Source organism: Petromyzon marinus, chromosome 64 (genome assembly GCF_048934315.1).
Source record: "Petromyzon marinus isolate PM22_M1 ecotype Great Lakes invasive population chromosome 64, UKy_Petmar_22M1.pri1.0, whole genome shotgun sequence".
Classification (NCBI taxonomy): Eukaryota; Metazoa; Chordata; class Hyperoartia; order Petromyzontiformes; family Petromyzontidae; genus Petromyzon; species Petromyzon marinus.
This window is the reverse complement of record NC_133730.1, coordinates 9,389,153-9,461,241: the sequence shown is the minus strand read 5'-3', so window position 1 is coordinate 9,461,241 and position 72,089 is coordinate 9,389,153. Positions and strand designations below refer to the sequence as shown.

General features: G+C 53.7%; 2 protein-coding genes across 8 annotated transcripts in view; one reads left to right on the top strand and one right to left on the bottom strand.

The window, feature by feature from the left end:
* Positions 1–11,770, bottom strand: part of LOC116957855 (phosphatidylinositol 3,4,5-trisphosphate 5-phosphatase 2) — a 99,070-nt gene extending 87,300 nt beyond the window's left edge. Inside the window, exon 1 of the mRNA XM_076054135.1 lies at positions 8,303–11,770. Coding sequence (XP_075910250.1) covers positions 8,303–8,460 — 158 coding nt within the window. The 5' untranslated portion in view covers positions 8,461–11,770. The remainder of the gene's footprint in view (positions 1–8,302) is intronic.
* A 10,380-nt stretch (positions 11,771–22,150) lies between these two features.
* On the top strand, positions 22,151–59,311 carry LOC116957851 (LIM and senescent cell antigen-like-containing domain protein 1). 7 transcript variants are annotated; one of them, XM_032980272.2, is made up of 11 exons: positions 22,151–22,553; positions 23,716–23,805; positions 24,805–27,479; positions 30,180–30,246; positions 40,011–40,131; positions 43,350–43,502; positions 49,256–49,433; positions 50,299–50,391; positions 52,251–52,299; positions 54,290–54,365; positions 57,021–59,311. In XM_032980272.2, the coding sequence occupies exons 3-11, from the start codon at positions 24,822–24,824 to the stop codon at positions 57,148–57,150; spliced, it is 3,525 nt and encodes a 1,174-aa protein (XP_032836163.1). In that variant the 5' UTR covers positions 22,151–22,553; positions 23,716–23,805; positions 24,805–24,821; the 3' UTR covers positions 57,151–59,311. The 7 variants fall into 7 exon arrangements, with proteins under 7 accessions (XP_032836163.1, XP_032836162.1, XP_032836160.1 ...); XM_032980271.2 differs by having other exon boundaries at positions 22,151–22,572; XM_032980269.2 differs by lacking the exon at positions 23,716–23,805 and having other exon boundaries at positions 22,152–22,572.
* The last annotated feature ends 12,778 nt before the right edge of the window (positions 59,312–72,089 follow it).

The following is a 72,089-nucleotide window of genomic DNA, read 5'->3' as shown; positions in this document are numbered from 1 at the left end:
ACCCGCCCCGCCGTCCACTCCACCCACAATCAGCTGACCCTCCTCACAGCCAGGAGGACCGTCACCCCCCCCACCGTCCACTCCACCCACAATCAGCTGACCCTCCTCACAGCCAGGAGGACCGGTTCTGATATCTCCGCACGCGATATCGCTCAGTCGCAACGCGGGGGCTCTGCCGACACGTGCATGAGGCGGGCCGCCGACTGATGGCCAAGCCAACACCTCGGGAAGAGTCAAGGTCCGTTCGGGGGGGTCGCTCGCCGGATTCACTCCGGCCGCTTGCTCGCTCACCGGATTGACTCCAGCTCCTCGTCACTCTGCCATCACCATTACCACGGCTACTGCCACGGCTACTGCCACGGCTACTGCCACCAACGCGCGGAGACAGGAGGAGGATTTCTCCACGCCTCTGTGGCTGCCGCCTGATGATGCTGCCGCTGGTCGTCGTCGTCATCAGCGGTGAAACGTCGCGGCTACTCCAATTGTAAACGCTGCAGAGGGTTCCCCTCTCGAGGCGCACAGCGGCCGGTGAGAGCTGAACTAGCTACCGATTGGCCACGTTCTGCTCACGTGACAAACCCCTTTCTCATCAGCTGTGTCGGGTGGTGGCGGGTTTAGCGAGACATTCATGCGATCTAACCCAAGACGAAAAGAAGAACAACATCCCTCAACGATATCTAGCAGCGAAATGACGGCGATTCTAAATGTGCAAGGAAAAACCGCAGGACCCGGAGAAAGATCCAGGCAACTGCGGGGAGAGACACCCACAAGCTCCAGATACACAGCAGCAGCAGGAGGTGTCAAGGTCGGGATCGAACCCACGACCTCCTGCACACCAGGCGAGATAGTTAACATCTCCTAGCCACCGTGATGGTGATGATGAGAGACGCAGACTCCAAGTATACAGCAGCAGGGGTCAGGGTCGGGATCGAACCCACGACCTCCTGCACACCGGGCGAGGTAGTCGACATCTCCTAGCCACCGTGATGATGATGATGATGAGAGACGCAGACTCCAAGTATACAGCAGCAGGGGTCAGGGTCGGGATCGAACCCACGACCTCCTGCACACCGGGCGAGGTAGTTAACGTCTCCTAGCCACCGTGGCGACGATGATGAGAGAGAGACACGCAGACTCCAAATATACAGCAGGCGTGAGGGGTCGGGATCGAACCCACGACCTCCTGCACACCGGGCGAGGTAAACATCTCACTGGATATCTGTGAACAAGAGCACCAATGCTCATCGGATTTTTCCCAGATAAAGATTCTCATTGGGTGGCTCAGGGCTCTAACCAGGAGTCGAGCACCACCTAAGCCGCTGCTGCCGCGATTTGAGAATTCCACACAAATCCAGCGAGTCACGTGGGGCCCAGCGAGTCACGTGGGGCCCAGCGAGTCACGTGGGGCCCAGCGAGTCACGTGGGGCCCAGCGAGTCACGAGGGGACCCCCCCCCCCCCCGTCGTCACGTGCTGACGAGCAATGCCGGGTGGGGAACGCGATCTCAGCGTGACCCTGGGTCCGCACCACCTGCGCTAGGGGCCTGGGGCCCTGGGGACCTGGGGACTTGGGGACCTGGGGCCCTGGGGACTTGGGGACCTGGGGTCTTGGGGGCCTGGGGACTTGGGGACCTGGGTACTTGAGGACCTGGGTACTTGGGGACCTGGGGCCCTGGGGACCTGAGGACTTGGGGACTTGGGGACTTGGGGACCTGGGGACTTGGGGACTTGGGGACCTGGGAACTTGGGGACCTGGGGACTTGGGGACCTGGGGACTTGGGGACCTGGGGACTTGGGGACCTGGGGACTTGGGGACCTGGTGACCCCACCCCCTCTCTCCCCAGCTGTACTCTCACACACCACGGTACGCGTGCAGTGCTACGAACCCGGTAACCCGAGTTCGATTCCCACTCCCGGACAAAATCAGTGACGATTATTTGAACCGGTCCTGAGCTTCCTCTATGTCGACTCGGCCTCAAATGAGTACCTGGTGCGGTGTGTAGTAAACATCGCCACTGGGGGAGACAAAGGCGGTCGGGCGTGGTGCTGGCCACCCACCCCCTCGTGTGCCACAGTGCCGGCCTTCATAGGTGCTCGCTAACAGCACTTGCCCCTACAGTCTGTTAAGGCTACACGGGGGATCTTTGTCTTAGCTCACACTCTCACGTGTGTGTGTGAGCTCACTCCTTTGACTCAGCGGATATTTCCCAGAGTGCACCCCTCAATTACGAGTTCCCCGACGTTCCACCAACGTTGTGAAACGTTGGTGGAACGCGCGCCCTGTAGCTACAGCTGTGTGTGTGTGGTGTGTGTGTGTAGTTACAGCTGTGTGTGTAGCTACAGCTGTGTGTGTGGTGTGTGTGTGTAGCTACAGCTGTGTGTAGCTACAGCTGTGTGTGTAGCTACAGCTGTGTGTAGCTACAGCTGTGTGTGTAGCTACAGCTGTGTATAGCTACAGCTGTGTGTGTGTAGCTACAGCTGTGTGTGTGTGTAGCTACAGCTGTGTGTAGCTACAGCTGTGTGTGTGTAGCTACAGCTGTGTGTGTGTAGCTACAGCTGTGTGTGTAGCTACAGCTGTGTGTGTAGCTACAGCTGTGTGTTTGTAGCTACAGCTGTGTGTAGCTACAGCTATGTGTCTACAGCTGTGTGTGTAGCACAGCTGTGTGTGTGTAGCTACAGCTGTGTGTGTGTAGCTACAGCTGTGTGTGTAGCTACAGCTGTGTGTGTGTAGCTACAGCTGTGTGTAGCTACAGCTAGCTACAGCTGTGTGTAGTTACAGCTGTGTGTGTAGCTACAGCTGTGTGTGTGTAGCTACAGCTGTGTGTGTAGCTACAGCTGTGTGTAGCTACAGCTAGCTACAGCTGTGTGTAGCTACAGCTGTGTGTGTACCTACAGCTGTGTGTGTGTAGCTACAGCTGTGTGTGTGTAGCTACAGCTGTGTGTGTGTGTAGCTACAGCTGTGTGTAGCTACAGCTGTGTGTAGCTACAGCTGTGTGTGTAGCTACAGCTGTGTGTAGCTACAGCTGTGTGTGTGTAGCTACAGCTGTGTGTGTGTGTAGCTACAGCTGTGTGTAGCTACAGCTGTGTGTGTGTAGCTACAGCTGTGTGTGTGTAGCTACAGCTGTGTGTGTAGCTACAGCTGTGTGTGTAGCTACAGCTGTGTGTTTGTAGCTACAGCTGTGTGTAGCTACAGCTATGTGTCTACAGCTGTGTGTGTAGCACAGCTGTGTGTGTGTAGCTACAGCTGTGTGTGTGTAGCTACAGCTGTGTGTGTAGCTACAGCTGTGTGTGTGTAGCTACAGCTGTGTGTAGCTACAGCTAGCTACAGCTGTGTGTAGTTACAGCTGTGTGTGTAGCTACAGCTGTGTGTGTGTAGCTACAGCTGTGTGTGTAGCTACAGCTGTGTGTAGCTACAGCTAGCTACAGCTGTGTGTAGCTACAGCTGTGTGTGTACCTACAGCTGTGTGTGTGTAGCTACAGCTGTGTGTGTGTAGCTACAGCTGTGTGTGTGTGTGTAGCTACAGCTGTGTGTAGCTACAGCTGTGTGTGTAGCTACAGCTGTGTGTGTGTGTAGCTACAGCTGTGTGTGTGTAGCTACAGCTGTGTGTGTAGCTACAGCTGTGTGTGTAGCTACAGCTGTGTGTGTGTAGCACAGCTGTGTGTGTGTGTAGCTACAGCTGTGTGTGTGTAGCTACAGCTGTGTGTGTGTAGCTACAGCTGTGTGTAGCTACAGCTGTGTGTAGCTACAGCTGTGTGTAGCTACAGCTGTGTGTGTAGCTACAGCTATGTGTGTAGCTACAGCTGTGTGTGTGTAGCTACAGCTGTGTGTGTGTGTAGCTACAGCTGTGTGTAGCTACAGCTGTGTGTAGCTACAGCTATGTGTGTGTGTGTAGCTACAGCTGTGTGTGTAGCTACAGCTGTGTGTAGCTACAGCTGTGTGTGTGGTGTGTGTGTAGCTACAGCTGTGTGTAGCTACAGCTGTGTGTGTGTAGCTACAGCTGTGTGTAGCTACAGCTGTGTGTGTGGTGTGTGTGTATAGCTACAGCTGTGTGCAGCTACAGCTATGTGTAGCTACAGCTGTGTGTGTAGCTACAGCTGTGTGTGTGGTGTGTGTGTATAGCTACAGCTGTGTGTGTAGCTACAGCTATGTGTAGCTACAGCTGTGTGTGTGTAGCTACAGCTGTGTGTGTGTGTAGCTACAGCTGTGTGTAGCTACAGCTGTGTGTGTGGTGTGTGTGTGTATAGCTACAGCTGTGTGCAGCTACAGCTATGTGTAGCTACAGCTGTGTGTGTGTAGCTACAGCTGTGTGTGTGGTGTGTGTGTATAGCTACAGCTGTGTGTGTAGCTACAGCTATGTGTAGCTACAGCTGTGTGTGTAGCTACAGCTGTGTGTAGGGAGCGGTAGTGTAGTGGTTACTGCGATGCGCTACGAACCCGGCGACCCGAGTTCGATTCCCGCTCACGGCCACAAACACCGGTGACGATCATCTGAACCGGTCCTGGGCATCCCTTTGGTCGACTCAGCCTCAAATGAGAAGCTGCTACGGTTGTGCGAACATCGCCACTGGGGAGACAAAGGCGGCCGGGCGTGGCACTGACCACCTCGTGTGCCGTGCCGACCTGCTACTCACTAACAGAACTTGCCCCAACAGTCTTTGTCTTTGTACAGGCTGTTCTCCTGTAATGCGGTGGTAGTAGCAGAAGTTCAACGTTCATAGACTGCACGGTTGGCTACGTACGGTGTGAAAGAAGTTCAACGTTCATACACAGCACGCATGGTTACGTACGGTGTGAAAGAAGTTCAACACACCGAGCACGCATGGTGCAGCTGGGTTGTGTCACGCAGCGCTTTGAACGCCGGCGGTCTGAGTTCGACTCCCGTACTACGGCGTGCGTGGTGAAGTATGGTCAAACGGCTCTCACAGCCGGCAACGGCTTGGGGAGTCCTTCATCCGGCAATGGATTTGAGGTGGCCAATTTTTATTTGTAATTCACAACGCCCCAGAGTCGTTTGCTCGTCGTTAAGGCCCCAATTAGTGGCAGCGCGTGGGTTTGAATGGCCTCAATCGTGGTGCACGCACCAGGCTAGACTTCGAAAGCTTTACGCGCTAAACGATTGTTTGACCTGACCAGGTGAGGCCCGACTGAGCTGATGTGGAGCTCTTTTCCATCACGGGCGATGGGACCGACGGAATGGCGGCTTGTCATCACCACCACCGCGTGGAAATGTTGAGCAGGAGCCAGACTCTCGACAAACGCGTGGGGTGACGTTGACTCAAAATGCGGATGGAGGGGAAAACCGGAGGGGGGGGCTGGAGAAAAATCCACGCGAATACGGCGAGAGAGACACCGCAGACTCCAAAAATACAGCAGGGATTGGGATCGAACCCACGACCTCCTGTACACCAGGCGAGGTAGTTAACATCTCATAGCCACCGTGATGATGACGAGAGAGAGAGACGCAGACTCCAAATATACAGCAGCAGGCATCAGGGCCGGGATCGAACCCACGACCTCCTGTACACCAGGCGAGGTAGTCAACATGTCCCAGCCACCGCGGCGATACGTCAACAAGCCCGACCCTGCTGATGAGACCCCAGGATTCTAAACCGGCGCGAGGTCAGCTGGCTTGAGCGGAAGCAGCTGGGTAGTATTTGTAGTCGGCGGGCGAGCAGGCGGACGGACGACCCGCCAGGGATGGTGCACGGGCACACGGTGGGTCTCACGCTCAGCGCTCACGAACCGCACAGGGGCTCCCGTTAACCAGTGGACCAAGGAGCTTGCCTCCCGCGGGGCACCCAGGAGGCAATCATTTCTTGACCTCGCCAGGCAAGGCCACCCTGGCTGTTGCACAACGAAGTGGCTCTCGTCCGCTACAGCGGGGTTTGGTGCTAGACGGAGCGAATCCAAATGGTGCGTCGTAAAACCCGCCACAACACCCGGCAGAGCCTGATTAGCCGGGTTCGTCACGTAAACAGAACGCGCCGGTGTGCTGGAGATTAAGCCCACAGCATTTGCCAGCGTGCCGAACCAGCAGCAGATTGGCACGTTTCGCTTACGTGAACAAACCTTACTAGGCGGCGGTGTTCTCTATAAACGCGTGGTGACGCTGATTCCTAAAGGTGGAGGGGAAAAACCGGAGGAGAGTTGAGAGAGGAGAGAGACGCAGACTCCAAATAAACAGCAGGCATCATCAGGGTCGGGATATGAACTCCATAGAACCCCCAAAGGTAATCCCATAAAGACCTCAAAAGTAATGCCAGAGAGACTCCAACAGTAATCCCAGAGAACCCCCGAAAGTAATTCAAGAAAAGACATAAAAGTAATCCCAGAGAAACCCCAAAGTAATCCCAAGGAAACCACAAAAGTAATTTCAAAGAAACCACAAAAGTGATCCCAGAGAAACCCTAAAAGTGATCCCAGACAAACCCCAAAAGTAATCCCAGACAAACCCCAAAGCAATTACAGACAAACCCCAAAAGTAATCCCAGGCAAACCCCAAAGTAATCCCAGACAAACCCCAAAGTAATCCCAGACAAACCCCAAAGTAATACCAGACAAACCCCAAAGCAATCCTAGACAAAAACCCCAAAGTAATCCCAGACAAACCCTAAAAGTGATCCCAGACAAACCCCAAAGTAATCCCAGACAAACCCCAAAGTAATACCAGACAAACCCCAAAGCAATCCTAGACAAAAACCCCAAAGTAATCCCAGACAAACCCTAAAAGTGATCCCAGACAAACCCCAAAGTAATCCCAGACAAACCCCAAAGTAATCCCAGACAAACCCCAAAGCAATCCTAGACAAAAACCCCAAAGTAATCCCAGAGAAACCCTAAAGTGATCCCAGACAAACCCCAAAGTAATCCCAGACAAACCCAAAAGTAATCCCAAACAAACCCCGAAAGTAATCCCAGAGAGACCCAAAAGGAATCCCCGCGAGACCCCACGAGCTCCCAGAGGGACTCGGATGATCCCCTGAGGAATTTCATCATCACAAAGGTGACCCCGTCCCGTCCACCTGGTCCTCACCCCTCCCAGGGGTCCCCTCCACCCTGACCCTGCTGGGAGCCCAGACGAGCCCCTAGGGCTGGACCAACAGGCCCCACAGGCCCCACACACACACACGTTTACACTCCCGTGGGGGTCCCCTGGGGGTCCCGTGGGGGTCCCGTGGGGGTCCCGTGGGGGTCCCCTGGGGGTCCCGTGGGGGTCCCCTGGGGGTCCCGTGGGGGTCCCGTGGGGGTCCCGTGGGGAGTTGCGTGGCTTTGGTGGTAAGTGAAGGTCCCTTGGGGTCCCTCTGTGGGGAGAGTGAAGACCCCCACGGTGGGTGAGTGAAGACCCCCTTGGTGGGTGAGTGAAGACCCCCACGGTGGGTGAGTGAAGACCCCTTTGGTGGGTGAGTGAAGACCCCCTTGGTGAGTGAGTGAAGACCCCCTTGGTGGGTGAGTGAAGACCCCCTTGGTGAGTGAGTGAAGACCCCCACGGTGGGTGGATGAAGACCCCCTTGGTGGGTGAGTGAAGACCCCCTTGGTGGGTGAGTGAAGACCCCCTTGGTGGGTGGGTGAAGACCCCCTTGGTGGGTGAGTGAAGACCCCCTTGGTGGGTGAGTGAAGACCCCCACGGTGGGTGAGTGAAGACCCCTTTGGTGGGTGAGTGAAGACCCCCTTGGTGAGTGAGTGAAGACCCCCTTGGTGGGTGAGTGAAGACCCCCTTGGTGAGTGAGTGAAGACCCCCACGGTGGGTGGATGAAGACCCCCTTGGTGGGTGAGTGAAGACCCCCTTGGTGGGTGAGTGAAGACCCCCTTGGTGGGTGGGTGAAGACCCCCTTGGTGAGTGAGTGAAGACCCCCACGGTGGGTGGGTGAAGACCCCCTTGGTGGGTGAGTGAAGACCCCCATGGTGGGTGGGTGAAGACCCCCATGGTGGGTGAGTGAAGACCCCCTTGGTGAGTGAGTGAAGACCCCCTTGGTGAGTGAGTGAAGACCCACTTGGTGGGTGAGTGAAGACCCCCTTGGTGAGTGAGTGAAGACCCCCTTGGTGAGTGAAGACCCCCTTGGTGGGTGAAGACCCCCATGGTGAGTGGAGACCCCCTTGGTGAGTGAGTGAAGACCCCCATGGTGAGTGAGTGAAGACCCCCTTGGTGGGTGAGTGAAGACCCCCTTGGTGGGTGAAGACCCCCATGGTGGGGGTTAGTGGATGAAGGCCCCCCCCCGTCCCCCCCCGTGCCCCCCCTCTCCCCCCCCGTGCCCCCCCCGTGCCCCCCGTGCCCCCCCGTGCCCCCCGTGCCCCCCCCCACTCACAGCAGGCACAGCGCGAAGGCCCCCGGCACCGACTCGCTGTCCCGCAGCAGGAAGGAGCCGTCCCGGGCCGCTCGACCCAGCAGCTCCTCGGCGCGCACGCGGCTCAGGTCGCGGTGGTACCACGGGGAGCCGCTGCAGCACCACGCGCTCGTCGTCATGGCGACTCCTCCTCCTCCTCGTCGTCTACCTCGTCTACCTCCTCCTCGTCGTCTACCTCGTCTATCTCGTCTATCTCCTCCTCCTGCTCCTCCTCCTCCCCCTCGTCGTCTACCTCGTCTATCTGCTCCTGCTCCTGCTCAGTGTCCCTTCCTTAGGGTGCCCCGTGTCCGAGTGTGTGTGTGAGTGTCTAAGTGTGTGGGTGAGTGTGTCCGAGTGTGTGGGTGAGTGTGTCTAAGTGTGTGTGTGAGTGTCTAAGTGTGACTGAGTGTGTCTAAGTGTGTGGGTGAGTGTGTCTCAGTGTGACTGAGTGTCTAAGTGTGTGGGTGAGTATCTAAGTGTGACTGAGTGTCTAAGTGTGTGTGTGAGTGTCTAAGTGTGACTGAGTGTATAAGTGTGTGTCTAAGTGTGTGGTTGAGTCTGTCTCAGTGTGTGGGTGACTGAGTGTCTAAGTGTGTGGGTGAGTGTCTCAGTGTGTGTGTGAGTGTCTAAGTGTGTGACTGAGTGTCTAAGTGTGGGTGAGTGTCTAAGTGTGTGTGTGACTGAGTGTCTAAGTGTGTGGGGAGTGTCTAAGTGTGTGACTGAGTGTCTAAGTATCTGACTGAGTCTCTAAGTGTGTGGGTGAGTGTGTCTAAGTGTGTGGGTGAGTGTGTCTCAGTGTGTGGGTGAGTGTGTCTAAGTGTGTGGGTGAGTGTCAAAGTGTGTGGGTGAGTGTCTAAGTGTGTGGGTGAGTGTGTCCAAGTGTGTGGGTGAGTGTGTCTAAGTGTGTGGGTGAGTGTGTCTAAGTGTGTGGGTGAGTGTGTCTAAGTGTGACTGAGTGTCTAAGTGTGTGAGGGAGTGTGTCTCAGTGTGTGGGTGAGTGTGTCTAAGTGTGTGGGTAAGTGTGTCTAAGTGTGTGGGTGAGTGTGTCTAAGTGTGTGGGTGAGTGTCTAAGTGTGTGGGTGAGTGTCTAAGTGTGGGTGAGTGTGTCTAAGTGTGTGGGTGTGTTTAAGTGTGTGGGTGAGTGTGTCTATGTGTGTGGGTGAGTGTGTCTAAGTGTGTGGGTAAATGTGTCTAAGTGTGTGGGTGAGTGTCTAAGTGTGTGGGTGAGTGTCTAAGTGTGTGGGTGAGTGTGTCTAAGTGTGTGTGTGTGTCTCAGTGTGTGGGTGAGTGTCTAAGTGTGTGGGTGAGTGTGTCTCAGTGTGTGTGTGTGTCTAAGTGTGTGGGTGAGTGTGTCTAAGTGTGTGGGTGAGTGTGTCTAAGTGTGTGGGTGAGTGTCTAAGTGTGTGGGTGAGTGTCTAAGTGTGGGTGAGTGTGTCTAAGTGCGTGTGACTGAGTGTCTAAGTGTGTGGGTGAGTGTGTCTCAGTGTGGGTGAGTGTGTCTAAGTGCGTGTGACTGAGTGTCTAAGTGTGGCTGACTGGTTGTCTGACTGCCTGTCTGACTGTCTATATGTCTGTGTGACTGTCTTGATGACTGTACTGTCTTGTCTGTCTGTATATGTGTGGTGTGACTGTGTCTGTGTCTATCTCTGTATATCTGTGGTGTGACTGTGTGTCTGTGTCTATCTGTGTGTGTCTATCTGTACTGTTTGTGTCTATCTGTGTGTCTGTGCTGTGTCTGTGTCTATCTGTGTCTATCTCTGTGTCTGTGTCTATCTCTGTGTGTCTATCTGTGTGTATGTGTCTGTGTGTCTATCTGTGTGTATGTGTCTATCTCTGTGTCTATCTGTGTCTGTGTCTATCTCTGTGTGTCTATCTGTGTGTGTGTCTATCTGTGTCTGTGTCTATCTCTGTGTGTGTCTGTGTGTATGTGACTATCTGTGTGTCTGTGTCTATCTGTGTGTCTCTCTGTACTGTGTGTGTCTATCTGTGTGTCTGTGTCTGTGGTGTGTCTGTGTCTATCTTTGTGTCTGTGCTGTGTGTGTGTCTATCTGTGGTGTGTGTGTCTATCTGTGTGTTTTGTCTATCTGTGCTGTGTCTGTGTCTATCTGTGTGTCTATCTGTGCTGTGTGTGTCTATCTGTGGTGTGTGTGTCTATCTGTGTGTTTGTGTCTATCTGTGCTGTGTCTATCTGTGCTGTGTCTATCTGTGTGTCTATCTGTGCTGTGTGTGTCTATCTGTGGTGTGTGTGTGTGTCTATCTGTGTTTGTGTCTATCTGTGCTGTGTCTATCTGTGTGTCTATCTGTGCTGTGTGTGTGTCTATCTGTGGTGTGTGTGTCTATCTGTGTGTTTGTGTCTATCTGTGCTGTGTCTGTGTCTATCTGTGTGTCTATCTGTGCTGTGTGTGTCTATCTGTGGTGTGTGTGTCTATCTGTGTGTGTCTATCTGTGTCTATCTCTGTGTGTCTATCTGTGTGTCTATCTGTGTGTCTGTGTCTATCTGTGTGTGTCTATCTTTATGTGTCTATCTGTGTCTCTATCTGTGTCTGTGTCTATCTGTGTGTCTATGTGTGTGTGTATCTGTGTGGCTGTGCTGTGTCTATCTGTGCTGTGTCTATCTGTGTGTATGTGTCTATCTGTGTGTCTGTGCTGTGTCTATCTGTGCTGTGTCTATCTGTGTGTATGTGTCTATCTGTGTCTATCTGTGTGTATCTATCTGTGTCTGTGCTGTCTATCTGTGTGTGTGTGTCTATCTGTGTGTGGCTATCTGTGTGTCTATCTGTGTGCGTCTATCTGTGTGTCTATCTGTTTGTGTCTATCTGTGTGTCTATCTGTGTGTCTGTGCTGTGTCTATCTGTGTGTCTATCTGTGTGTGTGTCTATCTGTGTGTCTATCTGTGTGTATGTGTCTGTGCTGTGTCTATCAGTGCTGTGTCTATCTGTGTCTATGTGTGTGTCTATGTGTGTGTCTATCTGTCTGTGTGTATGTCTGTGCTGTGTCTATCTGTGTGTCTATCTGTGTCTATGTCTGTGTCTATCTGTGTGTCTGTGCTGTGTCTATCTGCCCACCGTCATAGTCAGACACGTTTCCACAATTCCAGCGCTGGAACTTCGTCTCGCGTCGCCCGGCATCGCCTCGTCGCCCCTTCCTGCCCAACTTCTCTTCCCTTCGTTACTTGGGCGTTACTTTGACGTTACTTTGGCGTTACTTTCCCGCGTTACTCTGCTCGGCCGTGGAGCTCAGACGAGGGAGAGGAAGCGTCGTGCTCGTCCATCAGGGCACCCCCTTCCTCCCGAAGCCATTGATCACATCGACAACATCGCCACCATCAACATCGCCAACAACCAACTCCAGCAGCAGCAGCAGCAACTTGGGCTGGGCTGGTTCAATGCCTCCCAACTCCACGCCTCCTCGCTCCCGTGCGTCACTCCTCCCCCTCTCTCTACACTCCTCCCCCTCTCTCTACACTCCTCCCCCTCTCTCTACACTCCTCCCCCTCTCTCTACACTCCTCCCCCTCTCTCTACACTCCTCCCCCTCTCTCTACACTCCTCCCCCTCTCTCTACACTCCTCCGCCTCTCTCTACACTACTCCCCCTCTCTCTACACTCCTCCCCCTCTCTCTACACTCCCCCCCCTCTCTACACTCCTCCCCCTCTCTCTACACTCCTCCCCCTCTCTCTGCACTCCTCCCCCTCTCTCTACACTCCTCCCCCTCTCTACACTCCTCCCCCTCTCTCTACACTCCTTCCCCTCTACACTCCTCCCCCTCTCTCTACACTCCTCCCCCTCTCTCTACACTCATCCCACTCTCTCTACACTCCTCCCCCTCTCTCTACACTCCTCCCCCTCTCTCTACACTCCTCCCCCTCTCTCTACACTCCTCCCCCTCTCTCTACACTCCTCCCCCTCTCTCTACACTCCTCCCCCTCCCTACACACTCCTCCCCTCTCTCTACACTTTTCCCCCTCACTCTACACTCCTCCCCCTCTCTCTACACTCCTCCCCCTCTCTCTACACTCCTCCCCCTCTCTCTACACTCCTCCCCCTCTCTCTACACTCCTCCCCCTCTCTCTACACTCCTCCCCCTCCCTACACACTCCTCCCCTCTCTCTACACTCCTCCCTCTACACTCCTCCCCCTCTCTCTACACTCCTCCCCCTCTACACTCCTCCCCCTCTCTCTGCACTCCTCCCCCTCTCTACACTCCTCCCCCTCTCTACACTCCTCCCCCTCTCTCTGCACTCCTCCCCCTCTCTACACTCCTCCCCCTCTCTACACTCCTCCCCATCTCTCCACTCCTCCCCCTCTCTCTACAGTCCTCCCCCTCCATACACACTCCTCCCCTCTCTCTACACTCCTCCCCCTCCCTCTACACTCCTCCCCCTCTCTCTACACTCCTCCCCCTCTCTCTACACTCCTCCCCCTCTCTCTACACTCCTCCCCTTCTCTACACTCCTCCCCCTCTCTACACTCCTCCCTCTACACTCCTCCCCCTCTCTCTACACTCCTCCCCCTCTCTCTGCACTCCTCCCCCTCTCTACACTCCTCCCCCTCTCTACACTCCTCCCCCTCTCTTCACTCCTTCCCCTCTCTACACTCCTCCCCCACTCCTCCCCCTCTCTCCACTCCTCCCCCTCACTCTACACTCCTCCCCCTCTCTCTACACTCCTCCCCCTCTCTACACTCCTCCCCCTCTCTCTACACTCCTCCCTCTCTCTACACTCCTCCCCCTCTCTACACTCCTCCCCCTCTCTACACTCCTCCCTCTCCTGCCCCGACTCCCCCCACTCCTCCCTCCCTTCCCCCCACTCCTCCCTCTCCTTTCCTCCTCCCTCTCCTCCCTCAGCACTAACCGATGTGTGTGTGTTTAAGCTATAACCCACGTTTACAATTCGACTAACGGTGACGTTTCACAACAACAACAGCCAGCAGCAGCATCATCATCAGGCGACAGCCACAGAGTTGTTGAGAAATCCTCCTTCCTGTTTCGGTCTTAAATAGAAACGTAGGACAGATGTGTAATGTCATCATATTAAAAACCGGTTGGTACCGGTTTTTTTCTTACAGTCGCTTACTGGTCAGACCCGGCCGGCAAAGTTCGCCGGCAAAGTTCACCGGCAAAGTTCACCGGCAAAGTTCACCGGCAAGGTTCACCGGTAAAGTTCACCGGCAAAGTTCACCGTCAAAGTTCTACCGGTAAAGTTCACCGGCAAGGTTCACTGGCAAAATTCACCGGCAAGGTTCACCGGCAAAGTTCACCGGCAAGGTTTACCGGCAAGGTTCACCGGCAAAGTTCACCGGCAAAGTTCACCGGCAAGGTTCACTGGCTAAGTTCACCGGCAATGTTCTCCGGCAAAGTTCACCGGCAATGTTCTCCAGCAAAGTTCACGGGCAAAGTTCACTGCCAAAGTTTACCGGCAAGGTTGCCCAGCATGGTTCACCGGTAAAAACATTGCGACGCCACTCTCTCCGAGGGCGAGCGTGACGTGACATCACCCACTGCTCCCCTACAAAAAGTATGAAAGACAGGTGTGTACCCTTTAGGGCAATGCTAACACTGGTATCATTATTGACTTGAGGCTTCCGTCACTGCAGGAAGCCACACTCTTTGTTTCTTTCGGTAAAAGTCACGTGGGTAGAAATACAACAACAAGACCAGATCACGACGTTTGGATCGCGACGCAGGCAGCCGTCACGAGGTGTGAAACAAACACAGCAGGAGGACCTCCCGCTCTGTTTGTATCACAAAGAACCAAAGGGTATGGCATTGAATATGTTCAAACACGATTTTTTTTTCCACCCTCTCGCAAGGAATACAATTCTGCATTCACCACACAGTACTTGCGGTGAACGTGCAAGCACACACGATCTGGTAACACGATGATGGTGATGATGATGATGCATTGTCTTTGAAACTGATTGGCCTACAACAGAGACGGCAACCTTCCTCATGGCCGAGTCTCACCGCCAGTGTCAGACCAGAGGACCAGTACAAGGACAATGCACGAATCAGAGCAACTATAACTCGGGGTGAGCAGTAGCTATGGGCATGGGACCTTTTTGCAAGTATAAAAGTATGAAAAATAGGTGGGTACTCTTTATGGCAATAATACAACTGGTATCAATATGTTCAAACACAATATACACTGTAAACTTCTCGCAAGGAATACAATTATGAATCAAGCACACAGTACTTTGTGGTGAACGTGCAAGCACCACACGATCTGATACATTTTGATTTAAAGCTTTCGTGACTGCAGGGATTCACATTCTCGGATCTTTCGGCAAAGTCACGTAGAAGGGAAACAATGAAATACTAAAAATGTAAAACAATAAAATTCTCCCGACGTTTCCACTGCGACACCAAGCAATTATCATCTTGCTGTGGTTTTCACACCTGATGATGACTGCTGCTTGGTGTATCGCAGTCGAAACGTCGTGAGAATGTTATTGTTTATGTTTTTTATTATTATTTTATTGTTTCCCTTCCACGTGACTTTACCGAAAGAACCGTAGAATATGATCTGATAACACATGATGATGCATTGTCTTTGAAACCGATTGGCTTACACCAGAGACAATGGCCTTGTCTTACCAGCAGTGTCAGACGCCCACAAGCGAATCGCACAAGGACGGGGTGAGCAGCAGCAATATCATGGGACGTGTTTCTGTTGCCATTATCAAAGTCGTCAGGGGCTGGGCAACTCGCTGACCACGTGCCCCTACTGTGCATCTGTGAATCAAGAGCTTCATAGCTCATTGGATTCCTCCTCCTGCAGTTTTAATAAAGATTATGATGCTGGATAGATGACCGCTGATGATGATTTGGAGATGTGTGTGTGTGTAGTGGGGGGCGGTGGTGCAGCGGTTAGCGCGGCGTTGCGCTACGAACCCAGCGACCCGAGTTCGACTCCCGCTCACGGCCACCAACAGCGGTGACGATTATCTGAACCGGTCCTGGGCCTCCCCTAGGTCGACCCAGCCTCAAAATGAGTACCTGGGTCTGGTGTGTAGTAAACATCGCCACTGGGGAGACAAAGGCGGTCGGGCGTTGTGTTGGCCACCCACCCCCTCGTGTAGCATGCCGGCCTTCATAGGTGCTACTCGCTAACATCACTTGCACAAATAGTCTGTTGAAGCTACACGGGGGATCTTTGTCTTTGTAGTTCCAGCGGATAGTGTAGCGGTCGGCGCGCTTCGCCACGGACCCGGCGAACCAAGTTCGATTCCTGCTCACTGGCCACCAATACCAGTGACGGATTATCTGATCCATTCCTGGGTCTCCCCCAAGGGGAGACAAAGGCGGCCGGGCGTGGTGCTGGCCACCCACCCACCCCCTCGTGTGCCACAGTGCCGGCCTTCACAGGAGCTCACTCGCAGCACTTGCCCTAACGTTAAATCGAGGCTATCCGGGGGATCTTTATAGTTTTGGGTAATTTCTCTAAAACTCCATTGGAACCGCCTTTGCCAGTCGCAAAATGTGACAATTGGGTTTTTACCGTTTTATCTGGCAACAAAACTGACACCTTTTTTTCCAACTCCACGTGAGACTAGGCCTTTTGGCGTCATCTGGGCCAACTCCACGTGAGACTAGGCCTTTTGGCGTCATCTGCTCCAACACCATGTGAGACTAGGCCTTTTGGCGTCATCTGGTCCAGCACCACGTGAGACTAGGCCTTTTGGCGTCATCTGGTCCAACACCACGTGAGACTAGGCCTTTTGGCGTCATCTGGTCCAGCACCACGTGAGACTAGGCCTTTTGGCGTCATCTGGTCCAACACCACATGAGACTAGGCCTTTTGGCGTCATCTGGGCCAACACCACGTGAGACTAGGCCTCTTGGCGTCATCTGCTCCAACACCACGTGAGACTAGGCCTTTTGGCGTCATCTGGTCCAACTCCACGTGAGACTAGGCCTTTTGGCGTCATCTGGGCCAACACCACGTGAGACTAGGCCTTTTGGCGTCATCTGCTCCAACACCACGTGAGACTGGGCCTTTTGGCGTCATCTGCTCCAACACCACGTGAGACTAGGCCTTTTGGCGTCATCTGCTCCAACACCACGTGAGACTAGGCCTTTTGGCGTCATCTGGTCCAGCACCACGTGAGACTAGGCCTTTTGGCGTCATCTGGTCCAACTCCACGTGAGACTAGGCCTTTTGGCGTCATCTGGTCCAACTCCACGTGAGACTAGGCCTTTTGGCGTCATCTGGGCCAACACCACGTGAGACTAGGCCTTTTGGCGTTATCTGGTCCAGCACCACGTGAGACTAGGGCTTTTGGCGTCATCTGGTCCAGCACCACGTGAGACTAGGGCTTTTGGCGTCATCTGGTCCAACACCACGTGAGACTAGGGCTTTTGGCGTCATCTGGTCCAGCACCATGTGAGACTAGGCCTATTGGCGTCATCTGGTCCAACTCCACGTGAGACTAGGGCTCTGACTAGGGCTCTAAGGAAAGCTGTCTCGGGTGTGGAACAAACAATTTCAAGGACAGTGCCAATACATTAGCAGAGTTATGTTTTTTGTTGCCATTCCGACCGCAGGTATTGTGGTCAATGCAAACATGACTCCTTGTAAAAAAAATGTGTCAGTTTTGTTGCCAGATAAAAGGGTAAAAACCCAATTATTCTCTAAAACTGTTGGCATCGCCACGAAAATCTCGCCTCGTTTAGTCCTCACGTGGCCGATAATCTGGTAACACCATTATAGGAATATAGGGGATAGCTATATAGGATTACTATAGTGGTAGTGCCTTACGCCGATCATTGTTTTGACGATTATTGGGTTCTGGGGGTGGTTGCACGGTCAAAGTCATGAATTCAGCAGCAGCAGTGGCATCAGCAGCAACAGCATCATCGTCATCATCCGCTGCAGAATTATCATCATGAGCAGTTTCACCATCGTCATTATCATCAGCAGTGAAAGCAGTACCATCAGCCGAACCATCATCAGAATCATAATCAGCAGCAGCCAGCCGATGTCTCGACCGCCTTTGTCTTCCCATGAGGTTGAGCTGCACTCACCGTAATTACATTGTCTGTGTGATCAATGCAGAGAGAGAGAGAGAAGGGGGGGGGGGACGTGAGTGGGAGGCACGGGGGAAGGAGGGTGGGTGGGTCTGTGGCTATTAAGAGATTGGATAGACACAGGGGAGAGAGGGGAGGAGAGAGGGGGGAGAGAGAGGGGGAGAGAGGCCGGGAGAGAGGCCAGGAGAGAGGGGGGGGAGAGAGAGGGGGGAGAGAGGCTGGGAGAGAGGCCGGGAGAGAGGGGGGATAGAGGGGAGAGAGAGAGGAGAGAGGGGGGAGAGAGGGGAGAGAGAGGGGGGAGAGAGGGGAGAGAGGGGAGGAGAGAGGGGGGAGAGAAGCCGGGAGAGAGAGGGGGGAGAGAGGGGAGAGAGGCCGGGAGAGAGGCCGGGAGAGAGAGGGGGGAGAGAGGGGAGGAGATAGGGGGGAGAGAGGGGAGAGAGGCCGGGAGAGAGGCCGGGTGAGAGGGGGGATAGAGGGGAGAGAGGGGAGGAGAGAGGGGAGAGAGAGGGGAGGAGAGAGGGGAGAGAGAGGGGAGAGAGGGGGGAGGGAGAGGGGAGAGAGATAAATGAGAGGGCCTGAATGAGGGAGATCGGAGGGGGAGACAGGACAGAGTTTAGGGAGTGCAGGATGAAAGAGAGAGAGAGGTGAGTGGACACGGAGTAGGGAGAGAGGGGGGTAGAGAGAGAGGAGAGGCAGAGAGGGGGGTAGAGAGAGAGGGGGGGCAGAGAGGGGGGTAGAGAGAGAGGGAAGGGGTAAGGAGAGGAGAAAAAAAAAGAAAATAACATTATGTTGTGTCTTTAATTTAAAAGGGGGGGGGGGCTTACATAAAGCAAAGCATAACAAAAAAAAACAAAAAAACGAAATGATGAACGAAGCAAAGTGCCGACTACACCGGGCATCTTCTTGTTTCCTCTGATCGTCAGAAAAAAGAGAGAGGTGAGTAGGAGAGAAGGTTAGGGGAGCTCTAAGGAGAATTAGGGGAGATGTGTGAGCTGAGATCGCTGACGGAGATAGGCAGGAATCGCAATGTTTATAGTGGGGGTGGGAAATCAGATGAGCTATGAAGCTCTTCTTTTTGAACAGATGTCCAGTCGGGGAATGTGAATAGAGGAGGAGTGGTGGTTGAGGAGTGGTTGGAGATTGGGGGGAGGGAGGGGTTAATATACAGGATGGAGAGAGGATGAGCGAGACGTGGGAGTGAGAGGGGAGAGCGGTGAGTTGATGGAGAGGAATTGGAGAAGGATCTGGAGGAGGAGGAATTGGAGGAGGATCTGGAGGAGGAGGAATTGGAGGAGGATCTGGAGGAGGAGGGATTACACAGGGGTCACACACAGGAGTCACACAGAGGTCACACAGGGGTCACACAGAAGTCAAACACAGGTGTCACACAAAGGGGTTACACACAGAGGTCATACAAAGGGGTTACACACAGAGGTCACACAAAGGGGTTACACACAGAGGTCAAACACAGGGGTCACACAAAGGGGTCACACACAGAGGTCACTCAAAGGAGTCACACAGAGGTCACTCACAGGAGTCACACAGAGGTCACACACAGGGGTCACACACAGAGGTCAAACACAGGTGTCACACAGAGGGGTCCCACAGAGGAGTTACACAGAGGTCACACACAGGGGTCACACACAGAGGTCACACAGAGGTGTCACACAGAGGGGTCCCACAGAGGAGTTACACAGAGGTCACACACAGGGGTCACACACAGAGGTCACACAGGTCACACACAGAGAGCGCCGCCAGGTGTCTCACGACTCAAAGTCGGCCCGGCAGGGATCCTGGGTTCCAATCCCGCTGTGGTTACAGCGAGTTCTCGAGTCTAGCGAGTGGACGGTCTTAGCCCGCTCACCCCAAGACTCGCAGAGAGACCCATAGACTCACACAGAGACCCATAGACTCACACAGAGACCCATAGACTCACACAGAGACCCATAGACTCACACAGAGACCCATAGACTCACATAGAGACCCATAGACTTACATAGAGACCCATGACTCGCAGAGAGACCCATAGACTCACATAGAGACCCATAGACTCACACAGAGACCCATAGACTCACACAGAGACCCATAGACTTACATAGAGCCCAATACACTTACATAGAGACCCATAGACTCACACAGAGACCCATAGACTCACATAGAGACCCATAGACTCACACAGAGCCCAATAACCTTATATAGAGACCCATAGACTCACATAGAGACCCATAGACTCACACCCATAGACTCACACAGAGCCCAATACACTTATATAGAGACCCATAGACTCACATAGAGACCCATAGACTCACATAGAGACCCATAGACTCACACAGAGCCCAATACACTTACATAGAGACCCATAGACTTACATAGAGACCCATAGACTTACATAGAGCCCAATACACTTATATAGAGACCCATGAACTTACATAGAGACCCATAGACTCACATAGAGACCCATAGACTTACATAGAGACCCATATACTTACATAGAGACCCATAGACTTACATAGAGACCACAGACTCACATAGAGACCCGTAGACTCACATAGAGACCCATAGACTCACATAGAGACCCATAGACTTACATAGAGACCCATAGACTCACATAGAGACCCATAGACTCACACAGAGACCCATAGACTCACATAGAGACCCATAGATTCACATAGAGACCCATAGACTCACATAGAGACCCATATACTCACATAGAGACCCATAGACTCACACAGAGGTCCATAGACTCACACAGAGACCCATAGACTCACATAGAGACCCATGGACTCACATATAGACCCATAGACTCACATAGAAACACATAGACTCACATAAAGACCCATAGACTCACACCCATAGACTCACATAGAGACCCATAGACTCACATAGAGACCCATAGACTTACATAGAGACCCATAGACTCACATAGAGACCCATATACTTACATAGAGACGCATAGATTTGCATAGAGACCCGTAGACTCACACAGAGACTCATAGATTTACATAGAGACCGATAGACTCACAAATAGACCCAGAGACTCACATAGAGACCCATAGACTTACATAGAGACCATAGACTCACATAGAGACCCATAGACTTACATAGAGACCCATATACTTACATAGAGACCAATAGACTTACATAGAGACCACAGACTCACATAGAGACCCATAGACTAACATAGAGACCCATAGACTTACATAGAGAACCATAGATTCACATAGAGACCCATAGACTTACATAGAGACCCATAGACTCACACAGACTCGTATAGACCGAGTGGTGATGAAACCGGGTTCTCAAGTGCAGTGAGTTGATGGTTTAAGCCCGGTCACCAAATGACGTCACAACAACAACTCCATCACATTAAAAGACGTCAAAACAACAACTCCATCACATTAAAAGACGTCAAACAACTCCATCACAATAAATGACGTCAAAACAACAACTCCATCACATTAAATGACGTCACAACAACAACTCTATCACATTAAAAACGTCACAACAACTCCATCCCATTAAATGACGTCACAGCAACAAGAACTCCATCACATTAAGTGACGTCAGAACAACAACTCCTCACATTAAATGACGTCACAACAACAACTCATCACGTTAAGTGCAGTATCGCTGGACAGGAGGGAGAGGGGAGATTTGAGAGGGAGTGGAGAGAGAGAGAGCGCCAATAATTGAATTAAATATTGAGAGAGGGGGAGGGAGAGGGTTGATGGGGGGGAGGAGGAGGAGGGGGAGACGGCGAGACATTGGGAGAAGCATTGAGAGAGAGGAGATGGGGGAGATATCTGAGAGAGAGAGGAGATGGGGAGATATCTGAGAGAGGGAGGGGAGAGAAAGGAGGTGGGGGAGTATCTGAGAAAGAGGAGATGGGGGAGATATCTGAGAGAAAGATGAGATGGGGGAATATCTGAAAGAGAAAGGAGATGGGGGAGATATCTGAGAGAGAGTAGATGGGGAGATATCTGAGAGAGGGAGGGGAGAGAAAGGAGATGGGGGAGATATCTGAGAGAGAAAGGAGATGGGGGAGATATCTGAGAGAGGAGAGAAAGGAGATGGGGGAGATATCTGAAAGAGAAAGGAGATGGAGGAGATATCTGAGAGAGAGAAAGGAGAGAGAGGAGATGGGGGAGAAGCATTGAGAGAGAAAGGAGATGGGGGAGATATCTGAGAGAGAGGAGAGAAAGGAGATGGGGGAGATATCTGAGAGAGAAAGGAGATGGAGGAGATATCTGAGAGAGAGAAAGGAGAGAGAGGAGATGGGGGAGAAGCATTGAGAGAGAGAAAGGAGATGGGGGAGATATCTGAGAGAGAGGAGAGAAAGGAGATGGGGGAGATATCTGAGAGAGAAGAGAGAGGAGATGGGGGAGATATCTGAGAGAGAGGAGATATCTGACAGAGAGAGGAGAGAAAGGAGATGGAGGAGATATCTGAGAGAGAGAGGGCAGATGGGGGAGATATCTGAGAGAGAGAGAAAGGAGATGGGGGAGATATCTGAGAGAGAGGAGATGGGGGAGATATCTGAGAGAGGGAGGGGGTAGAGAGAGAGTGGGAAGGGGTAATGAGAGCAGAGCGTGAAATCTTTAATTTAAAAGGGGAGGGGGGGGGTTAACATAAAGCAAAGCATAAAACAACCCGAAATGATGAACTATGCGAAGTGCCGACTACAACGAGCATCTTCTTGATTCCTCTGATCGTAGAAAGAAAAAGAGAGGGAGGGGAGGGAGGGGGGAGACACATTAAGAGGATAGCCAAAGAGATTCAGTGAGATATTGAGAGAGAGAGGGAGGCTTTGAGAGAGAGAGGGGGGGGAGGCTTTAGGAGAGAGAGATAGGAGGGAGAGGCTTTGAGAGAGAGAGAAGGAGGGAGAGGCTTTGAGAGAGAGATAGGAGGGAGAGGCTTTGAGAGAGAGAGAGAGGGGAGGGGAGGTTTGAGAGAGAGATAAGAGGGAAAGGCTTTGGGAGAGAGAGGGGGAGAGGCTTTGAGAGAGTGGCGAAATGAGATGTGGAGTGAAACATGTAGAGGGGAGTGAGTGAAGGAGAGAGTGAAGGAGAGAGTGAAGGAGAGAGTGAAGGAGAGAGTGAAGGAGAGAGTGAAGGAGAGAGAGAGAGACTGAGAGTGGAGTGAGAGAGAGGAAGAGAGAGCGGTGAGTCTCGCTGTATCCCCGACTTCACATCTGCGTCAAATCACCGTGAGACTCACACACACAGGTACACACACGTGTACACACACACACGTACACACACGTGTACACACACACACACGTACACACACACACACGTGTACACACACACGTGTACACACACACAGGTACACACACACACAGGTACACACATACACACGTACACACACACAGGTACACACACACAGGTACACACAGATACACACACACAGGTACACACACACACGTGTACACACACACACAGGTACACACATACACACGTACACACACACAGGTACACACACACAGGTACACACACACACAGGTACACACACACACAGGTACACACACACAGGTACACACACAGGTACACACACACACACAGGTACACACACACACACACACAGGTACACACACACGCGTACACACACACACACACGCGTACACACACACACACACGCGTACACACACACACGCGTACACACACACGCGTACACACACACGCGTACACACACACACGCGTACACATACACACGCGTACACATACACACAGGTACACACACACACAGGTACACACACAGGTACACACACACGTACACACACACGCGTACACACACACAGGTACACACACATGCGTACACACACACACAGGTACACACACACACGCGTACACACACGCACAGGTACACACACACGTATATATACACACACACACGCGTACACACACACGCGTACACACACACATACACAGGTACACACACACAGGTACACACACACAGGTACACACACGTATACAGACACGTATACACACGCACACAAACACGTATACACAGACAAATTAGACAAAGATCCCTGTATAGCCTTAACAGACTGTTGGGGCAAGTGCTGTTAGCGAGCAGCACCTACAGCATGAAGGTCGGCACGCTACACGAGGGGGTGGGTGGCCAACACCATGCCCGGCCGCCTTTGTCTCCCCAGTGGCGATGTTTACTACACGCCACCGCATCAGGTACTCATTTCAGTCTGAGTCGACCTAGGGGAGGCCGCGCGCGTGCGCGCATACACACATACACACAAACACTGCACGTTACATACAATGCACAGCCACACGACCTGCTGCTGATGCTGTTGTTGTTGTTTGTGTATCCGCGCTATTGCTCACGTGTTGTTGACGGTGCGTTGGCTGCGTTAGACTCGCTGCGTTATTGCTGCACCGCTGACGATCAACGCCAAGCGTTCACACCCAACCAACAGCCGCCTGAGATCTGGGGGCCTCTACGTGGTGAGATGTATATTCTTAGTTCTTTCGGTAAAGTCACGTTGAAGGGAAACAATAAAATAATAAAATATATATAAAAACAAAAAAATTATCACGACGTTTCGACCATAACACAAACGGTCGTCATCAGGTGTGTCGGTTTGCATAAATGTATTTATTTTTTAACGGCGTATTTATTTATTTATTTATTAAATACGTTACCGCCATGCACAGCGATTTGGCAGTTTATTTAGAAGGACTAGTCCATCTATGTTCTGAAAAGAGGAGGGGGGAGACGAAAAATTTTAATGTCTGCTGTCTGAAAGCCACTGTAAGCGTGAACAATCAATTAAGACCCGAAATGGTTTATCAAATCCTTCCAATGATTGCTAAGCCACAATCCATCTTCTCGGTTGAAATTGCCTCTGTGCTTGTATATGTGGATAGCCTCGTGAACGAATCTCTCATGGTAGCCAGATGTCTTCGGACAATCAATGATGAGGTGTTCACCATTGGGCACCGGATTTCCCCAGAGGGAAAAAAACCCCACGCGTATGGACGGAGCAGATGGGGATGAGTCCACACACTCTGTTGTACCGCCGTCTCCTGCCAGAGCCACGTGGTAGGGGTTTTTCCTCGACGCCCACGTGAAGAAATGTGGAACAGATGGAGATTTAGATCCAGGACGCGGATTCACGGCCCGGCCGGACAGTGCGCCCGTGGGCGAGGATAACGTCGGAGTGGAAGCCAAGGAATGGGACGCGTCGCAGAGGACGCGCCCCCAAGGCGGAGATGGAGCAATGACATCTGTTCATCCGCTGGCGCTGGGTGCGATCGCTGTATCACTGGAGCACGAGTGTGGGGACGGGGGGGGGGGCTGGGGAGGCATTCATCCAGCAGTGGATTGACCACGGCTGATGACGTTGATAATGATCTGTATCATCTGTTCAGCCACCCGGTTTCTTAGCTCTAGCCTTAAACGCCAACTATAACTGTAGCTCTGACCGCATGCTCTCTCCACAGCAATGACACCTTGAGACATGTCGGACCACGAGGATGACTCAAGGCCCAGGCCGGGAGGTTCAAGGCCGAGGTCAGGATGGTCGGGAGGTATCCAGCCTGCGTTGGCAGGGTCAGGGCATGAGTCAGAAGGGCCTGAATGTGAGGGGCTTAGTTCGGGCGACGAGGGGAATAGTTCAGCAGGATCAGAAGACCTTGGGTCCACACCTGAAGATCAGGTGCCTAAGTCAAGAGGATCCGAAGATCAATGGCAAGGGTTGGAAGGGTCTGGAGATAGGGGATCCCCACTGGGAAGGTCACAGCCTGAGTTGAGAGGATATGTAGGCCTGAAGTCTAGCTCCGGGCGATCAGAAGAGTCTGGAGGTCAGTGGCCAGAAGTGGAAGGATCAGGAGGCCTAAACGAGTTGGGACCCAGGCAGGGAGGATCAGGAGTCCTGGGGTACAGACTGGAAGCATCTAGAGGTCAAGGGCCTAGGTCAAGTGGATTGGGAGGGTCTGAAGGTCTGGGAACTGGGCAGGGAGGCTCAGAAGGTCTGGGGCCTTGCTCAAGAGGACCTGGAGGTCTGGGGCCCTGGTTCGACAGCCCAGAACATTTGGGACTTGATTTGGGTAAGTCGGTGCCGAGGTCAGGAAGAAATATAGAATTAGAAGGGTCAGGAAGTCCGAAGATCAGGGAGAGAGGTTCTGGAAGATCAGAAAGTCCCGGTGCAAGCTCTGGATGGTCTGGATATGTAGCACCTGGGCTGGGAGCATCTGAAGATGTAGGATCCGAACCTGGAGGATCTGACAGTCCTGGCTCCAGGCTGGGAGTGTCAGGGTCCAGATCAGGAAAACCAGGGGAATTAGGAGGTCCAGAACCCAGGCTGGTAGAGACAGTCGATCAGATATCTAGGCAAGAAGAACCTGACATGTTCAGGTCCATGTCAGCAGGATCAGAAGGTGCGCTGCCTAAGATGGCGGGAGCAGGACATCCAGAACCCAGGTCTAGAGTGTCTGGATCTCCGAGTCTCATGTTAGGAGGGAATGGGACCAGACCTCGAGAATCAGGAGGGCAAGAATGTCCAGGCTTCAGGAGATCTGAAGTTCAGGGGCCCAGGTCAGGAGGGTCAGAAATATCAGAGTGTCCTGGGATGAAACGATCGAGAGGATGTATTGGTCAGGATCGTGAGATAAAATGGTCGGAGTCTGGACCTAAGGGATCAGAAGATCTGGTATGCAAGCTGGGGCAATCTGGAAGTCTAGAAGCTAGCCTAGGAGGATCAGGAGGCACTGGACCCACGCTTCGAGGGTCTGAAGATCGACAGTCTATACTGGCAGACTCTGGCATTGGATCTGGAGGATTAAAAAAGCCAAGAAGTCGAGAAGAAATAGGATCGGGAGGTCAGGTTCTTAGGTCAGGAGGATCAGAAACGCCAGGAGCTCTTGGGCGTACAGAATTTGGAGGGATGGAGCCCAGATCAGGAGGGTCAGGGGGTCTGGCGTACGGGCCAGGAGGGCCAGAAGGACCTGGTTGTGAATCGCCTGGGCTTGGAGGAACAGAGCCCAGGTCTGGAGTATTAGAAAGTCCGGCACCTACGCTAGGACAATATACAAGTATGGGCCCTCGGTCAGGCAAATCGGGGGTCCCAGGATCTAAGCCTGGAGATCCAGGTTCCATGCTGGGAGGGCCTGAAGGATCGGAAGATGCAGTGACCACGCTGGGACAGTCTGGGCATGTGGGCCTCAACTTTGGGATATCTGGAGAGCCAGTGGCAGTGCTGGAAAGATCAGGCCCTGCGTCAAAAGAATCAGGAGGATCATCAGCTCATGTGCCCACCTCTGGTAGGAGGCCTGAAGTTGTCGAGTCCAGGCAGAAAGAATGCGAAGTTGTAGGGCCCCGCTCAGCAGTATCAGCAGGGTCAGATCTGTGGCCAAAGATGGAAAGTTCGGCAAGCCCAGGACCCATGTCTGGAGGATCTAGATATCTGGGCTCTGTACCGGGAGGATCTGCAGTTGGGTCTGGTGGTCAAGCGCTCAGTTCAGGAGGATTGGAAATATCAGGGAGCCCCAGGATGAGAGCTTCAGACCTAGAGCCCAGTTCAGAAGGTTTAGAATATAGCTCAGGAGGACCGAATGGCCAGAGGCCTGGGCTGAGAGGATCAGAACCTATACCTGCCGGTTCAGAAGATCCGGTGCCCAGGCTGAGACGATCTGTAGGTGTGGGACATGGCTCAGGAGGATCTGCAAGACCAGCACCCGTGTTGGAAGCATCAAGGCCAGGGTCAAAACAATCCGGAGCGTCGCTAGATCCTGGACCCGGCTCCGGAGGATCCGGAGGCGCAGGGGCCAAAGCAAATGGATCAGGAGGAGCGCGACCGGAGCCGGGGATTCGAGGGGCCTCATCGGAAGGATCAGAAGCTGTACGGTGCAAGCTGGCGGCGGCTTTGTCAGGAGGATCGGCCTGCCCAGGGCCCCGGCCCGGAGAACCGAAAGGCCTACGGGCCGGCCGCGGGGCACCAGGGGACGCAGGGCCGCCTTGCGGAGGAGCGGGAGGCGCGGGATCCAGCTGCAGCCGCTGCGGGGGAGCGCTGGGCCACGGTGAACGAGTGCGTGTCACGGGGACCGGGGCACAGTTCCATCCCGCCTGCTTCGTCTGCGCCCAGTGCTTCCAGAGGCTCCCAAAGGGCCTCTTCTTCGAGGTGGGTGGGCCACCGCTGTGCAAGTCGCCGCTGCACTCTCACTGCTGCACTTTACACTCACCCGCTGCACACTCACCTGCTACACTCTCACTGCTGCACTTTACACTCACCCGCAGCACACTCACTGCTGCACACTCACTGCTGCACTTTACACTCACCCACTGCACTATCACTGCTGCACACTCACTGCTGCACTTGCACTCACCCACTGCACTCTCACTGCTGCACTTTACACTCACCCGCTGCACACTCACTGCTGCACACTCACTGCTGCACTTTACACTCACCCGCAGCACACTCACTGCTGCACACTCACTGCTGCACTTTACACTCACCCACTGCACTATCACTGCTGCACACGCACTGCTGCACTTGCACTCACCCGCTGCACTATCATTGCTGCACTCTCACTGCTGCACTTTACACTCAACCGCTGCACACTCACTGCTGCACATTCACTAATCCGCTGCACTATCACTGCTGCACTCTCACTGCTACACTTTTCACTCATCTGCTGCACTCTCACTGCTGCACTTTTCACTCATCCGCTGCACTATCACTGCTGATGAGTGAATACTGTACATTCACTCATCCGCTGGACACTGCTGCGAATTCACTCATCTGCTGCACTATCGCTGCTGCACAATCCCTCTACAGCCGCATTCATTCCTTACTGTACTCTCGGTCACTGATACAGTCTAATTCACTGCTATATTCACTCACTGCTGCACTATCACAGTTGTATCCTCACTATTGAAACACATTCTCCTGCGGAGGGAGCTGGTTGGAACGTCGGGTTGCTCGGTCAGTGGCCAGGGTCAACGGCGGCACCACCACGTGGTGTGTCCCGCACAATATGCCCGACTGTGAGGGCGGGCACAAGCCGGCGTGAGTAGGTGAAACGTTGAGTTTTATAAGGGCACCACGGGGTGACCAGCTCCTCCCCACCCAGCCCCACCCCACCCTCCCCACCCTCCCCACCCAGCCCCTCCCCACCCAGCCCCTCCCCCCACCCTCCCCACCCTCCTCACCCAGCCCCTCCCCACCCTCCCCACCCAGCCCCTCCCCACCCTCCCCACCCAGCCCCACCCTCCCCACCCTCCCCTCCCCACCCAGCCCCTCCCCACCCAGCCCCTCCCCACCCTCCCCACCCAGCCCCTCCCCACCCAGCCCCTCCCCACCCAGCCCCTCCCCACCTAGCCCCACCCCTCCCATGTTTGGATGCACGACGGACGGACAGACACAATAATCCTCTGTGTGCTACTGCTGCTGCTGGTGTAGTAACCAGGAGGTTCCTACACACTGAAATATAAACTGTTGCACTCGCACTCACTGCTGCAGGTTTCCCCTGCACAGCTGCACTCTTACTCACCACTATAAAATCATTGCACTGCTGCACTCCCACGTCACTGCTGCACTCTCACGTCACTGCTGCACTCTCACGTCACTGCTGCACTCTCACTGCTGCACTCTCACGTCATTGCTGCACCCTGTCACTGCTGCACTCTGTCACTGCTGCACTCTCACTGCTGCACTCTCACGTCACTGCTGCACGCTCACGTCACTGCTGCACCCTCACTGCTGCACCCTGTCACTGCTGAACTCTGTCACTGCTGCACTCTGTCACTGCTGCACTCTCACTGCTGCACCCTCATGTCACTGCTGCACACTCACGTCACTGCTGCACTGTCACTGCTGCACACTGTCACTGCTGCACTCTCACGTCACTGCTGCACCCTCACGTCACTACTGCACACTCACGTCACTGCTGCACCCTCACTGCTGCACACTATTGTCACTGCTGCACCATCGTGTCACTGCTGCACCCCCAAGTCACTGCTGCACGCTCACTGCTGCACTCTCACGTCACTACTGCACTCTCACGTTACTGCTGCACCCTCACGTCACTGCTGCACCCTCACGTCACTGCTGCATCCTCACGTCACTGCTGCACCCTCACGTCGCTGCTGCACCCTCACGTCACTGCTGCACCCTCAGGTCACTGCTGCACCCTCACATCACTGCTGCACTCTCACTGTCACTGCTGCACTCTCACGTCACTGCTGCACCCTCACTGTCACTGCTGCACCCTCACTGCTGCACCCTCACTGTCACTGCTGCACCCTCACTGCTGCACCTTCACATCACTGCCGCACTCTGACTGTCACTGTTGCACCCTCACGTCACTGCTGCACGCTCACTGCTGCACTCTCACGTCACTGCTGCACCATCGTGTCACTGCTGCACCATCATGTCACTGCTGCACTCTCACGTCACTGCTGCACTCTCACGTCACTGCTGCACCCTCATGTCACTGCTGCACTCTCACGTCACTGCTGCACCCTCATGTCACTGCTGCACACTCATGTCACTGCTGCACTTTCACGTCACTGCTGCACTCTCACTGCTGCACCCTCATGTCACTGCTGCACTTTCACGTCACTGCTGCACTCTCACTGCTGCACTCTCACTGTCACTGCTCCACGCTCACTGCTGCACTCTCACGTCACTGCTGCACACTCACGTCACTGCTGCACACTCACGTCACTGCTGCACACTCACGTCACTGCTGCACTGTCACTGCTGCACTCTCACGTCACTGCTGCACACTCACGTCACTGCTGCACTCTCACTGTCACTGCTGCACCCTCACTGCTGCACTCTCACTGTCACTGCTGCTGATGCTGCTGCACTCTGCAGTTCGAAGGGCGAATGTTCTGCGAGAGAGACTTCATGGTGCTGTACTCACCTTGCTGCAGGCTGTGTGGTGAGGATCGCACTCACCACTCACCTCACTCACCACTCACCACTCACCTCACTCACCTCACTCACCACTCACCACTCACCTCACTCACCTCACTCACCACTCACCTCACCACTCACCACTCACCTCACTCACCTCACTCACCACTCACCTCACTCACCTCACTCACCACTCACCACTCACCTCACTCACCTCACTCACCACTCACCTCACCACTCACCACTCACCACTCACCTCACTCACCACTCACCACTCACCTCACTCACCTCACTCACCACTCACCACTCACCTCACTCACCTCACTCACCACTCACCTCACTCACCACTCACCTCACTCACCTCACTCACCACTCACCACTCACCTCACTCACCACTCACCACTCACCTCACTCACCACTCACCACTCACCTCACTCACCTCACTCACCACTCACCACTCACCTCACTCACCTCACTCACCACTCACCTCACCACTCACCACTCACCTCACTCACTACTCACCTCACTCACCACTCACCTCACTCACCACTCACCACTCACCTCACTCACCTCACTCACCACTCACCTCACCACTCACCACTCACCTCACTCACCTCACTCACCACTCACCACTCACCTCACTCACCACTCACCTCACTCACCTCACTCACCTCACTCACCACTCACCTCACCACTCACCACTCACCTCACTCACCTCACTCACCACTCACCACTCACCTCACTCACCTCACTCACCACTCATCTCACTCACTACTCACCTCACCACTCACCTCACTCACCACTCACCTCACTCACCTCACTCACCACTCACCTCACTCACCACTCACCTCACTCACCTCACTCACCACTCACCTCACTCACCTCACTCACCACTCACCACTCACCTCACTCACCACTCACCTCACTCACCTCACCACTCACCTCACTCACCACTCACCACTCACCTCACTCACCACTCACCTCACTCACCACTCACCTCACTCACTACTCACCTCACTCACCTCACTCACCACTCACCTCACTCACCACTCACCTCACTCACTGCTCACCTCACTCACCACTCACCTCACTCACTACTCACCTCACTCACCACTCACCACTCACCTCACTCACCTCACTCACCACTCACCTCACTCACCTCATTCACCACTCACCTCACTCACCACTCACCTCACTCACTACTCACCTCACCACTCACCTCACTCACCACTCACCACTAACCTCACTCACTACTCACCTCACTCACCACTCACCTCACTCACCACTCACCTCACTCACTACTCACCTCACCACTCACCTCACTCACCACTCACCACTCACCTCACTCACCACTCACCTCACTCACTACTCACCTCACTCATTACTCACCTCACTCACCACTCACCTCACTCACCACTCACTCACTACTCACCTCACTCACTACTCACCTCACTCACCTCACTCACCTCACTCACCACTCACCTCACTCACCACTCACCACTCACCTCACTCACCTCACCACTCACCTCACTCACCACTCACCACTCACCTCACTCACCTCACTCACCACTCACCACTCACCTCACTCACCTCACTCACCACTCACCACTCACCTCACTCACCTCACTCACCACTCACCACTCACCTCACTCACCACTCACCTCACTCACCTCACCACTCACCTCACTCACCACTCACCTCACTCACCACTCACCTCACTCACTACTCACCTCACTCACCTCACTCACCACTCACCTCACTCACCACTCACCTCACTCACTGCTCACCTCACTCACCACTCACCTCACTCACTACTCACCTCACTCACCACTCACCACTCACCACACTCACCTCACTCACCTCACTCACCACTCACCTCACTCACCTCACTCACCACTCACCTCACTCACCACTCACCTCACTCACTACTCACCTCACCACTCACCTCACTCACCACTCACCACTCACCTCACTCACCACTCACCTCACTCACCACTCACCTCACTCACTACTCACCTCACTCACCACTCACCTCACTCACCACTCACCTCACTCACTACTCACCTCACCACTCACCTCACTCACCACTAACCACTCACCTCACTCACCACTCACCTCACTCACTACTCACCTCACTCACTACTCACCTCACTCACCACTCACCTCACTCACCACTCACTCACTACTCACCTCACTCACTACTCACCTCACTCACCACTCACCTCACTCACCACTCACCTCACTCACCACTCACCACTCACCTCACTCACCTCACCACTCACCTCACTCACCACTCACCTCACTCACCTCACTCACCACTCACCTCACTCACCACTCACCACTCACCTCACTCACTACTCACCATTCACCTCACTCACCACTCACCTCACTCACTACTCACCTCACTCACCACTCACCTCACTCACCACTCACCACTCACCTCACTCACCTCACTCACCACTCACCACTCACCTCACTCACCACTCACCTCACACCTCACCACTCACCTCACTCACCACTCACCTCACTCACCACTCACCTCACTCACTCAACACTCACCACTCACCACTCACCTCACTCACCTCACTCACCTCACTCACCACTCACCTCACTCACCTCACTCACCACTCACCTCACTCACCACTCACCACTCACCTCACTCACCTCACTCACAACTCACCTCACTCACCTCACTCACCACTCACTACTCACCTCACTCACCACTCACCTCACTCACCACTCACCTCACTCACCACTCACCACTCACCTCACTCACCTCACTCACCACTCACCTCACTCACCTCACTCACCACTCACCTCACTCACCACTCACCTCACTCACCTCACCACTCACCTCACTCACCACTCACCTCACTCACCACTCACCTCACTCACTACTCACTCACCACTCACCTCACTCACCACTCACCTCACTCACCACTCACCTCACTCACCTCACCACTCACCTCACTCACCACTCACCTCACTCACCACTCACATCACCACACTCACCACTCACCTCACTCACCACTCACCTCACTCACCTCACCACTCACCTCACTCACCACTCACCACTCACCTCACTCACTGCTCACCTCACTCACCACTCACCTCACTCACTACTCACCTCACTCACCACTCACCACTCACCTCACTCACCAGACACTCACCACTCACCACTCACCTCACTCACCACTCACCTCACCACTCACCTCACTCACCACTCACCACTCACCTCACTCACCACTCACCTCACTCACCAGACACTCACCACTCACCACTCACCTCACTCACCACTCACCTCACTCACCACTCACCACACTCACCACTCACCTCACTCACCACTCACCACTCACCTCACTCACCTCACTCACCTCACCAGTCACCTCACTCACCACTCACCTCACTCACCACTCACATCACCACACTCACCACTCACAACTCACCTCATTCACCACTCACCTCACTCACCTCACCACTCACCTCACTCACCACTCACCACTCACCTCACTCACTACTCACCTCACTCACCACTCACCTCACTCACTACTCACCTCACTCACCACTCACCTCACTCACCAGACACTCACCACTCACCACTCACCTCACTCACCACTCACCTCACTCACCTCACCACTCACCTCACTCACCACTCACCTCACTCACCACTCACCTCACTCACTACTCACCTCACCACTCACCTCACTCACCACTCACCACTCACCTCACTCACTACTCACCTCACTCACTACTCACCTCACTCACCACTCACCTCACTCACCACTCACTCACTACTCACCTCACTCACTACTCACCTCACTCACCACTCACCTCACTCACCACTCACCTCACTCACCACTCACCACTCACCTCACTCACCTCACCACTCACCTCACTCACCACTCACCTCACTCACCACTCACCTCACTCACCACTCACCACTCACCTCACTCACTACTCACCACTCACCTCACTCACCACTCACCTCACTCACTACTCACCTCACTCACCACTCACCTCACTCACCACTCACCACTCACCTCACTCACCTCACTCACCACTCACCACTCACCTCACTCACCACTCACCTCCCACCTCACCACTCACCTCACTCACCACTCACCTCACTCACCACTCACCTCACTCACTCACCACTCACCACTCACCACTCACCTCACTCACCTCACTCACCTCACTCACCACTCACCACTCACCTCACTCACCACTCACCTCACTCACCACTCACCTCACTCACCACTCACCACTCACCTCACTCACCTCACTCACCACTCACCTCACTCACCTCACTCACCACTCACCACTCACTACTCACCTCACTCACCACTCACCTCACTCACCACTCACCTCACTCACCACTCACCTCACTCACCACTCACCACTCACCTCACTCACCTCACTCACCACTCACCTCACTCACCTCACTCACCACTCACCTCACTCACCACTCACCTCACTCACCTCACCACTCACCTCACTCACCACTCACCTCACTCACCACTCACCTCACTCACTACTCACTCACCACTCACCTCACTCACCACTCACCTCACTCACCACTCACCTCACTCACCACTCACCACTCACCTCACTCACCTCACCACTCACCTCACTCACCACTCACCTCACTCACCACTCACATCACCACACTCACCACTCACCACTCACCTCACTCACCACTCACCTCACTCACCTCACCACTCACCTCACTCACCACTCACCACTCACCTCACTCACTACTCACCTCACTCACCACTCACCTCACTCACTACTCAACTCACTCACCACTCACCACTCACCTCACTCACCAGACACTCACCACTCACCACTCACCTCACTCACCACTCACCTCACTCACCAGACACTCACCACTCACCTCACTCACCACTCACCTCACTCACCACTCACCACACTCACCATCACCTCACTCACCACTCACCACTCACCTCACTCACCTCACCACTCACCTCACTCACCACTCACCTCACTCACCACTCACATCACCACACTCACCACTCACCACTCACCTCACTCACCACTCACCTCACTCACCTCACCACTCACCTCACTCACCACTCACCACTCACCTCACTCACTACTCACCTCACTCACCACTCACCTCACTCACTACTCACCTCACTCACCACTCACCACTCACCTCACTCACCAGACACTCACCACTCACCTCACTCACCACTCACCTCACTCACCTCACCACTCACCTCGCTCACCACTCACCACTCACCTCACTCACCACTCACCTCACTCACCAGACACTCACCACTCACCACTCACCTCACTCACCACTCACCTCACTCACCACTCACCACACTCACCACTCACCTTACTCACTTCACCACTCACCTCACTCACCACTCACCTCACTCACTACTCACATCACTCACCACTCACCACTCACCTCACCACTCACCTCACCACTCACCTCACTCACCACACTCACCAGACCCTCACTAGCCACTCACCACACTCACCACTCACCTCACTCACCACTTACCTCACTCACCTCACCACTCACCTCACTCACCTCACTCACCACTCACATCTCACCAGACACTCACCACTAACCACCCACCTCACTCACCACTCACCACTCACCATACACTCACTACTCACCTCACTCACCACTCACCTCACTCACTACTCAACTCACTCACCACTCACCACTCACCTCACTCACCAGACACTCACCACTCACCACTCACCTCACTCACCACTCACCTCACTCACCAGACACTCACCACTCACCTCACTCACCACTCACCTCACTCACCACTCACCACACTCACCACTCACCTCACTCACCACTCACCACTCACCTCACTCACCTCACCACTCACCTCACTCACCACTCACCTCACTCACCACTCACATCACCACACTCACCACTCACCACTCATCTCACTCACCACTCACCTCACTCACCTCACCACTCACCTCACTCACCACTCACCTCACTCACTACTCACCTCACTCACCACTCACCTCACTCACTACTCACCTCACTCACCACTCACCACTCACCTCACTCACCAGACACTCACCACTCACCACTCACCTCACTCACCACTCACCTCACTCACCTCACCACTCACCTCACTAACCACTCACCACTCACCTCACCACTCACCTCACTCACCAGACACTCACCACTCACCACTCACCTCACTCACCACTCACCTCACTCACCACTCACCACACTCACCACTCACCTTACTCACTTCACCACTCACCTCACTCACCACTCACCTCACTCACTACTCACATCACTCACCACTCACCACTCACCTCACCACTCACCTCACCACTCACCTCACTCACCACACTCACCAGACCCTCACTAGCCACTCACCACACTCACCACTCACCTCACTCACCACTTACCTCACTCACCTCACCACTCACCTCACTCACCTCACTCACCACTCACATCTCACCAGACACTCACCACTAACCACCCACCTCACTCACCACTCACCACTCACCATACACTCACTACTCACCTCACTCACCACTCACCTCACTCACTACTCAACTCACTCACCACTCACCACTCACCTCACTCACCAGACACTCACCACTCACCTCACTCACCACTCACCTCACTCACCAGACACTCACCACTCACCTCACTCACCACTCACCTCACTCACCACTCACCACACTCACCACTCACCTCACTCACCACTCACCACTCACCTCACTCACCTCACCACTCACCTCACTCACCACTCACCTCACTCACCACTCACATCACCACACTCACCACTCACCTCACTCACCACTCACCTCACTCACCTCACCACTCACCTCACTCACCACTCACCACTCACCTCACTCACTACTCACCTCACTCACCACTCACCTCACTCACTACTCACCTCACTCACCACTCACCACTCACCTCACTCACCAGACACTCACCACTCACCACTCACCTCACTCACCACTCACCTCACTCACCTCACCACTCACCTCACTCACCACTCACCACTCACCTCACTCACCACTCACCTCACTCACCAGACACTCACCACTCACCACTCACCTCACTCACCACTCACCTCACTCACCACTCACCACACTCACCACTCACCTTACTCACTTCACCACTCACCTCACCTCACCACTCACCTCACTCACCACACTCACCAGACCCTCACTAGCCACTCACCACACTCACCACTCACCTCACTCACCACTTACCTCACTCACCTCACCACTCACCTCACTCACCTCACTGACCACTCACATCTCACCAGACACTCACCACTAACCACCCACCTCACTCACCACTCACCACTCACCATACACTCACTCACCACTCACCACTCACCTCACCACTCACCTCACTCACCACTCACCAGACACTCACCTCACTCACCACTCACCTCACTCACCACTCACCTCACTCACCACTCACCTCACTCACCACTCACCAGACCCTTACCTCACTCACCACTCACCTCACTCACCACTCACCAGACACTCACCACTCACCACCCACCTCACTCACCACTCACCAGACACTCACCATACCCCTCACTACTGGTGCCCTATCTGAATGATTTACTTACCATATGAATGAGTGAGTGAATGAATGAGGGAACGATTGAGTGAATGAGTGAGTGAACGAGTGAATGAATTAGTTAATGAATGACTGGGTAAATGAACAAGTGAAAGCGTAAATGAATGAGTTAACAAGTGAATGAGTGAGTGAACGAGTGAATAAATGTGTGAATGTACAAATGAGAGAATGCGTGAACGAGTGAATGATTGAATGCACGAGTGAATGAGTGAGTGAACGAGTGATTGAATGCATGAGAGAACGAGTGAGTGTATGAGTGAATGAGTGTGTTAGTGAATGAGTGAGAGAACGAGTAAATTAGTGAGTGAACGAGTGCGTGAATGAGTGAGTGAATGCATGAGTGAACGGTGAGTGAGTGCATGGGTGAGTTAACAAGTAAGTGAATGAGTGAGTGAACGAGTGAATGAGTGAGTGAGTTAACAAGTGACTGAATGGACGAGTGACTGAATGAATGAGTGAATGCATGAGTGAACGAGTGAGTGAACGACTGAATGAATGACTGAAGGAGTGAGTGAATGATTGAATGCACGAGCGATTGAAAGAGTAAGTGAACGAGGGAGTGAACGACTGAGTAAACCAGTGATTGAGTGAGTGAATAAGTAAATGCACGAGTGAATGAGTGAGTGAGTGAATGAGTGACTGAATGGGTGTGTTAGTGAACGAGTAATGAGTGAGTGAACGAGTGAATGAGTGAGTGAACGATTGAGTGAATGCGTGAGTGAACGGTGATTGAGTGAGTGAATGAGTGAGTGAATGAACGAGTGAGTGAATGAGTGAGTGAAAACGAGTGAGTGAATGGGTGTGTTAGTGAACGAGTAAGTGAACGAGTGAATGAATGAGTGAACGAGTGAATGAGTGAGTGAGTGAACGAGTGCGTGAACGAGTGAGTGAATGAGTGAGTGAACGAGTGAATGAGTGTGAATGAGTGAGTGAGTGAACGAGTGAGTGAACGAGTGAGTAAACCAGTGATTGAGTGAGTGAATGAGTGAATTCGTGAACGAGTAAGTGAACGAATGAGTGAATGAGTGCACGAGTGAGTGAATGAGTGAGTGAACTAGTGAGGTAGTGAACGAGTGAGTGAATGAGTGGGTTAGTGAGCGGGTGAGTGAATGAGTGAGTGAACGAGTGCGTGAACGAGTGAGTGAATGCATGAGTGAATGCATCAGTGAACAAGTGAGTGAGTTAGTGAACGGTGATTGAGTGAGTGAATGATTGAGTGTACAAGTGAGTGAGTGAACGTGTGAGTGAACCAGTGAGTAAACGAGTTAACGAGTGAGTCAATGAGTGAGTGAGTGCACTAGTTAGTGAATGAGTGAGTGAACGAGTGAACGAGTGAGTGTATGAGTGAGTGAATGAGCGAGTGATGAATAAGCGAGTGAGTTAATTAGTGGGTGAACGAGTGAGTGGATGAGCGAGTGAGTCAACGAGTGAGTGAATGAGTGAACGAGTGATTGAATGTGTGTGAACGAGTGAGTGAATGAGTGAACGAGTGAGTGAGTGAATGAGTGAGTTAGTGAGCGAGTAAGTGAACGAGTGAGTCGATGAGTGAGTGAATGAGCAAGTGCGTGAACGAGTGAGTGAATGAGTGAGTGAACGGGAATTGAGTGAGTGAATGAGTGAGTGAATGAGTACCTGAGTGAGTGAATGAGTGACTGAGTGAGTGAGTGAATGAGTGAGTGAATGGGTGTGTTAGTGAGCGAGTAAGTGAACGAGTGAGTGAATGAGTGAACGAGTGAGTGAATGCATGAGTGAATGGGGATTGAGTGAGTGAATGAGTGAATGAGTGAGTGAATGAGTGAGTGAATGAGTAACTGAGTGAGTGAATGAATGAGTGAGTGAATGAGTGAGTGAATGAGTGAGTGAACGAGTGAGTGAATGAGTGAGTGAACGGGAATTGAGTGAGTGAATGAGTGAGTGAATGAGTACCTGAGTGAGTGAATGAGTGACTGAGTGAGTGAGTGAATGAGTGAGTGAATGGGTGTGTTAGTGAGCGAGTAAGTGAACGAGTGAGTGAATGAGTGAACGAGTGAGTGAATGCATGAGTGAATGGGGATTGAGTGAGTGAATGAGTGAATGAGTGAGTGAATGAGTGAGTGAATGAGTAACTGAGTGAGTGAATGAATGAGTGAGTGAATGAGTGAGTGAATGAGTGAGTGTCTCTTCAGGGGAGTTCATCATTGGCCGAGTGATCCGTGCCATGAACTGCGCCTGGCACCCCGCCTGCTTCCGCTGTGACGCGTGCGGCGCGCAGCTAGTGGGGAGCGGCTTCGTGAGGAGCGCGGACAGGTAGGCGTGGAGACAGGGGACAGGGGACAGGTAGGCGGGGACTGGTAGGCGGGGACTGGTAGGCGGGGAGACAGGGGACAGGGGACAGGTAGGCGGGGACAGCTAGGCGGGGAGACAGGGGACAAGGGGACAGGTAGGCGGGGACAGGTAGGCGGGGAGACAGGGGACAAGGGGACAGGTAGGCGGGGACAGGTAGGCGGGAAGACAGGGGACAAGGGGACTGGTAGGCGGGGACTGGTAGGCGGGGACTGGTAGGCGGGGAGACAGGGGACAAGGGGACAGGTAGGCGGGGACAGCTAGGCGGGGAGACAGGGGACAAGGGGACAGGTAGGCGGGGACAGGTAGGCGGGGAGACAGGGGACAAGGGGACTGGTAGGCGGGGAGAGGTAGGCGGGGACTGGTAGGCGGGGACAGGTAGGCGGGGACAGGTAGGCGGGGAGACAGGGGACAAGGGGACAGGTAGGCGGGGACTGGTAGGCGGGGACAGGTAGGCGGGGAGACAGGGGACAGGGGACAGGTAGGCGGGGAGACAGGGGACAAGGGGACTGGTAGGCGGGGAGAGGTAGGCGTGGACTGGTAGGCGGGGACAGGTAGGCGGGGAGACAGGGGACAAGGGGACTGGTAGGCGGGGAGAGGTAGGCGGGGACTGGTAGGCGGGGACAGGTAGGCGGGGAGACAGGGGACAAGGGGACAGGTAGGCGGGGAGAGGTAGGCGGGGACAGGTAGGCGGGGACAGGTAGGCGGGGAGACAGGGGACAAGGGGGCAGGTAGGCAGGGAGAGGTAGGCGGGGACAGGTAGGCGGGGAGACAGGGGACAAGGGGACCCGTGGTTACAGTGTGAGGGAGTCTCTGGTGATGTAACTGATGGCAAAGTGTGAACGGTGAAGTGACAATGGCCATGGGTCATTGCCAGTGCCGATACGCCAATTCTAATGTAATGTACCAATTCTAATGTGACAACTCTAATGTAAGGTACCAATTCTAATGTGCCAATTCTAATGTGCCAATTCTAATGTAATGTACCAATTCTGATGCACCAATTCTAATGTAATGTACCAATTCTAATGTAACAATTCTAATGTAGTGTACCAATTCTGATGTGCCAATTCTAATGTACCAATTCTAATGTAATGTACCAATTCTAATGCACCAATTCTAATGTAATGTACCAATTCTAATGTGCCAATTCTAATGTACCAATTCTAATGTACCAATTCTAATGTAATGTACCAATTCTAATGCACCAATTCTAATGTAATGTACCAATTCTAATGTAATGTATCACTTCTAATGTGCCAATTCTAATGTACCAATTCTAATGCGCCAATTCTAATGCACCAATTCTAATGCACCAATTCTAATGTACCAATTCTAATGTGCCAATTCTAACGTGCCAATTCTAATGTAATGTACCAATTCTAATGTGACAATTCTAACGTAGGGTACCAATTCTAATGTACCAATTCTAATGTACCAATTCTAATGCACCAATTCGAATGTACCAATTCTAATGTACCAATTCTAATGGGCCATTCTAATGTAATGTACTAATTCTAATGTACCAATTCTAACGTAATGTACTAATTCTAATGCGCCAATTCTAATGTAATGTACCAATTATAATGTGACAATTCTAATGTATTCTAGATTTAAAGCTTTCGTGACTGCTAGGATCCATACTCTTTGGTTCTATTGGGTAAAGTCACGTAGGTAAAAAATAAAATAACAAAAATCACGACGTTTCGACCACAACACAAGCGGCCTTCATCAGGTGAAGGGACGAGACTGTCTGGAGGACAGCGCTGGAGTGAAAAAAGCCACGCTCAGATCACGACCTTTAAGATGTGTGAGAAGAAACAAAGCGCCTTGACAAAGGAATTAGCATAGAATTTAGCATTGAAATGGCTCATTGAAATAGCTAAGTTAAAGTATACACATCCGCAGAGGCACCCCTTGACAAAGGAATTAGCATAGAATTTAGCATTGAAATGGCTCATTTCTTCTCACACAGCTTAAAGGTCGTGATCTGAGCGTGGCTTCTCTCACTCCAGCGCTGTCCTCCAGACAGTCTCGTCCCTTCACCTGATGAAGGCCGCTTGTGTTGTGGCCGAAACGTCGTGATTTTTTGTTATTTTATTTTCACCTACGTGACTTTACCCAATAGAACCAAAGAGTATAATTCTAATGTAATATACCAATTCTAATGTACCAATTCTAATGTAATGTACCAATTCTAATGTGACAATTCTAATGCACCAATTCTAATGTACCAATTCTAATGTAATGTACCAATTCTAATGTGACAATTCTAATGTACCAATTCTAATGTACAAATTCTAATGTAATGTACCAATTCTAATGTACCAATTCTAATGCACCAATTCTAATGTACCAATGCGAATGCGTTAGTACCGATGTACCAATAGCGACGTGCCAATGCTGCCGTGACGGTGTTGACGTGATGATGTTAACGTGATGGTGTTAACGTGATGGTGTTAACGTGGCAGTGTTGACGTGATGATGTTAACGTGATGGTGTTAACGTGACGGTGTTGACGTGATGGTGTTGATGTGACGGTGTTGATGTGACGGTGTTCATGTGATGGTGTTGATGTGATGGTGTTGACGTGATGGTGTTGATGTGACGGTGTTGATGTGACGGTGTTCATGTGATGGTGTTGATGTGATGGTGTTGACGTGATGGTGTTGATGTGATGGTGTTGACGTGATGGTGTTGATGTGATGGTGTTGACGTGATGGTGTTGATGTGATGGTGTTGACGTGATGGTGTTGACGTGATGGTGTTGATGTGACGGTGTTGACGTGACAGTGTTAACGTGATGATGTTAACGTGAAGGTGTTAACGTGACAGTGTTAACGTGATGGTGTTGATGTGACGGTGTTAACGTGACAGTGTTAACGTGATGATGCTAACGTGACAGTGTTAACGTGACGGTGTTGATGTGACGGTGTTAACGTGACAGTGTTAACGTGATGATGTTAACGTGACAGTGTTAACGTGATGATGTTAACGTGACAGTGTTAACGTGATGGTGTTAACGTGAAGGTGTTAACGTGATGATGTTAACGTGACGGTGTTGATGTGATGGTGTTAACGTGACAGTGTTAACGTGACAGTGTTAACGTGACGGTGTTAACGTGATGATGTTAACGTGACAGTGTTAACGTGACAGTGTTAACGTGCCCCCCGCGTGCCAGGCACCTGTGCCACCCGTGCCACGCGGCGGCGGTGTCACGTGGGAGGGGTCCCAGCTCGCTGTGCCGCCGCTGCCGCCTCCCCATCGAGGGCGGCGCCCTCGTGGTGGGGGGAGACGCCTTCCACCCCGAGCACTTCAGCTGCGGCGGCTGTGGGTGAGCACCACGCTCCTCACCACACTCCTCACCACTACACTCACCACTACACTCACCACCACAGGGAGACGCCTTCCACCCCGAGCACGCTGCGGCGGCTGTGGGTGAGCACCACGCTCCTCACCACTGAAACACTCCTCACCACCACGCTCCTCACCACACTCCTCACCACTACACTCACCACCAGCACACTCACCACCACACTCACCACCACAGGGAGACGCCTTCCACCCCGAGCACTTCAGCTGCGGCAGCTGTGGGTGAGCACCACGCTCCTCACCACTGAAACACTCCTCACCACCACGCTCCTCACCACACTCCTCACCACTACACTCACCACCACAGGGCGACGCCTTCCACCCCGAGCACTTCAGCTGCGGCGGCTGTGGGTGAGCACCACGCTCCTCACCACTGAAATACTCCTCACCACTGAAACACTCCTCACCACCAGCACACTCACCACCAGCACACTCACCACCACCACACTCACCACCAGCACACTCACCACTACACTCACCACCCCCACACTCCTCACCACCACGCTCCTCACCACTGAAACACTCCTCACCACTACACTCACCACCACAGGGCGACGCCTTCCACCCCGAGCACTTCAGCTGCGGCGGCTGTGGGTGAGCACCACGCTCCTCACTGAAACACTCCTCACCACCACACTCCTCACCACCACACTCCTCACCACCACACTCACCACCACCACACTCACCACCAGCACGCTCCTCACCACCACGCTCCTCACCACCACCACACTCACCACCAGCACACTCACCACCAGCACGCTCCTCACCACCACGCTCCTCACCACCACCACACTCACCACCAGAACACTCACCACCACGCTCCTCACCACCACGCTCACCACCACCACGCTCCTCACCACCACCACATTCACCACCAGCACACTCACCACCAGCACGCTCCTCACCACCACGCTCCTCACCACCACCACACTCACCACCAGAACACTCACCACCACGCTCCTCACCACCACGCTCCTCACCACCACGCTCACCACCAGCACGCTCATCACCAGCAAAACGCTCACCATCAGCACGCTCACCACCAGCACGCTCCTCACCACCACCACACTCACCATCAGCACGCTCACCACCACCACACTCCTCACCGCCACACGCTCACCACCACGCTCCTCACCAGCACCACGCTCACCACCGCCACGCTCCTCACCGCCACGCTCCCTTGCGCGCGAGTTTGTGTGTGCTCACCAATACACACTCACCACTGTGTGTGTGTGCTCACCAATACACACTCACCACTGTGTGTGTGCTCACCAATACACACTCACCACTGTGTGTGTGTGCTCACCAATACACACTCACCACTGTGTGTGTGTGCTCACCAATACACACTCACCACTGTGTGTGTGCTCACCAATACACACTCACCACTGTGTGTGTGCTCACCAATACACACTCACCACTGTGTGTGTGCTCACCAATACACACTCACCACTGTGTGTGCTCACCAATACACACTCACCACTGTGTGTGTGCTCACCAATACACACTCACCAGTGTGTGTGTGTGCTCACCAATACACACTCACCAGTGTGTGTGTGTGTGCTCACCAATACACACTCACCACTGTGTGTGTACTTACCAATACACACTCACCACTGTGTTTGTGCTCACCAATACACACTCACCACTGTGTTTGTGCTCACCAATACACACTCACCACTGTGTGTGTGTGTGTGCTCACCAATACACACTCACCACTGTGTGTGTACTCACCAATACACACTCACCACTGTGTGTGCTCACCAATACACACTCACCACTGTGTGTGTGCTTACCAATACACACTCACCACTGTGTGTGTACTCACCAATACACACTCACCACTGTGTGTGTACTCACCAATACACACTCACCACTGTGTGTGCTCATCAATACACACCACTGTGTGTGTGCTCACCAATACACACTCACCACTGTGTGTGTGTGCTTACCAATACACACTCACCACTGTGTGTGTGCTCACCAATACACACTCACCAGTGTGTGTGTGTGCTCACCAATACAAACTCACCACTGTGTGTGTACTCACCAATACACACTCACCACTGTGTGCATGTGCTCACCAATACACACTCACCACTGTGTGTGTGCTCACCAATACACACTCACCACTGTGTGTGTACTCACCAATACACACTCACCACTGTGTGTGCTCACCAATACACACTCACCACTGTGTGTGTGCTTACCAATACACACTCACCACTGTGTGTGTACTCACCAATACACACTCACCACTGTGTGTGTGTGTGCTCACCAATACACACTCACCACTGTGTGTGTGCTCATCAATACACACCACTGCGTGTGTGCTCACCAATACACACTCACCACTGTGTGTGTGTGCTCACCAATACACACTCACCACTGTGTGTGTGTGTGTGCTCACCAATACACACTCACCACTGTGTGTGTGCTCACCAATACACACTCACCAGTGTGTGTGTGTGCTCACCAATACACACTCACCACTGTGTGTGTGCTCACCTATACACACTCACCACTGTGTGTGTGTGTTCACCAATACACACTCACCACTGTGTGTGTGTGCTCACCAATACACACTCACCACTGTGTGTGTGTGCTCACCAATACACACTCACCACTGTGTGTGCTCACCAATACACACTCACCACTGTGTGTGTGCTCACCAATACACACCACTGTGTGTGTGCTCACCAATACACACTCACCACTGTGTGTGTGCTCACCAATACACACTCACCACTGTGTGTGTGTGCTCACCAATACACACTCACCACTGTGTGTGTGTGTGTGCTCACCAATACACACTCACAACTGTGTGTGTGCTCACCAATACACACTCACAGCTGTGTGTGCTCACCAATACACACCACTGTGTGTGTGTGCTCACCAATACACACTCACCACTGTGTGTGTGTGTGTGTGCTCACGACTGCCAGTCCCTTGTGGGGAGCGGTGGTGCAGCAGTTAGCGCTACGCTACGCTACGAACCCGGCGACCCAAGTTCGATTTGCCGCTCACGGCCACCACCAACACCACAGTGACGATTATCTGAACCGGTCCTGGGCTTCCTCCCCTAGGTCTACTCAGCCTCAAATGAGTACCTGGGGCGGCGTGTAGTGAACATCGCCACTGGGGAGACAAAGGCGGCCGGGCGTGGCACTAGCCACCCGCCACCTCCTGTGCCATGCCGACCTTCATAGGTGCTGCTACTCGCTAACAGCACTTGCCCCTACAGTCTGTTCAGGGCTATACGAGGGGGTCTTTAAGCTACTGGAGTGTCTTGAATCACGGACGAATAAACTCCTTTTGAGGCACACACTGTTTATTGTCTTTTTCCTCCGACACGGTCCCTAACACACAAGGGGTACACGGTCCCCTTACCCCTTAAGCTCCGGGTCTGGCGAGACCTCCACACAGGTCTACTTGCTAACCTAGGGAGGTTACAGCCTCCGGACTCGGCGGGACTTACACTTAAGTCTTCCCGCTAACCTAGCGTCCTCCGCCGGGGACCTAGGGGAGGCTAGCTGACCCACCGCTGGCTCTCTGGGACCCCGACCACTGGTCAGGCTGAGCCTCAGCCCTTAGAAGGGCCGGAAGACTGAGACCCAGACCCAAGGTCCTGCCTATCCAGGACCTATTCTCCCCCGACCACTGGTCAGGCTGAGCCTCAGCCCTTAGAAGGGCTGGAAGGCTTGGTCCAGGTTCCTGCCAATCCAGGACCTATTCTCCCCTGACCACTGGTCACGTTGAGCCTCAGCCCTTAGAAGGGCTGGAAGACTGGGAGCCAGGTTCCTGCCTATCCAGGACCTATTCTCCCCTGACCACTGGTCAGGCTGAGCCTCAGCCCTTAGAAGAGCCGGAAGGCTTGGTCCAGGTTCCCAGCTGTCTCACCCTTTTATACCGGTGTGTGGCTGGCTCTGTCCAATCCCACGCTCCCTCATGGAACCCTCTGATTGGTCCTTCCCAATCTCTGATTTCGATCCCCTCTCACCTCTCCCTGACCACGGAAGGTTTTTTTTTTTCCCCAGAGAGGTAACGCTGCATCGCCCCTTTGATAGTGGCACTGCAGGTTACCAAATAGTGAGTAGCTATCATCTCTGCATCATTATACAAATGATAGCGCGACACAGTTGGCCTATCGCCATGTGGGAATGTATAGCAGTAGCCAAAGATCCACGCGACCACGGGGAGAGAGACGCAGACTCCAAATATACAGCAGCAGGCGTCAGGGTCGGGGTCGAACCCATGACCTCCTGTATACCAGGCGAGGTAGTTAACATCTCCTAGCCACCCTGCCCCGTGCTCACTCACTCGCCCACACACTCACTCACTCACCCGTGTGCTCGCTCACTCACCCACTCACTCACCCGTGTGTGTGTGCTCGCCCACCCGTGTGTGTGCTCACTCACCCACCCACCCGTGTGCTCACTCACCCGTGTGTGTGCTCACTCACCCGTGTCTCACCCACCCACCCACCCGTGTGTGTGCTCACTCACTCACTCACCCGTGTCTCACCCAGCCGTGTGTGTGCTTACCCACCCACCCGTGTGTGTGCTCACTCACTCACCCGTGTCTCACTCACTCACCCGTGTCTCATTCACTCACCCGTTTCTCACTCACTCACCCACCCGTGTGTGTGCTCACTCACTCACCCGTGTGTGTGCTCACTCACCCGAGTCTTACTCACTCACCCGTATGTGTGCTCACTCACTCACCCGTGTGCTCAATCACTCACCCGTGTCTCACTCACTCACTCACCCACCCACCTGTGTGTGTGCTCACTCACTCACCCGTGTCTCACTCACTCATCCGTATGTGTGCTCGCTCACCCACCCACCCACGTCTCACCCACCCACCCACCCGTGTCTCACTCACTCACCCACCCACCCAGCCGTGTCTCACTCACCCACCCGTGTCTCACTCACCCACCCACCCACCCGTGTCTCACTCACCCACCCACCCACCCGTGTCTCACTCACCCACCCACCCACCCGTGTCTCACTCACCCACTCACCCACCCGTGTCTCACTCACCCACCCACCCACCCGTGTCTCACTCACCCACCCACCCACCCGTGTCTCACTCACCCACCCATCCACCCGTGTCTCACTCACCCACTCACCCGTGTCTCACTCACCCACCCACTCACCCGTGTCTCACTCACCCACCCACCCACCCGTGTCTCACTCACCCACTCACCCGTGTGTGTGCTCGCTCACTCACCCACCCACCCGTGTCTCACTCACTCACCCACCCACCCACCCGTGTCTCACCCACCCACCCACCCGTGTCTCACTCACCCACCCACCCACCCGTGTCTCACTCACCCACTCACCCGTGTGTGTGCTCGCTCACTCACCCACCCACCCGTGTCTCACTCACCCACACACCCGTGTCTCACTCACTCACCCGTGTGTGTGCTCACCCACCTACCCACCCGTGTCTCACTCACCCACCCACCCACCCGTGTGTGTGTGTGTGCTCCCCCGTGTGTGTGTGTGTGCTCGCCCACCCGTGTGTGTGTGTGTGTGCTCCCCCGTGTGTGTGTGTGCTCCCCCGTGTGTGTGTGTGTGCTCACCCACCCGTGTGTGTGCTCACCCACCCGTGTGTGTGCTCACCCACCCGTGTGTGTGCTCACCCACCCGTGTGTGTGTGTGTGTGCTCACCCACCCGTGTGTGTGTGTGTGTGCTCGCCCCGCCGTGCAGGCGCGAGCTGGGCGAGGACTCGGCAGAGGAGGAGGGGGCGGGCGGCACAGCAGCAGCCGGCGGCCCCCGCCTGCTGTGCCGCCCGTGCCGGGACCGTGCGGGCCCCACGTGCGGGGCGTGCCGCAGGCCCCTGGAGAGCCGCGGAGTGAGAGCCATGGGCAGGGACTGGCACGTGGAGGTGGGGGTGGGGGGAGAGGTGGGGGGGAGGTGGGGGGGAGAGGTGGGGGGGGAGGTGGGGTGGGGGTGGGGGGGAGAGAGGTGCTCACCCACCTACCCACCCGTGTCTCACTCACCCACCCACCCGGGAGAGGTGGGGGGGAGAGGCGGGGGGGAGAGGCGGGGGGGGAGAGGCGGGGGGGGAGAGGCGGGGGGGGAGAGGTGGGGGGGGAGAGGTGGGGGGGGAAAGGTGGGGGGGAAAGGCGGGGGGGAAAGGTGGGGGGGGGAGAGGCGTTCTGTATGAACTGCGGTGTTTTATGAAAGTTCTTGGCTGCAAAACAAAAACGTGAAAAGCCTTTGCATGGTTCTGAATGAAGGGGGAATGCCGGTGTGCTGTGCATGCAATGATGCGCCGCGTCGTTGAGATTTAGAAATTTCTGCAGCGATTGATGGATAATTAATTCATGCAAATTGTATGCAAGTCATTTCCTAATATTTAAGCAACAACAAAAAATTACAAATGAGACCAAACAAATGTGAAACGACACAAACGAGTCGATTTTAAAACGTCATAATGAAATAAATAACTACTTGAAATAATTCTTTGATTCAAGAGCCGAATGGCTCACAGGGCCATACCAAATAAATTAATCTATGAAACTAAACTACGAGACACCCCATCACCACCCCCACCCCCACCACCACCCCCCCACCACCACCACCACCACCACCACCCCACCCCCACCACCACCCCCACCACCACCCCACCACCACCACCACCCCACCACCACCACCACCACCCCACCACCACCACCCCACCACCACCACCACCACCCCCACCCCACCACCACCACCCCGCGTGTGATCCTGGTTTGTGTCCCCCCCAGCACTTCGTCTGTGCCAAGTGTGAGAAGCCGTTCCTGGGCCACCGGCACGTGGAGCGCAACGGCCTGGCCTACTGCGAGACGCACTACAACCAGGCACGGCCCCGACCCTGACCCCCGCTCCCGAGCCTGACCTCAACCCCCGACCCTGCCCCCTGACCCTGACCCTGACCCCGACCCTAGTCCCTGCCGCATTTCTTCCTTTTCCCCTGCAAGGCGACGATCGCCGCCCCTACCGGGACCGGCCGCGTGGTGTGACCGGCCACGTGGTGCGACCGGCCACGTGGTGTGACCGGCCACGTGGTGCGACCGGCCACGTGGTGTGACCGGCCACGTGGTGCGACCGGCCGCGTGGTGTGACCGGCCGCGTGGTGTGACCGGCCACGTGGTGCGACCGGCCACGTGGTGCGACCGGCCACGTGGTGCGACCCGCAGCGTGCGCCTGGTGCAGAGTCGGGAGCGGTGGCGCAGCGGTTAGCACCGCGCCGTCCTACGAACCCGGCCGACACCCGAGTAACCATTCCCGCTCGCGAGCGAGCGATACCGGCGGCGACTATGTGAACCTGGCCCTGGGCTTCCAACTCGGTCGACTCGGCCTTAAATTAAGACTTGGGTGCGGTGTGAATAACCATGGCCACTGGGGAGACAAAGGCGGCCGGGCGCGGTGCTGGCCACCCAACCCCATCGTGTGCCACAGTGCCGGCCTTCACAGGTGCTGCTGCTCGCTAACAGCACTTGCCCCGACAGTCTGGCAAGGCTGTATGGGGGATCTTTGTCTTGTTAGTAGCACTTGCCCCGACACCGTAAGACCGGCGCGTTGATCAGCATCAGAACTGGGGAGACAAAGGCGGCCGGGAGACAAAGGTGCCAGCGCCTGGCGCATGCCTTGCCGCGTCTCAACCCGCGCTCGTTAAACAGCACTTGCCCCGGCAGCCCGGTTGGAGGCTACACGGGGGATCTTTGTCATTGTGTGGCGTTATCCATCAACCCTGGCGGGGCATGTGGGCCGAGTGGCAATGAGATGTTGACTACCTCGCCGGGTGTGCAGGAGGTCGTGAGTTAGATCCCGACCCTGACGACGCCTGCTGCTGTATATTTGGAGCTTGTGTCTCTCTCTCATCATCATCACGGTGACCAGGAGATGTTGACTACCTCGCCGGGTGTGCAGGAGGTCGTGAGTTAGATCCCGACCCTGACGCCTGCTGCTGCTGTAGATTTGGAGTCTGCGTCTCTCTCATCATCATCATCATCACGGTGGCTAGGAGATGTTGACTACCTCGCCTGGTGTGCAGGAGGTCGTGGGTTCGATCCCGACCCTGACGTCTGCTGCTGCTGCTGTAGATTTGGAGTCTGCGTCCCTCTCTCTCTCCCCGCGGTCCCGTGGATTTTTCTCCGGGTCCTCCGGTTTTTCCCTCCCCGTTTGGAATCAACGTCTCTACGCGTGTTGGAATATTTGGCGGCAGCTAAACATTTCTACATGGTGGTGGTGATGATGATGATGACAATTATCCACTTCGTTGAGCTATTTCTTTTGTGGCCAGGTCGCGTCTGAAAGAAAAAGTTTCATAGCTCGGTGGGCATTACCTGCCGGTAAAATGAAACATTGTTTTGGTTTGAATGGTGGGGAGCGGTAGTGCAATGATTACAGCGCCGAGCCGCGCTACGAACCCTGGCCACCCGAGTTGGATTCCTGCTCACAGCCAACACCACAGTGACGATTATCTGAACCGGTCTTGGGCCTCCCCTAGGTTGACTCAGCCTCAAATGAGTACCTGGTGCGGTGTGTAGTAAACATCGTCACTGGGGGAGACAAAGGCGGCCGGGCGTGGTGCTGGCCACCCACCCCCTCGTGTGCCGTGCCGGCCTTCATAGGTGCTGCTCGCTAACAGCACTTGCCCCAAGAGTCTGTCAAGGCGACACGGGTTACCTTTGTCTTTGTATGTGTCTGTGTGTAGCTGTTTGGTGACATCTGCTTCCATTGCAATCGCGTGGTGGAGGGAGACGGTAGGAATCATTACCAACATCACTACCACCATCACTACCATCATTATCACCACCATCATTACCATCATTATCACCACCACCATCACCACCACCACCATGACTACCATCATCATCACCACCATCAACACCACCATCACTACCATCATCATCACCACTACCACCATCACAATAATGAATACCAGCATCACCACCACCATCATTACCAACATCACTACCACCATCATTACCAACATCACCACCATCACCACCACCATCACTACCATCATCATCACCACTACCACCACCACAATCATGACTACCAACATCATCACCATAATTACCATCATCATCACCACCACCACAATCATGACTACCAACATCACCACCATCATTACCATCATCATCATCACCACCACCACAATCATGACTACCAACATCACCACCATCATTACCGTCATCATCATCACCACCACAATCATGACTACCAACATCACCACCATCATTACCACCACCACCACCACCACCACAATCATGACTACCAACATCACCATCATTACCATCATCATCACCACCACCACCACCACAATCATGACTACCAACATCACCACCATCATTACCATCATCACCACCACCACCATCATCACCACTAGAGATGGACCGAAATTGAATTTCTGGTTTCGGCCGAAACCGAAAGTCAACTGAAAGTTAGAAATTGACTTTCGGCCATTTGCTAACTTTCGCCGCCGAAACCGAATTTCGGTCGGCCTCTAATCACCACCATCACTGCCATCATCATCATCACCACCACCACCATCATCACTACCATCATCATCATCCTTCACCATCACAATCATCACTACCAACATCACCACTACCATCACCACCTCAACTATCATCACCATCATCATTATCACCACCATCACCACTATAACCACCACCGCCATCACCACTATCACCATCAGTAGCATCACCACCATCACAATTAATGCCAATTACCATAATCATCATAACCATTAACACCTTCCTTATCTCCATTATGGAGTTGATAGTAAATTCACCTGAGCTCACATGTGTGACAGTGAACACCCCTGTCAACTCACCTGTGCCATGACCTCACCTCGTCAACAACTCACCTGTGCCGTGACCTCACCTCGTCAACAACTCACCTGTGCCGTGACCTCACCTCGTCAACAACTCACCTGTGCCATGACCTCACCTGCACCACAACTCACCTGTGCCGTGACCTCACCTTGTCAACAACTCACCTGTACCGTGACCTCACCTCGTCAACAACTCACCTGTGCCATGACCTTACATGCACCACAACTCACCTATGCCGTGACCTCACCTCGTCAACAAATCACCTGTGCCATGAGCTCACATGCACCACAACTCACCTGTGCCATGTGCTCACCTCCACCACAACTCACCTGTGCTATGACCTTACATGCGTGGTAGTGAGCTCACCTTGACACCACAGTGAGCTCACCTGCACCACAGCTCACCTGTGCCATGAGCTCACCTGCACCACAACTCACCTGTGCCATGAGCTCACCTGCACCACAGCTCACCTGTGCCATGACCTCACCTGCACCACAACTCACCTGTGCCATGAGCTCACCTGCACCACAACTCACCTGTACCATGACCTCACCTGCACCACAACTCACCTGTACCATGACCTCACCTGCACCACAACTCACCTGTACCATGACCTCACCTGCACCACAACTCACCTGTGCCGTGACCTCACCTGCACCATAACTCACCTGTACCATGACCTCACCTGCACCACAACTCACCTGTGCCGTGACCTCACCTGCACCACAACTCACCTGTGCCGTGACCTCACCTGCACCACAACTCACCTGTGCCATGACCTCACCTGCACCACAACTCACCTGTACCATGAGCTCACCTGCACCACAACTCACCTGTGCCATGACCTCACCTGCACCACAACTCACCTGTGCCATGACCTCACCTGCACCACAACTCACCTGTGTCACAGTCCTCTCGGCGCTCAACAAGACGTGGTGCGTCTCGTGCTTCTGCTGCTCCGCCTGCCACGCGAAGCTCTCCGTCAAGTGAGGACCCCCCCCCCTCGACACGCCACGCACCGCCACACAAACACCGCTCACAGTGGGGGGGGTGGGTGGAGATGGGCGGGGCAAGGGTCGGGGCAAGAGGCGGGGCAAGGGGCGGGGCGGAGTCATCACAGCGACGTACCGACATCGTCATTGTCATCATCACGTGCCATCGCCCCGTAGGTATCCCACGACACATTTCGTCATTTGTGATGATGCCATGTAGGGCAGTGTGCACGCAGACGCCACCCTCCCTCAGCAGTGAGCTTGGGAGACCATCTCTAGCACGGCGCTTTTGCCGGTCTCAGACTCCGGATCGCCCCTCGTGGCTTCCTCAACAGACGGCTCCTCAGCCAGCCACTCACAGTGGGGGGTGCGGTGGCTTCTTCTGCCAATGTCTAAGGCACTGGCAGCTCCAGCGAGGCCGTTCCCACCTTGTCCTATGATGTCGTCTGGGCTGAGGGAATTCCCTTCCCCTAAGACCTCACACAAATGCTCTGCAAACCTGCAGACCTGTTCCTGGGAGTCAAGGATCGGATCACCCTTTCTTCCCCACAGTGATGGGTGAGGAGGCGCTGCAAGGTACTTTTATATAGTGACTGCGAGCTTACTGAGGCAGACGCCATCCCCTCAGCAACCCATGACCACCACTCGTCCTTGCAACGCCGCATTGGCTTTCCAAACCTCCGAGCGAAGGCTGCGGTAAGCCTCCTCATTCTCTGGTGTGGGATTCTGTAGCCGATGACAGTGGGCCTGTCGCTTTTTCTCAACCATCCTGAACACCTCCTCTGTCAGCCAGGGTCTCTGGGGAGGTCTGGACCGCGTACCCAAAGCAGCCATTGCAGCTGCATGAGCCACATTCCTAAACTTCGCCCACTTTCCCTCAGCAGCAGGATGAGTGAGGGACGATGCCAACCCCAGCCGCAAGCGATGATGACATTCTTGCTTGCAACTTTCATCAGCTAGATGAGACCAGGCCACTGTGGGTTTGAATGGGGTCCTGAGTGTACACCCACCACCGGAGTGGAAGAATGGCAGGCGCATCTTAAAGATGACGAGTCGATGGTCAGTGGGCAGGTCAGCTCCACGGTAGGTCCTGGTGTCAAGGACATGGGCTCGCATCCGCTGTTCCGTCACTATGTAGTCCAGCAGATGTTCTTGCTTGGATCTAGCATGCATCCATGATGTTGTGTTGGTAATTACAAGCCCATGGGTTGCACAAAAGTCTAGCAGCCTCCTACCATTGTTATTGAGCTGATCTGGTCCATGCCATCTAATCACTCCAGACCAGGTGCCAGCATCATGACCACCAACTCGGGCATTAAAGTCACCCAACAGGAAAACTCTATCCCGAGGGGCCACTTTAGCCAGCACCTGTGACAGGAGGTCATAGAAGGCATTTGACTCATTGACCTTGCCTGCATCCCTCCACTGATGTTTATCTTCGGTCGGAGCATAAGTAACCACGACTACCACTCCTCGCCTCTGGTTGATGGGAAAGCGAGGCCACAATAGTCTGGGGCTTACAGCTTCCCACACCCCCTTCATTATTTTGTTCAGAAGAAGAGCCACTCCCTGTTGTTTGGCAGTCTCCTGCCCCGAGAAGAGGACTGTCCACCCCTCATGGTGGCAGGCGCCAGAGCCGGTCCACCGGACCTCCTGAATGCCACAGAGATCCAGGCGGTACCGGTCCAGCTCCTGACAGAGGAGTGGCAGCCTCTCTTCCGCAGTGAGCGTTCGAACATTCCACGTGGCCACACGAAGTGGCTTTTCGTTGTCTCTGCCAAATGGGGTTTGGCCAGGAGACGTCACAGAAGCCTGAAGCCCCCCACCCCCCCCTGAAGCCCCCCACCCCCCCTGAAGCCCCTCACCACCTGAAGCCCCCCACCCCCCCTGAAGCCCCTCACCCCCCCTGAAGCCCCTGCCCCCTGAAGCCCCTCCCCCCCTGAAGCCCCTCCCCCCTGAAGCCCCCCACCCCCCCTGAAGCCCCTCCCCCCCTGAAGCCCCTCCCCCCATGAAGCCCCCCACCCCCTTTGAAGCCCCCCCCTGAAGCCCCCTCACCCCCTGAACCCCCTCACCCCCTGAAGCCCCTCCCCCCCTGAACCCCCTCCCCCCCTGAAGCCCCCCTCCCCCCCTGAAGCCCCTCCCCCCCTGAACCCCCTCACCCCCTGAAGCCCCTCCCCCCCTGTAGCCCCTCCCCCCTGAAGCCCCTCCCCCCCTGAACCCCCTCACCCCCCAGGATCGTGGAGGTGGACCAGACACCCGCGTTTTAGTGCTGTTTGCTTATCAGTCCATTGTACTTTCAGCTCTGCTGTTCAATCGCCCCACCTCCCATCCCCCTCTTGCCCCTCCCCCCCATGCCCCACCCCCCATCCCCCTCTTGCCCCTCCCCCCCATGCCCCACCCCCCATCCCCCTCTTGCCCCTCCCCCCCATGCCCCACCTCCCATCCCCCTCTTGCCCCTCCCCCCCATGCCCCACCTCCCATCCCCCTCTTGCCCCTTCCCCCCATGCCCCACCCCCCATCCCCCTCTTGCCCCTCCCCCCCATGCCCCACCTCCCCCCCCTCTTGCCCCTCCCCCCATGCCCCACCTCCCATCCCCCTCTTGCCCCTCCCCCCATGCCCCACCTCCCCTCTTACCCCCCCGCCCCCCAGGACCCGCTTCGTGGAGGTTGACCAGAGGCCCGTCTGTAAGCGCTGCTTCTCGCGGCTGCCGCAGGAGCTGCGTCGGAGACTCGCGGCGCGGGGACGCGAGACGCGGGCCCAGCGCGGGGCGCGACCCTAGTGGGGGGATGGGGGGGCGGGGGCGGGGTGGGTGCCACCTCGATCACCACCACGGTCACACCTCGATCACCACCACGGTCATACCACAGTCACACCACGGTCACCACCACGGTCACACCACGGTCACACCACGGTCACACCACGGTCACCACCACGGTCCCACCACGGTCACACCACGGTCACACCACGGTTACCACCACGGTCACACCTCGATCACCACCACGGTCACACCACGGTCACCACCACGGTCACACCACGGTCACACCACGGTCACACCACGGTCACACCACGGTCACACCATGGTCACACCACGGTCACCACCACGGTCACCACCACGGTCACCACCTCGATCACCACCACGGTCACACCTCGATCACCACCACGGTCACCACCACGGTCACACCACTAAGGCAGCAGGCCCGGGTCACACCGGGACAGCTGGGAACCAGAATGTATAGAGACCACTGGACTTCTCGTACAGGGACCAATAGGCTCCTCACACGGTGGGCTACGGGGTCACACCGGGACCAATAGGCTCCTCACACAGGGGGCTACAGGGTCACACAGGGACCAATAGGCTCCTCACACAGGGGGCTACAGGGTCACACAGGGACCAATAGGCTCCTCACACAGGGGGCTACAGGGTCACACACGGACCAATAGGCTCCTCACACGGTGGGCTACGGGGTCACACACGGACCAATAGGCTCCTCACACGGGGGGCTACAGGGTCACACAGGGACCAATAGGCTCCTCACACGGGGGGCTACAGTGTCACACACGGACCAATAGGCTCCTCACACGGGGGGCTACAGGGTCACACAGGGACCAATAGGCTCCTCACACGGTGGGCTACAGGGTCACACACGGACCAATAGGCTCCTCACACAGGGGGCTACAGGGTCACACACGGACCAATAGGCTCCTCACACGGGGCTCCATAGGCTCCTCACGCAGTGACCCATTGGGCTACAAAGAGGGCCTGACCATTAGTAATGACACCGATCTTTAGCCAAGACCCTAACCTGTAACTATGACCCAGACCGTTAACTACGACTCTGACCTCTGGCATGCATTACCCCTCAACTCCGACTCCTAGATCCAGACTTTAAACTCTGACCTCCGACCTGACCTGTGACCTGAGCCTGAACTCATCAACTATCCCAGTCACTGACTCACAACTACTGTAACCATCAGCTCACTCACCCATTCACTCACGACTACTGGAGCCATCAACTCACTCAGCCACATAGAGACACATTGGTACTCTTAGAGACCTATGGAACACACACCGAGCTCCATTGCGACTCATAGAGACCCACACAATCACAGTGATAAATACATCAAGCCCGATAGAGATACATACCGACTCATCGAGATAAAAATCCATGGAGATTCGTAGAGACCCGTAGAGACACACAGAGACCAATCGGTGATCACAGACACCTATAGAACACACTGAGATACATAGAGCCCTATAGAGATACCCATAGAGAATCAAAGAGATACAGATCACTATAGAGATCCATGGAGATACAGTAAACTCAGAGACCCACGGAGATTCATCGAGACCCATAGAGATACATAAAGACCCATGGAGACACGTAGAAATACACAGAAATATAGAGATACATAGATATATAGAGATATATAGATACCCATAGACATACATAGAGACCCATAGAGATACAGAGACCCATAGAGATACAACGAGATACATAGAGATGCACAGATATACATAAAGACCCATAGAGATGCATAGAAATACACATATATAGAGATACATAGAGACCCATAGAGATATATAGAGACCCATAGAGATACAAAGAGATACATAGAGATGCACAGATATACATATAGACCCATAGATACCCATAGAGATACATAGAGATGCATAGAAATACACAGATACATAGAGACCCATAGAGATACATAGAGACCCACAGAGACACACTAAAGGCACCCCACTGTGGTCCACCCTCTCTCTCTCTCTGCTGAAGCCCTCTCGGCGTGGACACGGCAGCAGCAGACCTCAGCACTGGCACGTTTAGCTCCCGAACGTGTTGCTGACAGCATGACGCAAGAGCAGAACCAGCAGCAGCAGCAGCAGCAAAATCATTAGCATTTAACCACACTGGTCTGAAATAAACCCGGCGATCAGACTGTGTATGTGTGCGTGTCTGTGTGTGTGTGTGCGTGCGTGGGGAGCGGTAGTGTAGCGGCTAGCGCGCTGCGCTACGAACCAGGCGACCCGGGTTCCATTCCAGCTCACGGCCAACACCAGTGACGATTATTTAACCCGGTCCTAGGCCTCCCCTAGGACGACTCAGCATCAAATGAGTACCTGGTGCGGTGTGTAGTAAACATCGCCACTGGGAGACAAAGGCGGCCGGGCGTGGTGCTGGCCGCCAACCCCCTCGTTTGCCGTGCCGGCCCTTCATAGATGCTGCTCAGGAACAGCACTTGCCCCTACAGCCTGTTGAGGTTACACGGCGGATTCTTTCTTCATGTGTGAAATCAGCCCCACCACCACCCCCCACCACCACCCCCCACCACCACCACCCCCCACCACCACCACCACCATCATCACGACGCCTTCTCGTTCTCGTGATGTTGCAGACCAGGGCGGGGAAGAGGGGGTGGAGCTATCGGTAGCCAGATGAACAAGATGAGTCGATTATCTCTCTTGTTGTTCAAACCCAAATGGGTAATCAACTCGAGATGTCAACAAGGGCCGCCGCTGTGCACGTGGTGACTGACGTCACGAAGCAGCAGCCCGTTTAAAGAGCCGCACGTGGCCCCGGAGCCACGGGATGCCGACTCCCCCCCCACTCCCCCCCCCCCACTCCCCCACTGCGGTAGACGGTAGATGGTGGTTGTGGGCCGAGCCGCCTCCACCGAGCATAGCCGGAGGAGCTCCTCCGGCCTCCTCGGCGTCCCCGGCGCCACGCAGCGGACGTCCGGCAAGGACACCCAGCACCGGCACGGCAGGGCGTGCTGCCCTCGAGCTTAAACCCAGGAGGGCGTTGCTGGGTAAACGCGCCTCGAGCCGCTCTCGCGGCTTTCAAACACGAAGACGCCCTGCACGGCACTCGATGCAGCCGTGGCGGTGGTTGGGGCGGCTTCGAAGGTGGCGAACAAAACGACACCGTTGAGGACCCGAGACCGTGGAGAGTAGCGGCGATTCTGTCTCTCGCGTCGGCCACTGGAGCGCGCTCGGTGGGACGCAGCAACGGGAGACGCACGGCGTCGTGCCGCGTCATTACACGAGCGGGAAAAAATCGAAGGATCGGCAAATCTGCGACTGCGGTGAAGCCAAAAACCCTCAAACGCATCACCGGCGAGTGTGCGCCATCGAGGCCGCACGCCCCGGCGGTGTCTCTGCAATCCGGGCAGCGTCTACTGCCACCTTGGATTGGTTGAAGGGCCTCGACATTCAACTATGACATCATCAACACAATCCATACAGCGTCTACTGCCACCTTGGATTGGTTGAAGGGCCTCGACATTCAACTATGACATCATCAACACAATCCATACAGCGTCTACTGCCGCCTTGGATTGGTTGAAGGGCCTCCCCATTCAACTATGACATCATCTGCACAATCCATACAGCGTCTACTGCTGCTTTGGATTGGTTGAAGGGCCTCGACATTCAACTATGACATCATCTGCACAATCCATACAGCGTCTACTGCCACCTTGGATTGGTTGAAGGGCCTCGACATTCAACTATGACATCATCTGCACAATCCATACAGCGTCTACTGCCGCTTTGGATTGGTTGAAGGGCCTCGACATTCAACTATGACATCATCTGCACAATCCATACAGCGTCTACTGCCACCTTGGATTGGTTGAAGGGCCTCGACATTCAACTATGACATCATCTGCACAATCCATACAGCGTCTACTGCCACCTTGGATTGGTTGAAGGGCCTCGACATTCAACTATGACATCATCAACACAATCCATACAGCGTCTACTGCCGCCTTGGATTGGTTGAAGGGCCTCCCCATTCAACTATGACATCATCTGCACAATCCATACAGCGTCTACTGCTGCTTTGGATTGGTTGAAGGGCCTCGACATTCAACTATGACATCATCTGCACAATCCATACAGCGTCTACTGCCACCTTGGATTGGTTGAAGGGCCTCGACATTCAACTATGACATCATCTGCACAATCCATACAGCGTCTACTGCCGCTTTGGATTGGTTGAAGGGCCTCGACATTCAACTATGACATCATCTGCACAATCCATACAGCGTCTACTGCCACCTTGGATTGGTTGAAGGGCCTCGACATTCAACTATGACATCATCTGCACAATCCATACAGCGTCTAATGCCGCTTTGGATTGGTTGAAGGGCCTCGACATTAAACTATGACATCATCTGCACATCCATACAGCGTCTACTGCCACCTTGGATTGGTTGAAGGGCCTCGACATTCAACTATGACATCATCAACACAAGCCATACAGTGTCTACTGCCGCTTTGGATTGGTTGAAGGGACTCGACATTCAACTATGACATCATCTGCACAATCCATACAGCGTCTACTGCCGCTTTGGATTGGTTGAAGGGCCTCGACATTCAACTATGACATCATCAACACAATCCATACAGTGTCTACTGCCACCTTGGATTGGTTGAAGGGCCTCGACATTCAACTATGACATCATCTGCACAATCCATACAGCGTCTACTGCCGCTTTGGATTGGTTGAAGGGCCTCGACATTCAACTATGACATCATCTGCACAATCCATACAGCGTCTACTGCCACCTTGGATTGGCTGAAGGGCCTCGACATTCAACTATGACATCATCTGCACAATCCATACAGCGTCTACTGCCGCTTTGGATTGGTTGAAGGGCCTCGACATTCAACTATGACATCATCAACACAATCCATACAGCGTCTACTGCCGCTTTGGATTGGTTGAAGGGCCTCGACATTCAACTATGACATCATCAACACAATCCATAGTGTCTACTGCCGCTTTGGATTGGTTGAAGGGCCTCGACATTCAACTATGACATCATCAACACAATCCATACAGTGTCTACTGCTAAATCTTGACTTAGAGCTTTCGTGACTGCAGGAATTCATATCATTTGGGTCTTTCGGTAAAGTCACATAGATAGGTTCAAAGAAAATAACAAAAAATAACCAAAAGCTACGACGTTTCGATCGCAGCACGAGCGGTCGTCTTCAGGAAGAGGGGGGTTCGCTTCCAAGGCAAACTGCTTATAAGGGGTTTGAAATGGGCGTAGCCCAAATGTCAGCAGCCAATGAAAATGCAAGTGGTGGGCAGCCAACCCGACGGTGGTTGGTTTTCCACCAATCATATGGCTGCCTGGTGAAAATGAGCATGTTAACGAGAGATTAGCATGTTAACGAGAGATTAGCATGTTAACGAGAGATTAGCATGTTAACGAGAGATTAGCATGTTAATGGCGAATCGCAGAGCCACAACTAAGGGGTAGTCGGCGTGCTGTGTTGGTATGATTCCTGTTGCAGCGCAAGTTTGAAATGGGCGTAAAGCACAACTAACATCGGAAACGTGGTAGGATGGCAACATCATAGCCAATGATGTCTTAAACTGGTTGATAACGTCCTTCCAATGATTGCTCAGTTCGTACCCTTCTTCCGGGTTGAAATTGTGTCTGTGTCTATATATATACGGATGGCTTCATGAACGAATCTTTGTTGATAGCCAGTGGGCTTCTTTCAGCACCCCGTCACGAAACGTGCCAGACAATTGTGTACACGCGCTGCGGCTTGGCAACGTGTTTTTTTCCGGACGTCCCGTAAAGTAGCGAGTTGCAACAGTCGAGCCTTTATCGACACGGTGCGAAACGCGCCACCGCCACGTCGGCTCCGTCGCGACTCAACAGCGGTCACGTGTCTCCGCAGTGCCCCGATATGAAAATGGTCGGACCTGACCACGTTCGTTTAGCCACGTGGGGGTCAGACGGCACGTTCTGGGGCGGAGCGTGGTGCCGAGCCTCTTTGGGATGAGCAGGAAAAACTGAATCCCGTGATTCTGCGACCGCCGCACGCCGATCCTCCCACAAACGTACGTCGCCTGAGCCCGAGCGCCATCCAGCAAGAACCTCCGATGTTTTTTTTCCTTTCAGGATTCAAGCGCCGTTTCGTTTCGTGCACAACGTGCACCGCCGTCGCTCTCTCCCACGCGCGTGCCAGTGTGTGGCTCCCAAAGTGTGGTCTGCCGACCCCCACTGCTCCTCCTCCACCACCCTTTCCCCCCCGAAGAGCGACAATCAAATTCTTTAGGTCTTTCGGTAAAGTCACATAGATAGGTTCAAAGAAAATAACTTTTTTTTGTTACAAAATACTGCGACGTTTCGATCACAACACAAGCGATCGTCGTAGTTTTAGTTTTGTTTTCTTTGAACCTACCTACGTGGTGACTTTACCGAAAGACCCAAATAACATGAATTCCTGCAGTCACGGAAGCTTTAAGTCAAGCGACGATTCAGTTTGTCGTCATATCCCAGCGGTCCTCAATGGTGTTGCTCCCTGGACTACCAGTGGCTCTCACTTTGAAAAGCACTGCATTAGATTGATACCCCCCCCCCCCATCCTCCCGAATAGTGACAATCAAATTTTGATTTAAAGCTTTCGTGACTGCAGTGATTCATATTCTTGGTTCTTTCGGTTAAAAAAAAAAAAACTTGATTTGACGCTTCCGTGACCGCAGGAATAACTCTTTGTTTTTTTCGGTAAAGTCACATGCCGAAAAAAACCAAAGAGTCTTTCGGTAAAGTCACGTTGAAGGGAAACAATAAAAGAATAATATATATAAAAAACACATATTGTTTTGCATATATTTTATTATTTCATTGTTTCCCTTCAAGGTGACTTTACCGAAAGAACCAAGAACATAGTGACAATGAAGTTTGCGAGGTGGCGGATGGGGAGGGGGTCCCGCCACACCATTTGTCTGACTTTGACCCGGACATCCCTGGAATTGGCATCGGGCTCTTTATTTGTTTGGGGGGCGGCAGGAATTGGTTCGCAGCGAGCTCTGTTCTGGTCTGGCAAGGGGCTGCAGGGTCTCACGAGAGGTGGCCCGGGGGAGAAGGGGGGGGGGGGTAGAGACGCTCCATCCAGGTGGGGCCTCTAGGTGGGCTGTGATGCAAACGCACGCAGAGGTTGATCCGGACAATAATGACAGTGATTGTAGTCACCCTTTGGTTTCCGACAAGAGCGCCTCCCGGATAGCCACGGGTGCCAAAGAAGTTGAACGTACATTAATATTTTTTTACGAATGGTGTTTAAGATATATATAAAAACATCGTTAGATAAATTATCCGGATTAACCTACCTGAACCCTCACATCGAAATGCCGCCCCCTAAAAATACAACTTATAATTTAGTTTTTTTTTACATCTCGGATATTTGCAAGGTTTAGGAAATAAAAAAAGCATGTATACAAATGAAATGTTACATTTTATTTTATTTTACCAGGTAAGGGCCCACTGAGCTTTCTGGCTCTTTTTCAGAATCGACCTGGCCATCACGAATAATCGCTCAATGAAGTGGCTCATCATCATCATCATCACGTGGAAAATTATTGCAAGCAAAATACTCTGAAGGCGGGAGAGAGGCAGAGAGACACGCAAACTCCAAATATACAAACAGGCGTCAGGGTCCGGGATCGAACCCAGTTACGACATGGACAAGCGAACCTGACAGCTTCTCCTGCGTCCCCTATCTGTCTCTCCTGCATATATAGTGCGAAGAAAAAATCAGTAGATTTTTGTTACACATCCCATCAGCAACACGGGTCTTCTCTCCTGCTAGTGGTTTTTGTTCGATCTATCGGCACAATTTGTTGAACACAAGCAACGTTCTTAAGCGGTTTTCGACAATCAGTGTCTTATCAGCAGTCAGGGCCGAGTTTGCTCAGAACCAACACTGGTGAACTGCCACGTGAACTGCCACGTGATACTGAAAATCTGTAAAAGCTACTGGACATCTCTAAAAAATATTGTACGTATGTGAAAACTACTGGAGATCTGTACAAAGTATTGGAAATCTTTGAAAACAACTGGAAATCTGTAAAACTACACGACATCTATAAAAACTACTGGACATCTGTAAAGTTTACTGGAAATCTAGAAAAACTACTGGACATCTTTAAAAACTACTGGACATCTGCGAAAACTACTGGACATCTTTAAAAGCTACTGTACATCTGTGAAAAACTACTTGACATCTGTAAAAACTCATGGATATTTCTCAAACTAGTGAACATCTGTAAGAACTAATGGATATCTGAAAAATTTACTGAACATCTGTAAAAACTATTTGAGATCTGTTAAAACTATTGGACATCTTTGAAAACTACTGATCATCTGTAAAAACTACTACACACCTTTAAAAAGTACTGGACATCTGTAAAAAAACTACTGCACATCTGTAAAAACGACTAGATATCTGTAAAAACTACTGGAAATCTGTTAAAGCTACTGTACATCTGTAAAAACTACTGAACACCTTAAAAAACTACTGGATATCTGTGAAAACTACTGGACATCTGTAAAAACTACTGGAGATCTACAAAAACTACTGGACATTTGTAAAAACGACTGGAAATCTGTAAAAAAACAACGGTAGATCTGTAAAAACTCCTGGACAACTGTAAAAACGACTGGAAATCTATTTTAAAAAAACTACTGGAGATCTTTAAAAACTACTGGACATCTGTAAAAACTACTGGACATCTGTAAAAACGACTGGAAACCTGTAAAAAAACTACTGGAGATCTGTAAAATCGACTACAAATCTGTAAAAAAACTACTGCAAATCTGTAAAAAAACTACTGGATATCTGCAAAAACTACTGGACATCTTTAAACGCTACTGTACATCTGTAAAAACTACTGTACATCTGTGAAAAAGAGCTTCATAGCTCATCGGATTCCTCCATCATACATATGCAGTGTCAGCGGAGTGGAAGGCAAGCTTTTAAAAGGAAGCACCTTCTTTATGAACACCTTCACAGGTTCACAGGTTCGCCCTCACACTCTCCCTAGTCACCTAGCCTAGCCTAAGCGCGACCCTGACCGTGTAACACCGATGGCGCCGGCCGAGACAGCCAACAACTCTCCGGCCACGCAATACCTAGCGAAGACGAAGGCGATGACGAGACGCGTTCACTCTCAGAACCGGCAGCCCTGAGCTCATGCTCTCCGACGCTTTTATGCTAACCCAGCGCGGCCTGGCTGCGCCTCCTCTTCTTGAACCCACTAGCAGGTTCCAGAGGCTTCCAGATGGGGCCTTCCATGACCCTTGCCCCAGTTCCTCCGGCCTGCCAGCACACACACACCGTGTATATGATCACCGGCGTGTGCAGTTTGTGCACCGCAGTTGCCGTTGCTGGCCAAGAGTCGGCGCTATTACACTACGCATACATATGCTGATTCTGAAAATTCTACGGTAACCGTAAAGGAGAGGCACCTTCGCCAGCATTGGTTTAAGCGTACGTCACCGCTGATGAGACACTGAAAGTCGAAGCCGGCCCGGCAGTTGTGCTTGTGTTGAACCAATGCTGCTTGTCAAGATGCACTCCAAGCACGTGGTCCACACGTGGTCCACCCTGACTCGCATCACACTGCACAAGCCATGGCAGCAGCAGCAGCAGATGCGGATGACAGCTGATTCACAAATGAACCTCATGGCGGTAACCCGGCTCTCGCGTGATGTCCGTGATGCAGTCATCTTTAGTCTGTTGATGGTCGGCGATGCGGGAATCGACTCATCTCGACGAGCTGTACCCACGATGCCCTGCGGCGCGTACCGCGAGCGTTCAGGGTTTCGGCACAATCGTCCTCGCTGCGTTTCGACATCGCGGAGTGTGGCACTGATGTCGGATTGATTGGTAACCCCGTCGCGGAGTTAAGTAACACCCCTGGAAAAAGACTGTGTCCCAGAAATAAAATATTTCATTGCCTCGGCCAATTTGCATAATTTGGTACCCCGGGGTACCACCATGAGGCTCAAATGGAAAATTAAAATCTCTCCAGTAGTGGTGCGACTGTGGTCATCCAGAACAGACTGTAATACAACGTGGAACGACGCAATTCCGCGATCCACAAATACGAAGGAGACATCACAGCGTTGATGATGATACACCACTCCGCTACTCCTGACGCGGTTATCTGGCTTGACCCACCTGAAATGTGAAATTGTATCTGTTGCTCCGCATCGACATCAACGACAATAAGAAGACTATGAGATGGAAAACCGTGTAGCTGATGGGATGTACATTTAAAAGATATATTATTATACGGAGATACAGATATTGGATGGAGGCAAATCAACTGCCATAGCGTGGTTGTGAGCCAAGTTCCCGAATCTCACCGATTCGCCCAGAAAACGAGAAGCCACTGCTGAGACGTGGTCATTGCGGATGACGTTCCAGCTGGAGTTAGAGTGCAGCTGGAACGTCATCTTACACGTGGCAGAAGGTCACGGGACAGACCCAGGTGCCATGGGCTGGCTGGTGTGCCAGGCTAGGTACAGGAGGTCACAGGACAGACCCAGGTGCCATGGGCTGACTGATGTGCCAGGCGAGGTGCAGGAGGTCACAAGACAGACCTAGGTGTCATGGGTTGGCTGATGTGCTAGGCTAGGTACAGGAAGTCACGGGACAGACCCAGGTGCCATGGGCTGACTGATGTGCCAGACTAGGTGCAGGAGGTCACGCGACAAACCCAAGTGTCATGCGTTGACTGGTGTGCCAGGCTAGGTACAGGAAGTCACGGGACAGACCCAGGTGTCATGCGTTGACTGAGATAACTGGCAGATGCATCACCTGTGCTCCCCACTAGGCAAAATGTATGGGTTTATACGCCCCTGTGGTCCGCTCGTTGTTGTGAGCGTCGCTCCTCTGATCTGTTGTTGGAGGGCGACTGCCTCTAATTGCCCAGCAGCGTCCTACACGAGCCTCCTCCTCCACAGAGGCCGATCTTGACACCGCTGCTACCGGTCATCGGCAAGTCCACTCAGCTCCACGTCCTCCTGTACCACATCACTCCATCTCTTCTCTAGCCCGTGCCGCGCCCGTTTAGCCCCCTCGATCCGGCCAAACAGGAGCTGCTTTGGGGAATGCGCGACGCAACCTTGCCACAACAAACACACAAAGGTCCCACGGATCGCCTACAGTGCTGGTAGCGAGGGGGTGGGTGGCCAGCACCACGGCCGGCCGCCTTTGTCTCCCGCGTGGCGATGTTTACACATCGCACCAGGTACTCATTTGAGGCTGAGTCGATCTATGGGAGGCCCACGAACGCTTCAATTAATGGTCACTGCTGTTGACCGTGAGCGGGTGGTCAGGTTTAAAGCGCAGCATGCGAATCACGATAATACCGCTCCCCACGTTACAAAGACAAAGATCCTCCTATAGCCTGAACAGACTGTTGGGGCAAGTGCTGTTAGCGAGCACCTATGAAGGCTGGAAAAGTACAAGAGGGGGTGGGTGGCCAGAACCACACCCGACCGCCTTTGTCTCCCTAGTGACGATGTTTTACACACCGCACCAGGTACTCATTTGAGGCTGAGTCGACCTAGGGGAGGCCCAGGACCGGTTCAGATAATTTTCACTGGTGTTGGCCGTGAGCGGGAATTGAACTCGGGTCGCCGGGTTCATAGGGCATTGCGCTACCCACTACACTACCACTCCCCACACTCAAAACGCACCCCTACACACCAACAAAAACAACAACCGCCATTCGCCACTAAGTGGCGGTGACGTCACCACGACGCTTGTCCCAGGCCATGTGCACCATGAGGCCACGTGAAGTGTTGAACGCCCGCAGGAGGTCACGGGGCAGACCCAGGTGCCACGGGTTGACTGACTGAGATGACCGAGATGACTGGCTGATGCACCACCTGTGCCCCCTACTGTGCCAACTTGCTGTGCTTTAGCCACCCGGCGCTCCACTCGTTGTTGTGAGCGTCGCTCCTCCGCCCTCTGTTGTTGTTGGAGGGCGACTGCCTCCAACTGCCCAGTAGCGTCCTTCACGAGCCTCCTCCACAGAGGCCGATCTTGACACCGCTGGTACCAGTCATTGGCAAGTCCACTCAGCTCCACGTCCTCCTGTACCACATCACTCCATCTCTTCTCTAGCCCGTGCCGCGCCCATTTAGCCCCCTCGATCTGGCCGAAACAAAAGCTGTTTCGGCATGCGGTGGCTGGGCATGCGGGCTACATGGCCCAGCCAACGCAGCATTGCCTGCCGGAGGTGCTCACCGATGGGACTTTGTTCAGATATTTCGAGGATTTGTGAGCTGCTTACACAATCCAGCCTGGTTAAACCCAGGATTGATCGTAGGCAGGCCAGCCTAAATGTTTCTAACCGGCGAGGATGTTCCGTTAAGGGGGTCCACGTTTCACAAGCGTGGAGAAGGGAGGGAATGACCGTGGCCGAGAAGACCTACACACACAGACACACACAGACACACGCCCCTACACACACCCCTACACACACAGATACACACCCCTACAAAACCCCTACACAGACACACACACAGACACACACACAGACACACACCCCTACAAACACCCCTACACACACAGACACACACCCCTACAAACACCCCTACACACACACACACAGACACACCCCTACACACACCCCTACACACACAGACACACACCCCTACACACACAGACACACACACAGACACACACCCCTACAAACACCCCTACACACACAGACACACACCCCTACAAACACCCCTACACACACAGACACACACACAGACACACGCCCCTACACACACAGACACACGCCCCTACACACACCCCTACACACACAGACACACGCCCTTACACACACCCCTACACACACAGACACACATACAGACACACGCCCCTACACACACCCATACACACACAGACACACGCCCCTACACACACCCCTACACACACACAGACACACACCCCTACAAACACCCCTACACACATAGACACACACCCCTACAAACACCCCTACACACACAGACACACACACAGACACACACCCCTACACACACAGACACACACACAGACACACACACAGACACACACCCCTACAAACACCCCTACACATATAGACACACACACAGACACACACCCCTACAAGAACCCCTACACACATAGACACACACACACACCGCTAATGACGCTGTGAGTTTGAGAGATCTGAAACCCCAAGCAGGAGCAGGAGGAGACTAATCCTCGTCCTCATCCGATTATGGGCGCGGGCAGATCAGAGTGGGGCTGCCGTGACCCAGCCTGCCCCTCCCCTCAGCAGACCCGCCCACTCCCCCCCCCCATCTCCCTCCCTAACCACCCCCCCCCCCATCTACCACCTCCCCTATCTCCCTGCCACCTCCTTACCTCCATCCCTAACTCCCACCTCTCTCCCACTCCCCTCCCCCTCTCACTCCCCCTCTCCCTCCCACCTCCCTCCCACTCCCCTCCCCAATTCCCTCCCACCTCCCCCACTCCCTCCCCCCATCTCCTTCTCTCCCTCCCCCATCTCCTTCTCTCCCTCCCCCATCTCCTTCTCTCCCTCCACCCATCTCCCACCTCTCCCGCTCACCTCTCACCCTCTCAAACGCCCCCTCCCCTTTCCCCCGCATCCCCACCCCGCCCCTCTCTCCTCCCTCGCCCTGCGCCTCCCCCACGTCCCCACCCCACCCCCCCCTAACTCCCCCCCCACCCCCCTAACTCCCACCCCACCCCACCCCCCTAACTCCCACGCCACCTGTCCCCCGCCCTAATTTCTCACCACCGCCCCCCCCCTGACCCCCCCCCCTCAACCCCCACCTTCGACTCCCTCTCTCCATTCACTCCCTCCCCGTCGAAAAGTGCAGAAGATCGGAATCATCATCAGCATCATCATCAGCATCAGCAGCATCATCAGCATCATCATCAGCATCATCAGCATCATCAGCAGCAGCAGCAGCATCGTCAGCTGTGGATGGTGTTGAACCAGGTGAGGTTGGGGTTCGGGTCCGGGCAGCTCTGGTGTTGCAGGGTTCCAGGTGCCACAGGTGAGGTGGGTGTACACGTGTGTGTGTGTGTACACGTGTGTGTGTGTGTACACGTGTGTGTACACGTGTGTGTGTGTACACGTGTGTGTGTGTACACGTGTGTGTGTGTACACGTGTGTGTGTGTGTGTACACGTGTGTGTGTGTGTACACGTGTGTGTGTGTACACGTGTGTGTGTGTGTGTACACGTGTGTGTGTGTACAGTGTACACGTGTGTGTGTGTGTACACGTGTGTGTGTGTGTACACGTGTGTGTGTGTACACGTGTGTGTGTGTGTACACGTGTGTGTGTGTGTACACGTGTGTGTGTGTGTACACGTGTGTGTGTACACGTGTGTGTGTGTACACGTGTGTGTGTGTACACGTGTGTGTGTGTGTACACGTGTGTGTGTGTACACGTGTGTGTGTACACGTGTGTGTGTACACGTGTGTGTGTGTGTGTACACGGGTGTGTGTACACGGGTGTGTGTACACGTGTGTGTGTACACGTGTGTGTGTACACGTGTGTGTGTACACGTGTGTGTGTGTACACGTGTGTGTGTGTGTGTACACGTGTGTGTGTACACGTGTGTGTGTACACGTGTGTGTGTACACGTGTGTGTGTGTACACGTGTGTGTGTGTGTGTGTACACGTGTGTGTGTGTGTACACGTGTGTGTGTACACGTGTGTGTGTGTGTACACGTGTGTGTGTGTGTACACGTGTGTGTGTGTGTACACGTGTGTGTGTACACGTGTGTGTGTGTACACGTGTGTGTGTGTGTACACGTGTGTGTGTGTACACGTGTGTGTGTGTACACGTGTGTGTGTGTGTACACGTGTGTGTGTGTGTGTACACGTGTGTGTGTGTACACGTGTG

Excerpts from the sequence above, each read along its gene's own strand:
- LOC116957851 (XM_032980272.2), top strand. The coding sequence starts at position 24,822 with ATGTCGGACCACGAGGATGACTCAAGGCCCAGGCCGGGAGGTTCAAGG. Across the intron at positions 27,480-30,179 it reads CAAAGGGCCTCTTCTTCGAG|TTCGAAGGGCGAATGTTCTG; the intron begins GTGGGTGGGCCA and ends TGCACTCTGCAG. Across the intron at positions 43,503-49,255 it reads TTCAGCTGCGGCGGCTGTGG|GCGCGAGCTGGGCGAGGACT; the intron begins GTGAGCACCACG and ends CCCGCCGTGCAG.